Consider the following 72,089-nt stretch of genomic DNA (forward strand, 5'->3'; position numbering starts at 1 on the left):
CACAGTGAATTAAGTACTGGGTCTGCAGTTAGAAAGACATCTTCCTGAGTTCAAATCTGGTTTCAGATAGTTAAGATCTGTAGCACCCTAGGCAATTCACTTACCCCTGCTTGCTTCATTGTTTTCACCTATAAAATGAGCTGGTGAAGGAAATGGAAAATCACTCCAATATCTTTTTTTTACACTTTTTTATTATAGGTTTTTATATACTAAACATATGCATGGGTAATTTTTCAACACTGACCCTTGCAAAAACTTCTGTTTCAATTTTTCCCCTCCTTCCCTCCACCCCTTCCCCTAGATGACAGGTAGTCCCATATATGTTAAATATGTTAAATTATATATTAAATACAATATATGTATACATATTTATAGAGTTGTCTTGCTGCACAAGAAAAATCAGATGTAGAAAGATGGCAAAAATAACCTGGGGTGGGGGGGAAGCAAAAATGCAAGCAAACAATAACAAAAAGTCACTTCAATATCTTTACCAAGAACCCCCCAAATGGGGTCACAAGGAGTTGGACTTGACTGAAAAATGATTGAACTGATCTGATCTAGGGATAGAAACCATGATGCTAAATAACCTTAAACCCATGCCACATAAGAATAAGTTGATGGACTGACAATTTTTTAGCCTAGAGAAGAGATTTGATATGAGTGTCTGTTGAGGGTGAGGTGAATATATCATCTCTGTTTTCAATTATTTAAAGAACTTGGCAGTCCTTTGTGGAAGAGGAGACAATTCTCATTTTGTCCCTTAGGTTTGAGACCCAGGTTCCAGAATCAAATATAAATAACCAAGAGCAATGGGAGAAAATTACAAAGATGCAAATTCAGGCTTGAAGGTAAGGAAAACCTTCCTAATAAAGTCGCATAAAAATGAAAGGGCTAGCTTAAAAGGCAGGGGCTTCTTCTTTGCTGAAAAATTGAAAGCAGAGATTGGCCCATCTTGTTGGGAATGTCATAGTGAGAACTTCATCTAGATATGGGCTGGACTAAATGCCACTGCAGTGTCATCAAATTTCTGTGATTCTGAAATGTTTGAATGTCACAGAGTGTAACAGTATTATAATTTTTGGATATGACAATGTATTTTCAGTGAGTAGTGGAGAATGTATAAGTGTAGGGGGGGATGGGAGGGAGCAGTGTCAAGACACATTATGTAAGTGATTGCCTATTCTACATGCATATGAAGACACATTGGCTACCATATCTACATACCATCTTTCTTATAAGTTCAATTCATATATTGGTTCTAATTTATTTCACATTATAATGTAGAAGAAGGAGTGCCAGACTTAAAATCAAGAGCCATAGTCCTGCCTCTGACACTTACCAGTTATGTGATCTTGGGAAATCCCTTAATTCCTTAGCCTCAATTTCTTTTCATGCAAAATAGTGATAAAATACTTCTAGTTGTCACCTCACAGACTTGTTGTGAGGTTAAAGTGTGATAATTCATGGAAAACATTTCACAAATTTTACAATTGCTATATAAACGTCTAATATTTTTATTACTGAAATTGAAGCTGTGGGTAAATTGAGACTCTCTGGTAGCCATGGCTAGCCTCCCAATTCATGAACCACACTGATCCAGCAGCAGGAGCATGCAGTCATGTCACAACATTTTACTTTTGACAAGCAATGCTTTCCAGAGAGGTGCCTAATTCCAGCCAATCAGTGTGGTCTTGAACTATAGTGTCATTTCTGGCAAGAACCTTCAAGCCAGTTTAATGTTAATGTGCGTTTCCATAATATACTTTGACATTATTTGGGATTTCCCACAAGGTAATATGACCTCTCTTGAGCTAAAATTGAAAACACCAAAAAGGATCTAGTCCCCTGAAAGCTAAAATAAATTGCGGGGTGTCTTGATCCACACTTGGGTTCTATTTCCCCTGCCATATAGACTGGGGCAATCATTAATTTTGTGACTTCCCTTTTTGGTCTTGGGTGAAAATAATTCTTTTTCAATCTATTCTTTTTTTCAAATTCAAAGTTAATAATGCTGCCTATATAATCCCTGTTCTGACCTTCTTGTTGTTTAAAAGTTTCATCTCACCTATCCTTTTGCAATTAATTACTTTAAAGTTTGGGGGCAAGGTTTTTGTTTGCCCATGAAGAAATTATTCTGTTTCATAGCTAGTAAACCTAATAACTAGAAGGTAGACTTTCCTTAAACCTTCCTTCCTTAATTGATATATTTGCAGAAAACTCCAAATAATTGATTTAATTTAAAAATAGTCATTCAACTAAATGAACTCACAAATCCAGTTTTGTTTATATATATTTAAAGTCGATTTTGTAGTCCCTCTTTTCTTTACTTTTGGATTCCAGTAGCTAAAAGTAGGCTAGATGATCTTTTGTCCTATTTAGTTGAGGGGTGAGTCGGAATACAGGAAAAAGGAGAAACATAAAATCTTTTCCAGCCCTTTGAGTTCATAATTCTGGAATAAATTGAGCAATTCTTAGAATTACATTCAGGGTTGAAAGGAGACAAGATTGTGTTTCTATTGTTTTGGGAGGAGAGTTTTAATTTCAGTCCCTGCTTCTAAGTACATGACAGTTGCCCTTTGGAATCATAGTTTTGGAGGTTGATAGATCTTTAGAGATTATTCAGTCCAATCTCACCTTTTTATAGATGTGAACATTGAACCCCACAGAGTTTAACTGACTTTCTCAGCATTGAGGGAGTGGAAGGGGTTAATTTTGAATTTTGGATTTGAATCTGAGACTTCTGATTCTAAATCTAGCTTTCTTTATTCTGTACCACTGTTTCTTTTACTCTTCTCTATTAGAATCTTCTGTACTTCTCAGACATCCACACTTTTATTATGAAAACTCACACTCATATCCATTTCAGTGTCCCACCCACTCATTTAACTTTTGGAATGGTCAAAGTTGCTAACACATTAGTTTATAGACAGCAATCAGTGAGACAAAAAACAATCAATAAACACATTAAGTGTGCAGAAACAATGAGAAGCAAAAGCAAGTCCTTGGATTGACAAGAGCTCACATACATCTAAGAGGAGTTGATATGTAAACAAATATGTATACATAAGCTCTAAAGAGGATAAATTGGAAACTCAATAGAAGGAAGACACTAGAATGAAAGACTATCTGGAAAGTTTTCATGTAGAAAGTAAAGTTCTAGCTGATCCTTGAAGAAAGTCAGGGAAACCAGGGAAGCCAAGAGATGCTGAAGAAGAGGGTGAGCCTTCCAGGTATGGATTGTTATTTGTCCTTCCTTCTCAAATAAGACCATGATATCAGAGAGGTGATGCCATGACATATAAGTAAATTGGATTTTAGTGAGGTAAAGCTATGCAAAGTCACCAGACTCATTTTTTTTCCAGAGTTATCTGGGTTCAGTGACAAGATTCATATTTCATCGGGGTCACTACGCAGAAGAGACAGTCAGTGAAATGCAAAAAGTCAGGTGGAGTGTTTTGTGGGAAGAAGATCACTACATGTTGGGAAAGGATATAGAATACAAGAAGACTGGAAATATGGTGGTAGGTGCAGCAGAAATAGCAGAGGGCAGAGAAAAGGGTAATGAAAGAAAAGAGGTCCTTTTAAGGGTCTATTTATTTTCACCAATCTCAAGTCCTGATTTGACTTCTACTATATTGCTTTGATGGAGCATATGCAGCCATCTCTTGAGATGAGGGGTGGGGTGTTGGAGGAAGAGGAAGTACTGGTTTAAATTCACACCTGGCCTCAATTCTATGTACAAAATTAGATGTCATGCTTCCATCTGCAATCTTAGTTTATGTCCACCTGCTCACATTTTACTTGGTATACACAAATGTATTCCTTGTTCAATCACTGGGGAGGGGATAGGGTCAGCTAAAAAGAGCTTTGGATGATTTTTAAAAAAATCAAACAGATGGAACATTAAATGCCTTTAACAATATTCTAAAATGAAACAAGGAGATTCTCTGGAAAGAATGAAACATGCCTTGCAGCATGTAGACCTAATGATTTCCCAAAGCCCTGTGTTCTTCTTTCACTTATCATTATTAGTGAGAGTATTGCAGTAGTATTAATCTTTATTGATATAAGACTCTGAGGGTTACTGGGGATAGAAAAAAAAAAGATTTCGTTAAAGGCTGAATCTTTACAATCCATTATACTGGATGCCTAATCGCATAGGGGCTCTGAGCAGAAATATTTTCATTGTTGCATGTCTTTTCTGCTGTTTGTGTCGTCTTTTGTTAGGATGACACATATAATGCGGGTTATATGTTACAAAGTATTCCAGTCAGATGGTTTTCAGGGGACCAGATTCACATCCTGCCAGTTATTTTGAAAAATGAAACTAAATAAGTGAGAGAAAAAGAAAGGGAGAAGCAGAAAGCAAGATAACAATAGATGAAAAGGAATGAATCACAAGGAGAGGTGGAAAAAAGCTGATCCCGCTCCATAAATGACACACATGGGTAGGATCTAATTAAAGTGTACAGAATCATAAGTGTAGATAATGTAGGTTACTTTTTTAGCTCAGCTCATGCTGCACAAAGGACCTTTAATGAAATTTAAAGGAAAATAAATTCAGAGCAGACATAAGGAAGCATTTTTTTTTTTTTTTTACCTCTGCAAGTAATAAATGTTTGGAATGGCCTTCCGGGCAAGGTTTTTGAGGTGAAGGATACTGGGGTTATTCAACAAACAACTGAATGCCTTGCTGAAGTAAATTCTAATCTTCAGGATAATTTCTTCCCTCTACCCCAATATTCTACCCCCACTTCCACTCCTAACCTCATCTGGCCTTATTCTTAGATTCTTATGGGCATATAGTCAAACAGGCACTAATTAGAAACAAACCTACACAAACAATACTTTGATATTCCAACACAAAACATATATTCCAAACAAATATTCCAAATATTCCAAATATATTCCAAACAAATATTCCAACACATACTGGGCAGATGGCAAAAATAAAGGGACCTTTAAGTACATGCCTGAAGTCAAATTTATATTCTCCAAAACTTTTTTTTTTATTAGGAGGAAGGGATTTTAATCCATTAAATGTAGATCTCATTAGAGGAATTTTTAACATCACAAGACAGTTTTTTGGTGAGTTGTATTGGGTTTTCATCATTCAATGTTTAGCTTAATTACACTGTTATAGGGCTTGCTAATTACTGTAGCTTACATCTAAGTATACTTTTTCCACATTCAAGTTGCCTCTGAACCAATGGACATGATAAAGGAAAAGTCTGCATTTCAGTTCAGAGGTTTTCAAGTGTTTAATGAGGAGGGGAAAGGTGGAAGAGTCTCCAAGAGGTTTCCTTTGCTGCGTCCCTTCCTCCTGATAGTATGGTAAGCAAAACCTCCTTAAGTAGTTTAATACTTAAATTCAGTGTTTTGTTTCTAACTCCAACTCTAACATATGTTATCATTTTCTTACTGACTTTCTCTGCCAAATCTCACTATTAATTGATCGACATTTCCATTGTATCATATACTGAGTATACAAAGATCAAAATGAAATAATCTTTACCCTCAAAGTGTTACCATTTTATAAAGACAATATGTAAATGTGTATTATGTGTTTTACACACACACACACACACACACACACACACACACAGTCCCAGAAGTCTCAGTGCAGTTTTAAATTGTATTTTAATTTTTTTTAATATTCCACTGAGATTTTTGGGTCACCTATATTTGTATGTATGTGTTATATTTGTATGGGTATGTATAAATACACACATATGCATGTTTCTAAATCTGTATTTGTGTGTATATGTATGCATGCATACATATGTATATTTGAGTATTGTACATATAGATATACTTACACATGCATAAGAAATAAATAAATATAAATTTGGGGGAGGAGGAGAGCACTAACAGCTGGGGTGATGAGGAAAGATCTCATAAAAAGGTCCTTTTGTTTGTCTCAGTGTCTGGCACATAGTGGTATATAAGAGCTAATTCCCCTCCTTCCTGCACTTTACAAATAAACTACTCCCATTATTTAATTTTTTCCTCAATATAGTAAGATGCCCTAACTGCAATTCTCACTATTTAGAAGCTATACCTATAGATATTCATTACCCCATCAAATGCATCTGTTCACTTCTCATGTTTCTGGGGAAGGCACTATCCAATTGTGTGAAATTGGAGATAAAAACACTAGCTTCTACAAAGGTCTTTTGACCTCTGGCTGTAAGGTCCCTTAGTTTCCAAAACAGACATGGTCTAAGGGAGAGGAAACAACTCAGAAGGTGCTATCAGGGATATGGCTTCTACTGACCTCATGACACAGATCAACTATAACCCTGATTCCTTTTTGTTCTCCATTCCTGAATACATTGAACAATTCACCAACATGACTAGGCATGCGTGACTCCTCAGGATATTCCCACAGCTTAGCAGGAATCCACCAAACTAAGAGATAGACACCCAGGACACCCTTCTTCTCCAACACTGGGACACTTCCTTGAAATAATGTCCCACCTGACATCTTCCCTTTCCATCCATCCTTTATGTTCTAAGGCTATGGATACATAATGTAGTGCATTTGGGCTTCTAAATAGCAACAGTAAAACATATCTTGTGTCTAGTTCTATATGTTAATTGAAAGAGGACTAGTCACAGGAAAGACTTCAGTGCATTCCTTGAGCTCCTGGCCACAGCTGTTGATTCCATTTTAATCACTCAAAGCTGACAAGAAAGATTGACACTAGTTGCCAAGAAGGCCACCATTCCTGAGTCATTCTGCTGAGTCAAAGTCAAGAATGAATAAATCTGAGAAAGAGTAGACTGTTCTCTGAACACGAGGAATCTGTGTTCCCTAGTCTAATTGGGAAATTGCACAATTTATTAGTTATTGTTTCTATGGGATTCATGAAGTAAGGCTAACATTCTATTTTGAATTTAAATGTCTTTATATATATGTATATATATGTATATATATATATGTATATATATACATATATATATATACACATATATATAGCAGTAATTGTTGAATGGCATGTCCCTTCTGTATCTGTTAGGTGAAAAAAAAAAAGTCAATTATTTGCAAAGAACTACTAAAGCATTTGGTTTCCAGTGGCTTTTTTTTTAATAGAAAAGGAAAATAAACCCTCCTGGTGAATAGACTATTTTATTAATAAAATGCTATAAGCTATTATATTATATTTGACTGTCTTGAGTTTATGAAAGTAGTTATTTTGCCCAGCAGAGTCAACTTTCAGTGTAAAAGGAGAGAGTCTTTTCATGTAGGAAACTACACATGTTTAACAATCAAAAAGGAATAAAGACCAAGACATATTTCCTTTATTTCAATAAATGGATGATTTAGAGAAAAATATACCCACTTAAGAAAAAGTCAATTATAGGAAATGTCCCAGATACCCAAATAGTTAAGGAGAAGAATTCCTCAGAGAACACAGTCCTGGGCAAGAATTCTTCTCATGGTATGATGTTAAATTATGCTAAGCAATAATATCTCCCAGTAAGCTGAGAAAGCAACCAATCCCAGAATCAATGCCAGGATTTTAAGTGAAAAGAAACTTTGATGACCACATAAAAACTCATTCCAAAAAGAATCCCTTGTATTTAAAGATCTCTAGGGACCGCATTCTTTCTGAAGTAGCCCATTTTCACTTTGGGCTTTTCCATTTTCACTTTTCCATGCAACAGACCTTCAAGTACATGAGGGTGTCTAGGTTATGTCCTGAATCCTCTTTTTAAAACAACTTAATTGTTTCCATTTGATTCAAATCCCATTTGAATCAATGATATCATAAGATGCAGGCTTGAAGTGCTTTAATGCCTTGGTCACCCTCCTCTATACATTCCCTAGCTTATCAATCTTCAGGTGTGGAGAGGGTTCAGGGAGAACTAGCACCTCTGATAGAAAGGCTAGTGAATCTGTTCAGAGCTTTCATTCACTTTTGCATCTTATCTTCACCCAACTTTCATTTGGGACTCCAGGGAACTATATAGCATGCACAGTGGCCACAGTTGCACAAAACCAAATCAACATATAGGCCAGGTTAAAGGTAATCAACAAGCTTCAAAACCATTGGTAAGTAAGAGGAGTGTAAAACTCAATGATAAGACTACCCGTAGTGGAATGGGTAGATAAGAATAATTTGTTCCAATGATTATGAAGACAGCTCCAGCAGGTTCCATGGAGCATTATAGTTTGGTGAGACACTGAAGATTCCAAAGTCATCTATTCCCTCCAGGTCATTGCCAGTTGTCTTGATTTTTTCTTGCCACTGTACTTTGATGACTGGAAAAAAAGAGCAAAGCTGATGATGTTGTGCAGCTTTACCTCACTTAAATCCAATTCACAAAGAGCCAAAATATCACTCTGTGATGCTATTGGTCCTCTTTTAGACATAGGAAACAATAGCTTATTAATGCCCTTCTTAGAATATGAGACATAGGGAAAACAATAGCTTATGAATCTTCTTATAATACAAATAGATGTAGTCTGACCTTCACAGAATTTAGTGGTGCTGTTTGGGACACTGTAAATCTCTTTAAGTAACTTATATATGGTTATATTACTTTTTTGACTGTCACACAACATATTAATTTTTGGTTTATAATATACTAACCTCTAGATCATTTTAGACACACTTGTCTAGCTGTGTCTCCTCCTTCTTGAAATCTGGAAGTGAATTTTTTAAACACGAGTATAAGTCTTTGTATTTATCCCAATTAAAATCCATCCTGTTAGATTATATTCAATTATCTTGGTCTATCTGCATCTTTTGGATTCTAATTTTCACATTTAACAAGTTGACAACTCTTACCTAGTTTTATCATCTGCAAAATTAATATACATGCTATTGGTGCCTTTATCTAAGTCACTAAACAAAATGGTGAGCCACATATGACTAAGCACAGATGCTTGAACTATTTCCTTAAAGATATCTTTCACAGCTGACCATTAATATCTATCATTTAGGATGTAGTCTTTTAAGTAGTTTTAACCTCTCTAACTACTATTGTCTTTGTCTTCATCTTTTTACTTTATTCATGAAAATTGCATGATAAACTTGTCAGGTGACAATCTGAGAAATAGCATGAATAAGCCAAACTTTAAATGTATTAATTTAAAATATGATTTGTAGTTCAATATGACTTTCAAAGAGGTTGGATACCAGATAGACATTGTATCATATAGGAGTAAAGGAACAGTAGCACAAAACAACAAGGAGGGGCAGCTAGATGATCCACTGGATAGAATGCTGGCCCTGAAGTCAGGAGGACCCAAGATCCAATCCTGCCTCAGATATTTAATACTTCCTAGCTGTGTGACCCTGGGTAAGTCACATAACCCCAATTCCTTAGCAAACAAAACAAACAAAAAAAATCCAACAAGAACAGTAAAGGATAGGTCAAAAGGTGAAATAGAGTTTCTGAACTCAAAGACTCAAAATTCCTAGGAAAAAAGTGCTTGGAAATACAAAATTGTAGCAGAACAACTGAAGATTGGGGAAGGAAACTTGGTGTATTTTTTCCTTCTCTTTCTTATTTACTTTCATCAAAGAACTTTGAACAAAACCCTTTTTCTACATTCATGGCCAAGGAGTGGAGAATGCCTTAGACTAGCATAGTAGAAGAGCAAATGGAAAAGAAAGCATAAGTCCAAGAGATGTTTAGACAGGTGTGCAAGACTACTTGGAGCAATTTGTTTATATAGAAGATTAAAGAAAGAAAAGAGTGAAAGATGACTCCATTGAAAGATTTTGAGCAAGGGAAACTACATATTTGGTGGTGTTGCTGACAACAACAACAAAAAATAGGAGAGTTAATGTTAATCAACTAAGGGGCACAGTGGCCAAGAGTTCAGGACTTGGAATCAGGAAGACCTCAGATCAAATCCTATCTCAGACACTTACTAGAATTGGAGCTTTCAAACTATGAAAATAAGATACTAATTTTTCAGGGCTCCATCTCCAAAGTTCTCCAAATGGTTATTTTACTCTAGGGATTTGCTCTGGGACCTAAAATATGTTCAGTCTCAGAGTCCAATGTAACAATAGAGTACACCTAAGCTCATCATTCATTCTCTCTATTTCCCCAAATTCTCCAGTGTACTCACAAACCAGAAGAACTTCACATTTTCCAGAGATTCATACAAATTCTTTCCAGTGTTTCATGTTTTTACCTACCTTATTGACTTGTAGTGGAGTAGAGTAACATACAATTTGGATTTATGTGCTCTAAATTCAAATCCCAGCTTTGCCATCAACTAGCTAGGTGACTTTAGTAAAGCCATTTGACATCTCTGAATCTCAATATCTCCTCATGTAAAATAAAAAGGGAAAACCCAGTTTCAATCCTTTTTTTTTATTTAATAGCCTTTTATTTACAGGATATAAACATGGGTAACTTTACAGCATTAACAATTGCCAAACCTCTTGTTCCAATTTTTCACCTCTTACCCCCCCACCCCCTCCCCTAGATGGCAGGATGACCAGTAGATGTTAAATATATTAAAATATAAATTAGATACACAATAAGTATACATGCAAAACGTTATTTTGCTGTACAAAAAGAATCAGACTCTGAAATATTGTACAATTAGCTTGTGAAGGAAATCAAAAATGCAGGTGTGCATAAATATAGGGATTGGGAATTCAATGTAATGGTTTTTAGTCATCTCCCAGAGTTCTTTTTCTGGGCATAGCTAGTTCAGTTCATTACTGCTCCATTAGAAATGATTTGGTTGATCTCGTTGCTGAGGATGGCCTGATCCATCAGAACTGGTCATCATCTAGTATTGTTGTTGAAGTATATAATGATCTCCTGGTCCTGCTCATTTCACTCAGCATCAGTTCGTGTAAGTCTCTCCAGGCCTTTCTGAAATCATCCTGTTGGTCATTTCTTACAGAACAGTAATATTCCATAATTTTCATATACCACAATTTATTCAGCCATTCTCCAACTGATGGACATCCATTCAGTTTCCAGTTTCTAGCCACTACAAAAAGGGCTGCCACAAACATTCGTGCACATACAGGTCCCTTTCCCTTCTTTATAATCTCTTTGGGATATAATCCCAGTAGTAACACTGCTGGATCAAAGGGTATGCACAGTTTGATAACTTTTTGAGCATAGTTCCAAACTACTCTCCAAAATGGTTGGATTCGTTCACAACTCCACCAACAATGCATCAATGTCCCAGTTTTCCCGCATCCCCTCCAACAATCATCATTATTTTTTCCTGTCATCTTAGCCAATCTGACAGGTGTGTAGTGGTATCTTAGAGTTGTCTTAATTTGCATTTCTCTGATTAATAATGACTTGGAGCATCTTTTCATATGACTAGAAATAGTTTCAATTTCTTCATCTGAGAATTGTCTGTTCATATCCTTTGACCATTTTTCAATTGGAGAATGGCTTGATTTTTTATAAATTAGAGTTAATTCTCTATATATTTTGGAAATGAGGCCTTTATCAGAACCTTTGACTGTAAAAATATTTTCCCAGTTTATTGCTTCCCTTCTAATCTTGTCTGCATTAGTTTTGTTTGTACAAAAACTTTTCAGTTTGGTATAATCGAAATTTTCTATTTTGTGATCAGTAATGATCTCTAGTTCTGCTTTGGTCATAAAGACCTTCCCCTTCCACAGGTCTGAGAGGTAAACTATCCTATGTTCCTCTAATTTATTAATAATTTCATTCTTTATGCCTAGGTCATGAACCCATTTTGACCTTATCTTGGTGTACGGCGTTAAGTATGGATCAATGCCTAGTTTCTGCCATATTAGTTTCCAATTTTCCCAGCAATTTTTATCAAACAGTAAGTTCTTATCCCAAAAGCTGGGATCTTTGGGTTTGTCAAAGACTAGGTTGCTATATTTGTTGACTGTTTTATCCCTTGAACCTAATCTATTCCACTGATCAACTAATCTATTCCTTAGCCAATACCAAATAGTTTTGGTAACTGCTGCTCTATAATATAATTTTAGATCTGGTACAGCTAAGCCACCATCATTTGATTTTTTTTTCATTAATTCCCTTGAAATTCTTGACCTTTTGTTTTTCCATATGAACTTTGTTGTTATTTTTTCTAGGTCATTAAAATAGTTTTTTGGGAGTCTGATTGGTATAGCGCTAAATAAATAGATTAGTTTAGGTAATATTGTCATCTTTATTATATTTGCTCGCCCTATCCAAGAGCATTTAATATTTTTCCAATTGGTTAGATCAGACTTAATTTGTGTGAAAAGTGGTTTGTAATTTTGCTCATAAAGTTTCTGATTTTCCCTTGGCAGATAGATTCCTAAATATTTTATATTATCAGTAGTTACTTTAAATGGAATTTCTTTTTGTAACTCTGACTGTTGGATTTTGTTAGTGATATATAAGAATGCTGATGACTTATGTGGGTTTATTTTATAACCAGCAACTTTGCTAAAGTTGTGGATTATTTCTAATAACTTTTTAGCAGAATCTCTGGGGTTCTCTAAGTATACCATCATGTCATTGGCAAAGAGTGATAATTTGGTTTCCTCATTGCCTATTCTTATTCCTTTAATCTCTTTCTCAGCTCTTATTGCTATAGCTAGCATTTCTAATACAATATTAAATAGTAACGGTGATAGTGGGCAACCTTGTTTCACTCCAGATCTTATTGGAAATGGTTGCAGTTTGCCTCCATTACATATGATGCTTACTGATGGTTTCAATTCTGTTTCTAATGCACATTAGTTGTGTTGTGCTGGCAGGGTCCTCCTCTAAGACTTTAACTATAGAATAGATGCTGTCATACTTTGATAAAGGGGATTTCTTTACCAAAAATTCTATATTCAAATGAAAACACAAGTCCAATCCAAGAAAAAAATGAGATTTGGATTAAATAATAATAATTAGTAGCAATAAGAACATTTACATAGCACTTTAAGGTCTGCAAGGTGCTTTAAAAATAATATCTAATGTTATCCACACAACAACCTGGGAGGAAATATTATCCCTATTTTACAAATGAAAAAACAGATACAAGTGTGTCTGAGGTGAGACTGGACTGAATCCAGCACTCTATTTTTAAGGTCTTTTCAAGTTCAAAACCTATGGTATTATGCACTGACTTATAGCTTTGCTAGTCATATACATTTATAGTAAGTAACTAATCATATACAGTACCCTTTAGCACAAATATCTAATGTCCAGCTCACAATCCCTTCCTACTTTATGAATAGGAAGCTTGAACCTTCTTTACCTTGGAGCACCTTTGATTCCCTTTTAAGCCAAGCATTCCTAGTTACTATCAAACTTTGAACATAATGAATTTTCAATGATGGTGAAACATCAAAGTGGAAATATTCCATAAGCAATTGGAAATATTCTTCCAGCACAAGTAAGAGATCTCAACTGGAGGTAAAGGTACAACTTTCAACATGCAGTTGAAAGTGAATTTGCTAAGGAAGTAAATCTATATAGAGAAAAAAGCAGAGGATGGGAGAACACCCAGATTTAGTAGGCACAAGAAAGAGAAATAAAAAAGAACAGAATGATAAAAGAAAGCCAGGAAAGGTATGATGTCACCAAAATCAAAGTTTGTACAATTTTTAAAAATAGGGGATGGTCAAACAATGTGTCATGCTACAGAGAGCTCAAGAAAGATATTAAATCAGCATCATGATACAATGGAAAAAGTGCCAAGATTAGAATTAGGAAGACCCAAGTTAAAATTCTGTTTTAGTTCTAAGTCTAGGCAAATCACTTCACTTCTTATACCAACAGTTTCTTCATTTCTAAATTGCCTCTAAGATCACTTTTAGCTTGAAATTTACTATATCTTAGTTATGTTTGTTTCGTTTTTTGAGGCAATTGGAGTTAAGTGACTCACCCAGGATTATACAGCCAATGAGTGGATTTGAATTCAGATCCTCTTGACTCTGAAACTAGTGCTCTATCCACTGAGCCACCCAACTGACCTATGATAGACCTTATGAAAAGAATACCATATGAAAGTAGGAGATTGGTGATTTAGCCTATGTAGGAAAAGGTTTGATGCTTTTTCTGAAAATTTTTCAGAAAGTTTTTCTATATATGAAAGCACCCCTTACCCACCCACCATCATGGCCTAGATTATTTCAGACTACATGTAATATAAAATGTAAAATACTTTAAATAGTTTTTATATAAATTAAACCACTAATTCACTTATTTTGCATCTCTCCTCCATATCATTAATATATTTTTCTCTTGTCCAACTTTGAAGAACACAAAAGGAAAACACACAATACAGTTTAGAATATATTTACTGTGTCAAATAAAATAATAATAAAAATAAGGAACTCCTTAAAGACTGATTTCTTAGCATTTCTATTGTTTTAAATTCTTAATTAATTTTATAACTTTATTTTCATCAAGGAAACAAGTTTTTTCAGAAGCACTGGCAAAGCAGACCTTTTGTTCACCCTTCCCTCCCCCCATTTCACATTGATAGAATAGTAAAATATGTTGTCTCACTATGATGGTCAAAAATCAGGGTACTGTTTGCTGAAAGTTAGGATGGCTGTGAAAAAAATTTAATAAGACAATGACACACCAATTAACTTCTCCTTTTACTAGAACATTAAAAGGCCATTGTAGAGTTATTAATTGGTCTAATTTCAACATTGTTATGTCTCAGGGAATAGGAAGGTATAAGAAGAGGGAGAAAAATAACGCAACAGACAATTGGTAAAGCAATCAGAACACACACATTTATTGATTACATTTGTCATCTTATGTCAGCCTGATTCTTGGCAACTCCAAAACAATTATAATAGTAACATGAAAGATCACTGATCACAGATCCAAGAAATATAATAATGGAAAAACTTAAAATAGTGTATTACCGAAATATGACGCAGAGACACAATGTGAGCACCTGTTCTTGAAAAAATGTGCCAACAGACATGATCAATGCATGGTTGCCACAAATTTTCAATTTGTAAAAAAAAAAAAAAGAAATACATGTGAAGCACAATAAATGACTAGCAATAAAATGAGATATGCCTGTATATATCTGTTTTCTATGTATCTATATCTATATCCACATACTCTTCTCCATTAGAATGTATGTATGTTCTTCTAAGATAAGGAATTTTTCTCTTTTGTTTTTGTACTACCAGCACTTAAATCTATGAATCAAGTAATTCAATGGGTTTTTACAATGTCCAGAGTATATGGTCCTTACTCAATTCAAATAGACTTCCTAATCCACTTAAGGAGATGTTCTGGCCTTTGTTTACACCTAGTAAACAACTCCAGTGGATTCTCACTGAGATAGCTGTATCTGGGCTAATTGAAATGGGATGATTTCAACTCTCTCCTAACATTAAAAATTGAAAATTTAATCTCTTTTTTTTGCTAACATTCATGACAATTTTAGGGATAGATTCCTCAAAAAATGGAATTGTAGAAGTGCTAAGAAACTTGAATCTGAAGTCAGAGAATTTGGATTCAAATCTTGACTTTTTTTACCCCTTGTGTGACCTTGAAGAAACTGAATGGCAAAAGGGGAAAGAGGTAGGATGTAGAATAAAGAATATCTGAATTCAAAACCAGACTCAGACATTTACTAGCTATGTGACACTGAATAAAGAATTTAATCTCTGCTTCAGTTTCCTCAACTGTAAAATGGGGCTAATAAAATCACCCATCTCTCAATACCCTTGTGGAAACCAAATTAAATAATATTTGTAAAAAATTTTAGCATACTGCCTGGCCCATGGTAGGCCCTTAATAAGTTCTTGTTCTTTTTTTTTTTTTTTTTTAACTTTCCACAACCTTTTAACTTCTCTGAATCTCAGTTTCTTCACCTGTAATATAATGCAACATCCAAGGTCCTTTCTACTTCTAAATTCTATGTTATTTTATAATTTTATAATAAAATGGCATCAAAAACTCTTACATTTATTTGTAGAAAATATTTATTGACTTTTAGGCTCCCATATAATCTTTTGGAGTTGGGACAAATTTTATCAAATGAAAAATAAATTTTCAGAATTTTTATATATTCAAATAATTCTTTTATCATAAAAAATGAAAACGTATACAGCTGATAGTATGCTAAACTTAGAATTGAGAAGGGCTGTTTTCCTATCCTGTATGGGACATCAGCTTTGAAACTCTGGGCAATTTATTTGCTCTCTAAATGATTTAGGCAACTCCCAAGAATTTACTTTTTAAGTTAAAAACAGCTTGCATCAAAATTTGTGGAAGGAGTTTCAAAATGTACAAGTTCCCACTCTAGTTATAATGTGTAGAGAACTATCAATTAACCAGTATCAAAGATGTGGGATTTTTTTATACAAAATATTGTAACTAGGGTAGAATAATACGGATTTTGACCTAGGATAGTAAATTTAGAGGGTGTAGAAATAATTTTCAATCCTTTAACAATTTTAGAAGCTTAATTAACAAGAAAAATTAATTAAAATAGAAAACTACAAAAACATTGATTTCTCACTACCTCCTTTATTCCCCAAATAAGATTCTCCTTAGCCATTTTTTGCTTCTACCTTTTCTCCCCTAGCTAGGGACTCATTATATCCCCAGCCCAGGGATCTGAAATTGTAGTTTCTCATCACTTCTAAGACACAATGTTCCAACTATGTTTGGAACCAGAAATTATACCAGAACAATACATCTCCATTTCATTAAGAGTTTTATCAAGAGACTTGATAGAAACAAGTATCTCTGACTATACTTGGTATGCACCAGATCCATGAGATGTTAGTGCCTCTTCATGGCTCAAGACCAGTTGGTAACACTGCAAATCAGAGTTTAATTAGCTGTTTTGTGATTGTGTAGATTTAAGAAAGTGATGGAGAAAATGTTTAAGTAAACTTAGAACTTTGTTGTGCCTATTTTTTTTTCCAGAAAGGTTGTTGTTAAACATTTACCATCACACCCTTGAGTAGATCTCACCAGTTTGAAAGGCCAATAGAAAGTCTGCTTTCTATTGCTCAGGATATTGCTGTCAGCTAGTACCATTTTGCAGTAATTCATCTTTGCATTAATTGTCACTCTAAAAGAAGCAAAAAGAAACTCATTAAATTTAACTAATTGCTCAGTAAAGCCTATTAAGATAAACATTTTTAGGTGTTAATTGATCTCCAAAATTAATTCTATTTACAACATCTTTGAAGCTTGTTTTCGTTTTAAATTATGACCACCCATGAAACATGTATGCAAGCCACACTACTGCAATAAATGGGAACATCCAATACCCAAGTGAATATATATAAAAAGAGAAAAAAAGAAAAAAAAAAAAAAAAAAGCCAAGCCAGATATGTGTTGGAGGTAAAGGAGCATCAGAATTAAGTGGCTTTAATTACATGAGCAATTAAGTTTGCTGAATTGTAAAAAAGCAAAATCATTGGCAGAGAGATAAAGAAGGTTTGCATCAACTAAGTGTGCCTTTTACTTTAAATGTTGTCACATAGTACAATGAAAAGAGCCTTGAACTTGGTGTCCCAAGAATAGAGTTTGAGTGATTCTTCTGCAGCTTATCTATCTGTATGATGTTGGACAGATAAACCACTTAATCTCTCTGGGCCTCTATTCAGGTGAAAAATGAGAGCCTTGGATTAGATTACCATAAGGGTTCCTTTCAACTCTGGATTCTATGATTCTATGGGAATGTTGTTTTTCAGATTTTTTTTTTTTTTATCATGTCTGACTCCTTGTGATCCCATTTGAGGTTTCTTGGCAAAGATAAGAGAACCATTTTTGCATGGTGTATCACTGGATATCGAGTTTAATGTGTGATTTTTTTTCTATTAAAATAAAAGCTAGTTGTACATTTTGAACCACAGGGGAGTGAACTTAAATGTGATGATTCCATCCAAGAGCCCCCAGGATAGGTTATTCTCCCAATCTTCCTAGAAACACAATTATTTATTTGGCAAGCTCTGATAAAGACAATTTCATTTGTGTTACTTTCTTCCTCACTGCTACTAACTCACATGGGCACTGGTTACATCAACATACCCTCAGGCCTTTATAGTCTTCTGGAAAAAGCAAGCTCAGCAGACTCTCTCCTAATAGCAGGCTAAGGAATTGTTCTAAACTAGTGTTTTACTACTTTAAAGTCAATTTCTACCATTTAGGATTCACCAGTGTACGCCTAATAGAGCAGATTCTCACATTAAGGGGCAATATAAAACTACTGTGTCCTGTATTTCTTTGCCACCAGTACTCAAGAATCAAACCATCTGACCTAAGATGAGGAAAACATCTAGTTCTTTCATTAGGTCACACAATTCGTCCCTCCATGTCCACAGCTTTTCTTTGCCCTCCTCCCTACATTTCTCAAATGTTCTTCTCTGTAACAACTAATCGAAATGTTGACAAAGGTAAAGTCACACCAGAGTAAGTATCTGGGCATCTTGTAAGACTGAACTCTGGACTTTCACAGAGAGCATGTAGTATTCTGAGATAGAAGTAGAAACAGTTGTTCAGAAATTTTGTTGTCAAGGAAACTGCAGCTAAAACCAATAAGAAGCTCTAACGATCTTCGACTAGCATCCTAGTGTAGAAAGAAATGTTTTGGCATTTATTGTCCCTGTGAATCCTCTTTTTTAGTCTGAGTGGTTATATTAACTTCCTTACTAATGTTGAAAGAGAGAGAAAAGACAGACAGAGACAGAAACAAAGAAAGAGAGAAAGAGAGACAGACAGACAGACAGAGACAGAGACAGAGACAGAGAGACAGAAAGTTAGAGACAGAAACAAAGAGGGACAGAGAGACAGCAACAGGGATTGAGAGAAGCAGAGAAACACACACACACACACACACACACACACACACACACACAGAGAACGAATCAGAGATAAAGACAGAGAGAGATAGAGACAGACAAATAGAGAGATGCAAGCACAGAGAGACAGAGACTGACAAAGACAGAGATAGAAATAGAGACAGAGAGAAAGAAAGAGAGACAAAGACAAAGCTAGAGAGATAATGAGGCAGAGACAGATAGACACAAAGACAGAAAAAAGAGAGAGAAGCAGAGATTCATTAGCTTTCTCTCACTTAATCACAAATAAAAATTAAGTTGATAAATATTAGTACCTGTTTCTTCATGCTTTATTCTTATTTATTATTATTATAGAAAATCATTATTATCCCCTTATTAATAATAACAGTAAGCATTATTAAAGATAAGATTGTTGCTCACAATTGCCAGGCCATAACACTGATTAATAAACATCTTAAAATAAGTTTAATGATTCAAGCTATACTAAATCCTTATAATGTGCAAATGACATGAAATGGAAAGCTTTTAAAATATAGAGACCTTCGAAGAAGTAAAAATGATAGATAAAGAGGATGTGGTAAAAATCATCCCTATTATTCTGTGTGTTACTGAAGTCATCCTTTTCCCTTAACCTATAGAAGATGGGCTGACATTCCCAAGACCTTTATTTAGTTACTTAAAAAATGTTTTATCACCTGATGAGATACACTGAAGAATTTTAAATAAATAACAGAAGGATAGAACTAATAAAATCTTGAGTAGTGAACTCTCCAATAAGCTCCCCATGAAGGAAAGGAGACCATTATTGGACCCAACCACAGGACCTTTTGGTCAGTATATTTCTGGGCTGGGCTAAGAACATTGTTCCATAGATTTGTATCCTCCCCAGATATAGTCACTGGAATTCCAGTGGCTTTTCTGATTTTTTGAGATCTCACAAGACACCATATCCTCCCAAAAAGACATAAAAGGGGTAGCCTGATCTTATATACAAGCTTGCCAAAGAGGCTTCGCACTCATGGACCCTCCTGGTTGGAGAGAGCCACTCTAATGGTTTTCCAAAGTTCAGACTCATGATTGTCCCTATTGACCAGAAGCAAAGAAAACTAATTGACTTATTATTATCCCTAATTTGAACATTCATTCAGTTCTGCTTAGCAATGAATTTAAAAAAAAACTTTTATTCATAAATAGTCAGAAAATAATCAAACAGCTGCATGTGCTTTGATATAGAGAGCAAGACAGAGATAGAGAATAATAACCAACATAGAAAAATCATATGAGAATTTTTTGAATGTTGGAGAGATATGGGTATATTTTAGACATTAGAGAAGGAGCCAGAAGAAAGAAGGAATTGAAAATAAGAAATTAAAGCTGTTAGTAGGGGCATTTTGATTCAGAAATTGGAAGGGGATAGGATCAGGGGTAAATGTAGGGTGATTGGTCTTATTTATAAAAGGGTCACCTCTTCATAGGATTTCCTATGAAGGATGAGAGGAAAGATGCCTAAATGATATGAATCATAAAGAAGAAAGAGGAGTTCTAGCAAATATTTTTGGTTAGGGGAAGACCCTCAGCTGAGAAGCTGGGGGTGGGGTTTCCAGGGTAAAAACCTAGAAGAGGGATAAAAATCTTTGAAATAGTTGTGGAGAGAAGGCTAGCAAATCAACATAATGAGATCTGTGTTGAGATTAGATAACATAAATTTGTATTTATGGATCAGGTCAGAGCATTTTTTTTTTTTTTTTGGTGATTTCCTCCATGCTATTCAGCAATAGGTGAATGAAAGAGTAAGAGGCAGATGTGGGAGTAATTCAGAACTAAGTTTTGCCAAAACATGATTAGTGAAAGGACAAGAGTGGAAGAGATAGAGAATATTGTGGAGTTCTACTAATTTGATAAATTTAGGGAGGAAAAGGAAGAGTCTAATGGCCTGGGAAAGCACTGAAGGATGGAAGGAATAGAGAATTCAGTGAGTTTGAAAAACAAAAGTGGGAACTGTAAAGTACAGGGAAGTATAAGATAATTAAAGATTATGATCATGTAAAGAAATTTTAGAGAAGTCTATGTCTCACCATCCTTTTCAAAAAAAAAAAGTTTATATAAAATCCACAACAAAAGTAGAGTAACTAGAGAAATAGCAATTAGGGACATTTCCGCAGAAGTTTGTATATTAATCATTTTTTTCCTGATAACATTATGATACCCATGTAGAAGTAATAGTGCCTGTACACAACACACCAAAGACAACCCCTGTCCTTTAGGAACTTAATATCCAAGGAATGTCTGCCTGATTTTCGTGAAGTGTCATCTCAAGAAAGATTAGTCTCTTTGGAGGCAATATAGTTTATGAAGTTATTAATCTATCCTAATTTGTTATCTTGTTTAGAGAAGGAAACAATATTTCATCAAGATGGTGAACATATGAAATAATGTATTTGTGTGAATGTGTGTTTCTTTGAGTTATTGAACAAAATTATGTAGATGAGATCAAGTTCAGAAGTGTGTTTGTGTATGATTGTGGAATCAAAATTATTGTATGTGATGCTGGAATCAGAAGTGAATGTCTGTTTCAGTGAAAAAAAAGCTCATATTTGGAAGTGTTGTCAATCAAGATTGTTAGTGACATAGAGTCCAACCAAAATGTGTTTCTTTTTAATTATGCAAGATGTAAGAAAGATTAACAGGAAAATTTTCAATTTCTGATAAAAATTCATATTTTACTATATTCTGTTAAAATAATAACAGGCATTTGTTAAGCACCTGCTATGTATCAGGGACTATGCTAGATGTTGAAGACAAAAAGATAACACCAAGGCAGTATCCTAATACTCTCTATAGATCATATTTGAATTATACAATCCTTAAAATGAGCGGAAGGGAAAGAGAATGTAAAAAAAAATTCTGAAACGGTAGGCAACAGTTAGCAATGGCACTGGCAGAGTACTTTGGAAAGAGTAATTCATATTTTGCTAATCTATGAACCTGAAAATTTTCATTAGAAATGGCATTTCCTGAAGTGCCACTGGGATGCCTTCAATATAAAATACAGCACTTCAGGATTGTCAAGTGAAACCCAGGGAAACATGTTTATTATGCTGGTATGTTCCAAGCTTCTTTTCACAGTATGATAAAAATACATTTGCAGTGGCAGCCTTGATTTTTTTTCCCCTTACATTTGTTCACATAATCGCTAATCTGCCATGTCTGGTAATTTTCAGTGAGTCTTCTTGTAATTAAAAAAAAAAAACTTTAATCTAAAATCGGTTAAAGAAGGATTAATTGGTAATATATCTATAGTCTATGTAAAGGAACAGATAAATGTACAAACTGCAGAAAGGGCTTTATGATGTTTATATCACAGGTAAAATCATGAAGTTTTTGCCCACTGTGATTTGAGTTCATTTGAGATATTGAGATCTTTATTTTGAAGATCAGATCAACTGGGTAACTTTCAAAGAAATTCCAGTTTATACTTTTTGAGTAACACTCCTTTGGAAAATTCATAAAGGCCAGGATTGATGGTAGCAAATACTAATAAACACTGCTACTGGGGAAACTGAACCTGGTGCATCGCTTGAGCTCAAGAATTCTGAACTTCATTGGGGTAAAATTTGGGTATTCTCAATAAAACTAGCAGCGGTTTGGTTAGCTTCTGAGAAGGAAGTTGTCAGACTAACTACAAAAGGCCTGACTAGTTAAAATGGGAAATTCATTAGATTAAACCTCCTTTGTTAGTCAGTAATGGAATTGAACCCACATAAGTAGCCAGTACAGTTCTATCCTAGCCAAGATAGGGAAACCTAGTCTCAATAACAACAATAACAAAGTTCTTTAATAACAAAATAGACCCTTTCTTTCACCTTCACTCAAATAGAACTCTTTACCTTCACAATGTTGAAGCCATAGAATAATTAACCAACCATTCTCCAGAGATTGCAGAATTTGGTAGTTTGAGGCTTGGATTCATCAAAACATTTTAGATAATGTTTCAAACATTTTTTACCCAGCAAAAATGCCAAAATCTGTTGTTGGGTTTTTTTTTTTTTTTTTTTTCTGGTTGAGGACAATTTTTCTTAAACTTTTAATCCTGGGCGAATTTCAAAGGAAATGTATCCATATGGTTCTCATTCATTGACACTTAATTTATCAAGCTGGTGTTTTGTAAAAGCTATTTGACATCCAAGAAACCAAATGGATGGTGATTTTGTTTTTATGTGAACCAGGAAGTTGGATTTTGTTGGTACTGGAGAAGCAAAAATGGGGGGAGGGGTGCTTTTTTGAAACTACAGGCTCCTCTAAGATTTCTAAACTTGTCCCCCCTCCCCCATAACCATCCTCTTTGCCTTGTCATTAATTTGAGATCACCTTTCATGTCACTAATATAAAATCCTGTATGGCAAAGGTTTAGAGACAGGAAAAGAAAAAAAATCTTTTCACTAAGAGAAAAACATTTTTAAATGGATGTAAGAATAAGACGGTGGCCAGAAAATAGTATGTTTGAAGACTATTCTGCTTCTGTTGACTAAAATATTGGTTACAACTGAGTTGTAAATGGAAATGTGAGAATCTCATGTCCTTTTTAGAAGGTAAGGTTGTAATTATATGACCAAGTGTTTCTGTGTTTGGGATCACCCTGTATATTTGGTAGACATTACTATAAACTTCTTTTTATTTCTCCCAAATAGCAATCGCATGGATTCTAGAAGCCCTTCTTGTCTCAGGATAAGATCCCATCTCACAAGGTACACAGTGAGCTGTATTAATGACTAAATATAGATGGATTTTAAAAATAGAAGGAAAATCAATTTAGGTTTCTGAAAAATATTGGGTGTATTTTAATGTAACCAATGCTGCAATACTGGTGAAATCTTAATAAAAACCCACAAATATGTATATGTTGTATATATGTGTATGTATATGCATATATTTATATATAAATGAAATTAAAGAATATACTTTTTCAGATATGGATATGAATTTTTAAAAATCACTTTTATTAAACTATACACAGCTATTTTATAAAGCAAAATTATGTTGGTCTTTCTTTAGTAGAGATTATGATATCCAGCACATAAAATTCTGTACTATGACTAGATAGGATTTGTTAACAACACGATAGGTCATAATAATAGTGAAAACAACAAAATTTATATGGTTGTATCAATAAATATAACAAAAAAAAAGCTTTAACCAAAATATGGCATCAATCCTATCCAAAACAACAAACAAATAACCCAAACCACCAAAAAAAAAAAAAAAGAAATAAATGGCTCTTGCAGTGGTATTTATCTATAATCAAGAACCAACATTATGTAAAATAAGGATAAATTAGAGGTCTTTTCATTAAGATCTCATATAAGTAAAGAATGTCTATTACTATCCCTGTTTTACATAGTACTAACAGTTCTATCTATAATGATGAATAAGGGAGTACTGATCAAGTGCCTTCTATGTTCCTAGCAACATGCTGAGCACTTAAAAATATTAATTCTTTTGAATCTAACAACAATTTTGGGAGATAGCTATTATTATTATCTCTGTTTTATAGTTGATTGCAGAGGGTTTAGAAATACATTAGTGCAGGGGAAGTAGTAATACTTACTGAAGGCACTTCTTAAAAAATGTATAAACATATTTATACAATTCTCTTGCTGCACAGAAAAAATCAGATCAAAAAAAAAAAAGTAAGAAAATGAGTAAGAAAACAAAATGCAAGTGAACAACAACAAAAGAGTGAGAATGTTATGTTGTGATCCATATCCAGTTCCCACAGTGCTCTCTCTGGGTGTAAATGGCTCTCTTCATCACAAGATAATTGGAACTGACATCTCTCATCTCATTGTTAGAAAGAGTTACATTCATCAGAATTTATCATCTTATAATATTGATGTTGTCATGTACAATGATCTCTGGATTCTGCTCATTTAATTTAGCATCAGTTCGTGTAACTCTCTCCAGGCCTCTCTAAAATCATCCTCCTGATCATTTCTTATAAAACAATAATATTCCATAGTATTCATGTACTATAATTTCATCCACTCAGTTTCCAGTTTCTTGCCACTACCAAAAGGGCTGCCACAAACATTTTTGCACATGTGCATCCCTTTCTTTCCTATATTATCTCTTTGGGATATAAGCCCAATAGAAACACTGCTGAATCAAAGGGTATGCACAGTTTGATAACTTTTTGAATATAGTTCCAAATTGCTCTACAGAATGGTTGGATCTGTTCACTACTCCACCAACAATGTAATAGTGTCTCTTCCACATTCTTTCTTGTCTTTTCCTGTCATCTTAGCCAATCTGAGAGTGTGTAGTACTATCTCAGAGTTGTCTTAATTTGCATTTCTCAGATTAATAGTGATTTAGAGCATGTTCTCATATGATTAGAAATAGTTTCAATTTCTTCATCTGAAAATTGTCTGTTCATATCCTTTGACTAGTTAGCAATTGGAGAATGGCTGGAATTCTTATAAATTTCATTCAATTCTCTATATATTTTAGAAATGAGACATTTGTCAGAACCCTTAATTGTAAAAATGATTTGCCATTTCATGGCTTCCCTTCTGATGGTGTCTGCATTCATTTTGTTTGTTCAAAACCTTTTTAACTTAATAGCATCAAAATTATCTATCTGGTGTTCAATTATGAGTTCCAATTCTTCTTTGGACACAAATACCTTTTTTCTCCACAGATCTGAGAGGTATGAACTTCTAATTTGCTTATGATATCACTCTTTATGTTTAAGTCATGAACCCATTTAGATCTTATCTTAGTATGTGGTGTTAGACATGGGTTAAGCCCTAATTTCTTCCATACTAGTTTCCAATTTTCCCAGCAGTTTGTGTCAAATACTGAGTTCTTATCCCAAAAGCTGGGGTCTTTGGGTTTGTCAAACACTAAATTGTGAAGATACTTTTAAAAGATGATTAGCCAAGAAATGGAAACAAAATACAGGATAATCAGTGGTGGATATGGTGGGATTCAGTAAGGATGTTTTAAGAATAGAGGAAATTTGTATATAGTAAGAAAAGATGCAATATATAAAGAAAAATTAAAGATTAATCAATTAAAAATAAAAAATAAAAAACTTGTTGTGTTCTGGGAACATAATAATTGCTTAGAGTGTGAGGATAAAAATGCTGGCAATTTCCTAGAAAAGATATGAGGAGATAAGTTCAAAGGTACATACAGAGAGTTAGCCTTGATGAGATAAAGGCCCATCTTTTCATTAGAAACTGGAGTGAAGGAAGAAATATTGAGATCTGATGTCAGAGCTATGTGAGATAAGAAAGAAGAATTTCTTTGTCAATGACCTAATTTTTTTTTCAGTGAAATATTTGGCAAGGTCAAAGCATATAAAAGAGCAAAACAACATGAACACAGAAGGAAGTGAAGGAGCAGTGGAGGCGGCTTAAAGAGAGAAGAAAAGATTTAGAATAGTTTCTACAATGAGTGGAATAGAATATTAGAGAAGAGTAAGATCAACCTACCATAATGAAATTTTATGTAAAGCAAGAATCAAAACTTATCTGTTGAAAATTAGTAACTTCATTGTGATGTTATATTAGGGCTTAATTAAAACTTGTTAATTAAACATGATTTTAAGGAAAAAAAGTATTCCTATCTCTCTTCTTTGCAGTGGTACTTAATTGTGCTAATGTAATATTGCACAAACTCTCAAGTAAACAAGTCAACAAACATTTACTAAGAGCTTACTCTGGGTTGGACACTGTGCTACGGATTCATATAAACCAAAAGAAAGACAATCCCTTCTTTCAAATAGCTTACATTCTAATAGAAGAGGAGGAATTTTATAGTTGAGTGGGGGGATGGTAATGAATCACAGAGCCAGAAGCAGAATGAAGGATGACTTGTCTGGACTATTTCTCAAAATTGAAGTTCAGTAAAGAATTCACTCACCAAAGGGAAAAGGAATTAGATAAATCTTCCAGAATAAGAAGGCCACAGGAAATGAAGGAGCTTTTCAAGTAAGATGGCAACTGAGACATGATAAAAAAAAAAGTTCTTAAGAAATAACGGTGGGAGAATAATTTACTATCATAACTGGTTAATGTACTAATTGATTTGATTGAATACATTGAGTGTTTACTGTTAAAAACAAGTGACCTGGAAAAGATATTGTAAAGGAAGAATTTAGATTAATGAAAACAGGACCAAAGCGGGAAAAAAAAAAAAAAAAAACCTGGATTCTGTATTTATTAAACTACTTAAGATTCTTAAAGTACTTAAGTCCAGAAAACTGCCCCAAACTATTAAAACAACATGGCAAGGTGAATATTGGAAGGATCCATGAATTATCACTTAAATGAAACCCAAGTATAATGTGCCCAAAACAGTATCCACTTGACATATACTCTAATTCTTAGCTTCTGAATCAAAGAAAGATACTACAAGCAGTCCAGAAGAGAATGCTCAAATATCAAAAAACCACAGACAGGGTTAGACAAGATTATAAACCAATTATTGTAAAAAAGAAAAATAGAAATCTTGGAGCACGTTGTACCAGAAGTCAAAAAGATTTACAGCAAAGAATAATTATTCTATAAAACTTGGGGGGGGGGGGAAGTATGTCTTACCAAAACAGATGACTTTAAAGGTTTTGATAAGAAAAAGAAAGGTGGGCACAATTGAAGCACAAATATTTGAGAAAAGAAAAACCTAGAAAGATGAGTGCATATAAGCTATTTGAAGAGGCTAAATCATCATTCCTCACATCCTAATTTGGGGAAACAATTGTTTCTTTGGAACCATGTTACCTTCAAGAGTCAGAAAAGGAAAAAAAACAAAAACAAAAAAGAAAGGCAAATTGCTCAAACCCTGTGATTTGAGTCTAGGTAAAGAGAAGGATTGAAAACAAGTGTCAAATATGCACAACTAGTGTTTATTTTGTTTCTTTTTTCCTTCATTTTCCTTCGTCTTATTTTTCTTTGAAAAGTAGGAAATGAAGTACTAAGAGTAGAAATAACATAATAGTATACAATGGAGGATGAAACACACATAATACTTATAACTATGAATGTGAATGGAATAAGCTTCCTAGTAAAAACAGAGAAGGGTAGCAGAATATACTGAAAAAGCAAAATCAATATGTTGTCATATTATATACTTGCAACATAATCAAATAGAGTGCAAATGAAGAGCTATGGTGGAATCAGTTAGGCATCAGATGAATCCAGAAAAGCAGATATGGCAATTGTAAACTGAGACAAGAAAAAAGTAAAAGTAGTTCTAATTAAATGTGACAGGTAGATAATACTATATTTGTGTGTAAAGTCATCATTGATAATAAACATTATTAATGCTAAAAAATAGGATACCAAAAGACACAAAATCTTAGAACTTCAAGGAAAATAGATTTTAGATATATTAGATATTATCATATGCTACACTATTATATATTATACATATTATTATATAATGTTACATATGACATATACTCTTTCGCATCTGCATATGTGTGTGTGTGTGTGTGTGCATGTGTGTGTGTACAATTTCCCCAACTTTGCATGGCATCTTTACAAACTTGAAAAAATGTTTGGGAATAAAAATAAAATAATTAATCATCTCAGAAAAACATCCTTCCTGGACCTGGTTTTTTTATTATTATTATTTTTAAAATAATAAATAATAATAAATAAATAAATAAAATAATAAAAGTTTGACCCTAACTAAACCTCCCAAGTTCCCTCCAGCTGGAAGAAAAAGGGAGAAGTGATTAATATTCTAACCTAAGTAACAGTTCACAAAGATATTTGCATTTCATATTATTAGGTTAATGGATAGCACTTAGACAGTCAAAGAAAAAAAATCATTAAATCTGGATGGATAAATCCGTAGTCATTTAGATAGTTATACATGGCAACAGGAGCCAAGAGATTGGCACTTAGGCCTTCCTACTTCACTGTTAGTCTTATGTTTCACCTTCACTCTATTCACAATAATAATCATGTATTTAAAGTAAAAAAAAAACAAAAACAAAAACAAAAACAAAACAAAAAAAAAAAACAGTTTCACACCCCACCAAAGCATTTCTTTTTGTGCCTCACTTTGTTTATATGTAAAATGAGGCAATAAATGATTTTTAACAATCTCTTTTCATTCTATCACCCAGGCAGAATTCAAGTTCTCAGAATCCAAAGAATTCTAGTAGAACTTTTTGTATAAATGAAAGTTTAGTTCAATTCATTTATTTTAAAATGCCATTATGGGATTGGTTTTCTTTTACCAGAGGCTGATTCTGATAGAAATCACTGTTCTTAAGAGTAGAAATATTAAAGAATTTGATTGATCATTACTTGAGAAGTATATTTTTGTATTTAGTACACACTGAGTGCTTCCTATGCTGATGAAATCCCAAATCTGTCTTCAGTTCCTTGCAAATCACATGAATCTGGATAAGACACTCAGTCTTCTCATTTGTAAAACGAGCTGGAAAAGCTAAGGGCAAATCACTGCAGTAGGTTTTCCAAGAAAATTCCAATTGGGGTCACAAAGAGTTGGATATTACTGAAATGACTGAACAATAACAAATTTTGGCTAAGTTTCCTAACATAAATTCTGTATTTTTTCCCTAAAATTTTAATTAATTTATTTTATTTCTACCATATAAGATCAAATTAAACAAGTCCAATTCTACTTTTACCTCTAAAATGCTCAAAAGAATTTATCTGTTCCCCACCATATTTTCTCTTTTTAAGGATAAAGATATTTCTTTCCTTCAATTAAATAATAGCATGGCCTAACTTTAAGGTCTTTAATGATCTTAGTAGACATCTTGTGGAAATTCTATTTTTACTAATGTTTCTAAGCAGTGGAGAACCCAAATGAACATGATTACTTAAAAATATACTCTACAATCATTTGTTCCACAAACTCTCATTGCTAATACGCCCTCAGCTGAAGATTTAATGAGCATTATTGGCTGCCATATCATACTGTTAACTCACCTTGAACTTGTAGCCAAGTGGCAGAATTTACATATAAGGTGAGACTTGGAATATGGAAGACCAGAGTTCAAATTCTGCCTTGGATATTTACTATGTGACTCTGGATAAAATAATTAAAACTTTTTTTTTATTCCAAGTTTCCTCATATATTAAAAAATGTATATTAGGTGCAACTAAGTATTTCAGTGGATATATCACTGTCCCTGGAGTCAGGAGGATGTGAATTCAAATCTAGCCTCATCTCTCACATTACTGACCTTGAACAGTCACTACTCCACTTGCTTCAAAAAAATGAACAAAAAAGAATATAAAAACAACACCTCTCCTAGGGTTGTTGGAGTCAATTCAGATTATATATGAAAAATGCTTTGCAAACATTAAAGTACTTGCTCTAGAAATGATAACTATTCTTTGTACTGCATTCCACTAAATTCCCCACTTCTCCAGATTTTTCAGACAACCTGATAAGTGACTATACATGAATCTTCATTTTGTACTTTTGAAATTGACTTTTCTGGGCCCAGATGTAACAGTTTATATTTATCCCAATTAAATTCCATCTGATTAGATTTGGCTCAATATTCTAGTCTGTCAAGATTTTTTTAAAAATTCTACTTGTGTTCTCCAGCTATTCTTCTCAGTTTTTCATCTATAACTTTGATAAATATGTTTGCTATCTATGTTTTTTCTCCAAATAATTAAAAAAAATTTAAATTGCACAGGTTCAATCATGGTTCCCCAGGGAGCTCCACTGAGGCTTTCCTTCCAATTTGACATCAAGCTATTAATACCTATTATTTGGATCCATTCTTTCAATTTCTGAATCCCTCTAACTATAGTAATATTTAACCCACATCTCTTCCTTTCAAAAAAGGATAGCCTACATTTTGGGGGAGGTGTAATTGGAGTCAAGTGACTTGCTTAGAGTCACATAGGTAATAAGTCTCTGAGGACTCAGGTCTTCCTGAGTCAAGAGCCAATACTCTACTAGCTGCCCCAAGAAAAGTCTGAAAAAGTTTTTCAAATATTTTGTTATAATCTAGATAAAGTATACCTTCAACAATCCCCTCTTCTCCAGTTTTAGAAACCCTATCAAAAAGGAAATAAATTGTGATGAAGCACCCTCTGTGTGTGTGATCACTGCTTCCTTTATTAGTTCTTTACTAAATTTTTAATAACCTTTCCTACAGTTCTACCAGAAATCAACATCAAACTCACTGACCTATAATTTGTGGATTTCAACCTCTCCCTTTTTTATGAAAATTGGGTCCTCAGTCCTGCAGCATTTCTCATTCCCAAAGATTTCTTCAAAAGCCCTGATGGTAGCTCAGCAATCACATTTGTTAGTGCATTCAGTGCCCATGAAAGTAGCTCATTAGGGCTTAATATTTCTCCTAATCTTAGGCATACTTCATGATTCATTTTTTACTTTATCTTTCTGGTCCAAAGATGAATCTTCTTGGCCAAGAATACAGAAGCAAAATAGATTCTGAACGATTCTGGCTTCTTATTCACTGTGGTGCTTCATTCATACCAAACAGCCTTATAATCCTTTCTATTGTTTCTTATATTCTACCTAATATCTTATAATTCCTTAAAATGTATTTTTAAAATTTTATAACGTCTACTTGTTGTTTTATGAAATACATTCTGGGGTAAACTAAGTCATTTTTTCTTGCTTTTGTTTTAAATTACAAGTTCTATATCCTAGGCAAGGAATAAATGTTTCTGTTTACTAAAGGAAATATTTTTTGCAGATTGACAGAACACACGAAACCCAGATAAGGAATTAAAACAAGTTAAGTTGGGGATAATCTATTAAAATCAGACCACATTATGTTGCCTGATATGTGACTAGGGTAGGAGTGGGTAGGTAATAATTTTTTCAGGGAAAAAAACTTCTGGCTTGGAAAAAGTAACTGAATTCTTTCTATCTTTAAAAATATATGTAATGAGTAAGTTGTTTTTCTTCTGTATGAAAATAAATGTAGGAATAGCTCTTAATGAGGCTTCCTATAGAAAAGCCAACTCATTTGGACCACTAAAGTAGCATGTTTTATCTCTGTCTCAAATCTCTTTCTATTCTAATCCATTTTCCATTCAGTGGACAAAGTGATATTCTTAAAGCGTCAGTGTCTCTGGGCCACAGACCAGCTCCACAAACTCCAGTGGCATTCTGGTATCATTAGAATTAAATAGAAACCTCTCTATTCAGCATTTGAAGCTCTTTACCACTTTGCGCATCTCCCCTTTCCAGGCTTCTCACATATTGCTACCTTCTAAACACATGCTACTGTCTTTTCAATCACAGGAGAAGACACAACTCCTGCCTCTGTCCTGGCTGCCCTCCATATCAACAATATCCTTCCTCCTCATCTCAACTCTCAGAATGGTTGGTATCCTTCAAGATTCAATTTAAGCACTTCTTCTGCATAAGGATTTCCTGATTCCCCCAGCACACAATAACCATTACCTTCAAAGTTATTTTTAATGTGTGCTTTTTGTGTGTATGTATAATGTATGTAAACACATATTTCATAAAAATACATATAACCAAAAATTTAATTGTATATACACATACAGTATATATATATATATATATATATATATATATATACATACAGTATTTATAGATAAAATTACATATAGTTTATGTTTACAATTATATCGTGACATATACATAGAAGATGCATATATTGTGTGTGTATGTGTGTGTTTAATCATACACACATAAATATGGGACAGTTAGATAATATCGTGGATATAGTCCCAGGCCTGGAGTCAGAAATGCGATCAAAACTCTTCCTGAATTCAAACTTTTGACACTGACTAGTGTGAGACTCTGGGGGGAAAAATTACTGTTTGTCTCAGTTTCCTCATCTGTAAAATGAGCTGAAGAAGAAAATGGCAAAAACCCACTCCAGTATCTTTGCCAAGAAAATCCAGAAAGGGTCATGAAGAGTCAGACCTGACTAAAAAATATCTAGGCTATGACAACTAAATATATATATGTAGATAGATATGTGTATATATAACATGTGTGTATATATAGCTATATAGTATACATATTATATTTATTTATGCATATATGGTTTGTATAATATATTTATGCATATATAATACATGCATATAGCATGTGTATATTTATGTATATATAGCATTTGCATTCATAGTATATATATGTTGCATACATATATTTATATATGCATAGTATATTCATATTTACATCATGTTATATTTTTATATTTACATTTTATATTTATATATTTATTTATAACATATTCTTATTTATATATTTATTATATTTATATTTACATATTTATAATCTATTTATATATTTATTTTTAATTATATATTATATATTTATTTATATTACATAGTTTTATTTATTATATTATTTTATTATATTTATATTTATTATATTATTATTTTTTATTTCTTATATTTTTATTATATATTATATTATATATTTATAATCTATTATATTTTTATTTTGTTATATTTTATATTTATATTTATTTTATTTTATTATTATATTTATATAATATTATATATTTATAATTTTATTATATATTTATATTTATCATATTATATTTATTATATTATATATTTATTATTATATTTATATTTATTACATTTTATTATTTATTATATTTTATATTCATGATTTTTATTATTTATTTATATTTATAGTATTTATAATTTTATTATTATATTTTATTTATATTATTTATTATTTGTATATTATATATTTATAATTATATTTTATATTAGTTATTTATTTATTATATATTTATAATCTATAATCTATAATTCATATTATATATGGTATAATTTATATAACATATAATTTATATTAAACATATATTTATTATATAATATCATATATTATATCATATTTATTTAACATATATTTAGACATGATATATAAACATAAAAACATAGAGATATCTTTATACTCATCTTTTATGTATTTGTTTTCTTTCTATTAGAATGTCGACTTCTTGAGGGCAGGGAACAATTTTGCTTTTTTCTTTGTATCCCCTTTATCTAGTTCAATCCTGGCACATGCCAGATGCTTAATAAATGTTTGTTTTTTTCTTTCTTTTTCTCTCCCCTATCCACCCTGGTCTCCCACAGTGACTGGGCTCAGTGACAAAAGAAAATTTATAGATGGTCAGAGCTGCAACAATGAAAGATCTTACATGGGTACTTAATTCCAAGGGAAACTGCAGAGCTGAAATCGGAGCTATAAATAAACCTGGGTGTTATAACAATATTAAGTAGGTAAGGAAAATGAGCTAAAAGGTTTTCTCTTTGAAATTCTAATAGGAACAGAGTAGAAATCATAATAATTAAGGATTAATGTAAAGTAATCCAATTTAATATATATGTATAATCTTTTGAAATGTTTTTAATGTTATGCTCTTTTCATAAAGATCTCCTCCTATAAAAATGCTAACGATGGTAATGATGATGATGATAATGATAGTGATAATGGTAACAATAATAATAATAATAATCCCCAAAGATAAATCTTTAATCTCCAACTTCATAAGATTTTATTTTTAGAGTTGCTTAGACGTCATTATATAGGTAAGAGAATGTAAAGAAGTGAAATGATTTATGATACATACAGTGGCAAAGTAGACAAATACCATTCAGAGTGATGTACCAGTGAGAGCTCTGAAATCACTGACTATAGTAAGTGTGGCAGCTAGGCAGGAATCTGAAATTTTGATCAGTTCCATCTTGGTTATCTCATTAATTGGATTAGCCCTCTAGCCAATGCAATACCACTATATCTATGAATCTCAGAAGTTTATGGGCAGTGTAAGGTTATACACTGGCTCCTTTTGAAATTATTAGTTTTTCCATTTAAAATGGAAGGGGAAGGTATTCCTTCATACCATAGGATGGAAGACACATGAGAATAAATCAGAAATATCAATATCATTCTCACAGATGGCACTAACTATAAGCAAATCACAAATGTAAATGAATGGGCTGAAGATATAAATGCATGTAAGGGATTTTGATGTATTAAAATAAAGAAAAATTTTAATAATTATAGGAAAGAGCTTCATATATCTTTTTGTCAAGCAGAAGTGATAATGAAATGGAGGAAAAATAATTATATATTTTCCATGATATTGGAAGGGAGATGGGCATACTTAGAAAATAATTTTTATCACTTCTTTTTAAATGTGATAGCATAAATATGTACCTATGACTAAAGACAACAAGGTTTTAAAAGTTGATACCTATTATAATCATACTTAGTGGATGTATTTTCTCACTATATTTGAAGAATATGTTGAATGTTAATGGAAGTGTTGAATGATGGTAGAAGATTACATCTATATCTATCTGATTCATGCAGTTTAAAAAAAAACACCTAAATATATTGCTTAATAAAAGCAACAAAAAATTAAAAGAAAATGAAATGGAATTTGGACAACAAAAGTATATTTGAAATTCTTGGTAAACAAAAGTCAAATTATTAATATAATGAAAGAAATCAAAGAAAACAACAAATGGAATGAAATAGATAATTGAAAATCATTCCAAAATTATAATTAAAAGAAGCTTGGAGGAACAAAGAAATTAGAGGCCAGAGAGAACCACCAAAAGAACAATATAGGAAATTTTTTATTATCTATGTATTTCAAAGATGTTCAATATAACAAAAATACTAGTGAAATCAAAATAACTTGCATACTGTTAAAAAAAATGAAAGATAGAATGATTACATCAAGGGAGGTGATTGAAACTCCAGCTTCTCTGTAAAACAGAAAAGCAGCAGGTCAGTGTAAGAGCCATAATTATTGGCTCAAATGCTTCACAGTGCCACAAAAATCACTAATAAAGTACTTTACCAGATTTTTCGCTGAAGAAAGACTGATACCATCTTTCTTAACAGAAGGCATCACAGATTTATTACCAAGAGATGGGAAAACCAGCAACCCTTCCAAATATAGACCAATTACATGTTTATGTACTTTATGCAAAGTATTAACAGCTTGTGTCACTAAAAAAAAATCTATAAACACAAGAAAACAATGTACTGGCTTTGAAATAAAAAGATATGCCAAATATATAATAATAGCAATAATATTCTAAGAAGAAAAGGGAGAAGAGGAGGAAGAACAAAGAGGGGAAGGAGAAGACAGCATTTATATATCACTTTAAAGTTTGCAAAACACTTTACAATTATCTCATTTTATCCTTACAACAACTTTGAAAGATGGTGTTATTATTATTCCCATTTTAAATGTGATAGAATTAAAGCAGATACCAAGTTGTCTTGTCTAGGATCACTAGCTATTTCAGAGGGATATAGCATGTAACATGTATACCAATTGATGAATTAGCATAGTTTTTGACCAAATTCTATACCAATGGCCCAGTCATATATTGTTATTCAGTTGTATTCAACTCTTCATGACCCCATGGACCATAGCACACTAGGCTTTTCTACCTTCCACTGTCTCTCAAAGTCTATTCAAATTCATTTTTATTTTTTTTCCATGACATTATTAACCCAGCTCATCCTCTTCCATCCCCTTTTCTTTACCTCTCAAAATCAAGCCTTTTGCCACCGAGTCCAATCTTCTTAGAATGTGGCCAAATTATGTAAGCTTCAGCTTCAATATTTGACTTTACAGTGAATTTCCAGTAAAATTTCTCTAAGTTTTGACTAGTTGACTTCCAAACTGTCCAAGGGACTTTCAAAAGTCTCCTCCAGAACTACAATTTAAATGTATCAATTCTACAATACTCAGCTTTCTTTATACTCCAGTTCTCACAGCCATACATTGCTACAGAGGAAAACTGTAGCTTTGACTATACAGACTTTTGTTGCCAAGGTGATGTCTGCTTTTTTGTGTAAAAATATAAAATAGACTTGAGCATAGTAAGAATGTTAATTTAATTTATGTTATGAAATTAACATATTCACTCACGTTATGGAAAATTCCTCTCTATTTAAAACATTCAACCCACAGAATAATGTCAAGAATGATTCATATAAAACATGGCACCTCTTAAGGAAGAAAAGCTGCTATGTATCAGCCTAGATAGAGTTTCCAAGTCAACAAGGAAATTTTATCAAATTAATCAATCAAAAATATATATTGAATACCTACTGGCTCTAGAGATACAAAGAAAAAAAATAGAATGACCTTTGCTCTCAAAAGACGTATATTCAATCAGGGGGAAAACAAATCCATTAAATAATGATTTTTTCCCTAAATATAACTCTCACCATAACATTCTCGTGTTTTACGAATTGTAATGTCTTCCTATTGCATTTTGTTTAGTTATTTTTCAATTGTGTATGACTCTTTACAAACCTAATTGAGGCTTTCTTGACTGAGATACTAAAATGGTTTGCTATTTTCTTCTCCAAATTATTTTACAGATGAAGAAATTAAAGCAAACAGGAGTAAATGACCCGCTCAGGGTCACAAAGCTAGTAAATGTCTGAAGCCAGATTTGAACTTATCGTCCTCACTCCAAGCGTGCTAAGGCACTATTGCCTTTAGAATAAAATACGAACTCTTCTGTTTGACTTTAAAAGTCATTTTCTGATTGGGCCCAATCTACATTTTTAGATTTATTGGAAACTAGCATCTCTGTTCCATACTGAGTCAAACAGTTCGTCTCTCTGTCCCTCACCTACTACATCCTATCTTCTTTCAAAAGTAATAATCTCTACCTGAAAACTTTTCTGATTCCCCCTAACTTCTAGTATCCTCACTTCCAAACTACTTTGTATTTAACTGTTTTGAATTTCTTTTTATTTTTCCCTGTATTTGTTCAGCACATAACCATTTATTTATTCCTTGTCTCCCTTGTTAAAATGTAGGATTTTTGACTATAGGAAATGAGTAGTACTTAACAAAAAATGTTTGTTGAATGATTGACATACAAAACATACACAAGCTAAATATTGGGTAAGAGGGGGGATCAGTAGCTTGTATGTTACAGAATGACTTTATGTATACAGGTGTCACATGAGTAACTTTTGAGATAAGGAAGGAGCTCTAAGAATCCAAGGAAAAAAAGAAATATGGCTCAGGTATAGTGAATAGTCACTATAAAAGTGAAGAGATGTGAGATAGAAGACTTGTATGAGGAACAAAATAAAAGCCAGTTTGTATGAACTGTAGCATGGAGGGAAAAAACCAATGATTTAGGAAGACTTTTATGAACTGATGCAAAGTTAAGTGTACAGAACCAAGGGAACATTGTACACAGTTACAGCAATGTTATAATGATTATTAACTTATCAACTGTGAAAGACTTATTCTGATCAATACAATGATCCAAGATAATTCCAAAGGACTCCTGATGAAAAATGCTTTCAGAGAGAAAACTGATAAATTCTGACTGCACATTGAAGTATATTTCCCTCCTTATTTTATTGCAATATGGATAATATAAAATATTTTTGCATAGTATCACATGTATCATGAGTATCATATTACTTATGTTCTCAAAAGATGGGGGAGAGCCTAGAGTGAGGAAGTGAATTTGGAACACAAATTTAAAAAAAATTGAATGTTAAAAAGAAAAAAGAGAAATGAATAAAAAATTTCAAAGTGCTAGCAAAGCTCAATAGAGGATATATATGTTTATGTATATATAGAAATATATACATACATGCATATACACACATATATACACATACACACACACATACACATAGATATGATTCTAGAGTCATTAAGGAGCTTTTGAAGTCGGTTGGATTTGCATTTTAGGAAAATCACCTTGGTAGATATGTGGAAGTTTTGTTAGAGACCGAAGAAACTTGAATAGGTTTTAAAGTAATCCACAAAGTACCTTCTGAGAGGCAGAACTTGGATAGTGGCTGTGTGAGTAGAGAAAAGTGAAGAGGAACAAGATATTTTGATGTTGTAGAAGGTAAGATTTGGTAACTGACTGGATCTATATAGTGCTAAGTGAGGATTCTGGAATAATGTCAAGATTGAGACTTGGGTGACTAGTAATTATAGTGATTAAAAGAATGATGATGTTCTTGATATAAATAAGAAAAATCAGAAGAGAGGTGAGTTTAAGAGGAACAAAAGATAATGAAATGAGTTTTGTCCCTGTCACTCAACAAATATTTATTAAGGGCTCACTGTGCCAAATATGCTAGATAGTGAAAGACCAAAGACGGCTAAATTTTTGATCAATTTAACTGGATCATAGATTTCATGGAGGGGAATGTAAAGGTAGGAATGGGTCAGGATATAAATGTTTAAATGCCATAAAAAGAAATTTACATTTTATCCAATAAATAATAGGAAACTCAATGATTTGGGGCTGACAGTCATACTTCCACTTCAGAAGATCATCTTGGAAGATAAATGAAGAGTGGATTGAAATAAGGAAAAAAAAAAAACTTAAGGCAAGTTCTAGGTAAGAGATGATGACAGGGTTGTGGAAATGATAAGATTTTGCAATGGATTGAATATGTCATTGAGTGACTATAAAGAAACAAGAATGACACTGAGGTTGAGAACCAGAATGATGGGAGGACGGTAGTGTCCTTGACAATGATGGAAAATTGTAGAATAAGGGATGATCAAGAGGGAAATATAACAAATTCTATTTCAAACATGTTGAGTTTGAGATACCTAAAGGACAACATGTTCAAGGTGTCCAACAGACAGTTGAGGATGCATGACCATAAATCAGAAAAGAGAACATTGTCAGATATAAGTATCTTGAAATCATCTACATAGAAATGATCATTGAACCCCTGGGAGCTAATGAGACATCTAAGTAAGAGCTTATAGAGCAAAAAGAGAGGGAGTCATATGGCTACTAAGATGGAGGAATAGACCCTTTCTCTAATCCTTATTTCTTTTCAAAATAAGAATTGTGTGCAAGAAATAAAACAATTTCAGCTTTTTTGAGTCAGAAATCAAGCAACCTAATAAACAAAATGAGAAGAGGACAAAACCTAAGCAATATCCCTCTCTTCTTTATTTCCATCCTCTTTTTGACTACATGGGAGGAAACAGAAATGCAAAAGTTTGTTTTGCCTAGGAATGCCACATGGAGGATATTATTTTACAATATTACTCAGCCAAAGAATTTAGAAAGGAGGGAAAAGGGAGAACCAGCACTTATATAACAGACTTATTAAGTGCTAGATACTGTGTTAAATGCTATATATATATATATATATTTTCACAACAGTTCTATAGGAGGGTTGCTTGCTACTATTATTCCCATTTTACAATTGAGGACACTGAAAATTAAATGACTTGCAGAGGATCACAAAGTATAGGAATGACTAAAGTTCTATTTGAACATATATTGTTCTTACTACCAGACCCAAGGCTCTATTGCATCATCAGCTGCCCCAGAGGGACCTGGAGAAGAATACTAACACATGTGGTGATCTACTGAGGTTCAGAGGAAGAGGACTGATATCCAACTGGGACATGTTTCCTCACACACATCCCAGAGGTCATTTGGGCAGAGGCTGAGGCTAAGGAAACATAAATTCTCCTTCATGGGAGAGGTCTGAAATAGCTTTGAAGTTCAACATTTAGGGTAATCTCCAACAAAGAGGGAAAGGGACAGAAATTCAGAAATAGGGAAATATATGAGAGAAAGATTGCAATTACCAAAGGACTTAAAAGGAATAAAACTTAAAGACCTTAAGTATATGCAGACAAACCAAAGGGGAAGATATTAGACAAGACTAGCTAAATAAGTCCATATAGCTAGATATAACTATTACAAGACAAAGGAAAATGAATCAAAACCTAATGAGGCAGAGTTATTTATAGATGAAGATTCTGAATGATTAAAAAAGAGAGATTTGAATTTTGAAATTGAAAGAATTTTGAATTTTGAAATTGAAAGGACTTTGAAATCAAAATCTATAACCCAACAAGCAGAAATAATTGGTAGAGTATCCCAACCATACCCAAGAAATAGAAGCAATAACAACTAATTGGAAATGCAAAATACACAAAAGTGAAGGACAATATGAAAGAAGAAAAACATAAACAATAATCTTAAAAGAAAAAAAAAGATTTATATGCATGCAAAATATTGATCTTAAAAATAATATTGTAGATGACAAGATCATGCATTTCTCAGAATAAGGTGACAAATGAAAAAACCTAAATACCACAATACAAGAAGTGATATGATAAACTAAATAGAACTTTTGCACACTAAAAGCAAAGTATTAATAGAAAGATTCCACAAATCACTCCCAGAAAACAAAAATTCTATGCTGCATTCTCCAAGACATATGGTAATTAGATTTAACAATTCCAAGGACCAACACAAATTCTGTAATTGACCAGGGAAAAGATTTTCAAATATAAAAGAAAGTAACTTTAAAAAACACAACTATTATAAGAAACCAAAGTGGGAAATGGATTAATGTGTTCCAAAGAGCATAGGCATTCAAAATACAACTCAAGGTGACATACCATGAAAATCTGAGCCTAACCCACTAATGAAAAATGATAGGTATTCAATACCAAAGAGGCATTCAAAGCATTTCTAGAAATAAAACCAGACATAAACAAATTGTATGCTTTGCCAACATCACAGATGACATATGATGAAATAAATTATCCCAGAAAAAAAGGAAAGAACTAAAAAACCAACTATGAGGTTAATGGCAATGGCAACAACAACAGAAAATTATAATGGATAGACTATTTATTAAAATATTTCTTTCTAAGGTATTCAACAAGATGAGGGTAAACATCAAGGTCAAATAAAAGAAATATTACTGTAAAAATAGGTTTGAAACATCAAGAACTAAACTTCATAGGATCCTGCCTACAAGTGAATGAATGTGTTTTATGGAACTAAATTACAGAATGGGAAGACACATAAAAGGGGAAAGGAGAGACTGAAGATAGAGACAATATTTGATTTACCCTAAGTAAGTCAAAGGTTAACAATAAATTGAAATAACACCTGCCATTGCTCAGGAAAAAAGACATACAGGAGAATGAATTGGGGAGGCAAAGGAAGGGACAGAAGCAGGATAGAAAAGGAGGTCAATCTTGTTCATTTGTAAGAGAAATTGTAGGAAATTTTTCCCATGGAGGAAGACAGTTATTCTATAAAAAGGAAATCAATCTTGTTTCATTTGTAGGAGAATTTGTAGTAAAATTTTCCCTTGGAGGAAGACAGTGATTTTATAAATGGAGATAAGAACCCTATAATGGATAAAAATTTCTAGAAATTGCTTAGAGAAATCCCTGATCTAGCTTCAAGCCAAGATGAATATTATAAAAATCTAACTCAAAATCTAACTTTAAATGTGAATGGATTATAAAATCCAGTAATACAAACAGCACAAACAAAATAATTTTGGATAAGAATAAAAAAACCCCATAATCTGTTGCTTGTAAGCAACCTACCTAAAATGATAGAATAAAAATTAGGGATTGAAACAAAACTTCATCAGATGAATTTTAAAAAGCAGAAATTATAAGCATATGATCAAACAAAACAAAAATAAGCACAACATAAAATGAGATGAATAAAAATTTCATTATGCTAAAAGAATCTTAGACAACACACTAATATCAACATTGAAATGCCTCTGTATCTAAATTTATAAAAGGAAAACCTAACTGAAATACAAGAAGACAGGCAACAACAGGGAAATTTTAATATTCTCTTTATTTGGACAAATCTTGCAGAAATATAAATACAGAGAATTATATAGTATTGAAAAATCACTAGAAGGACTATAATTAAGATTATGACATTTTCTGAATGGGATTGTTAAAGAATATATGTATTTCTTGATGTTACATTGAGGAGTCACAAAAATTGAGCATGTATTAGGCCACAGAGATATTGCAAACAAATGTGAAAAGGCAGAAATAATAAATACAATAAAGGAAAATATTTGCATAAATGTTTCCGGATAAATGTTTCCAGATATATAATTAGCATACATGCATATTATGCATATATGTATCATATATAATATATTATATACATGTGTGTATTTTTGTATTATATATGTGTGTGTGTGTATAGTGATAAATGAAAAAATCTGAAATCCACAATACAAGAAGTCTACACACACACACACATATATATATATATATATATATATATATATATACATGTGTGTGTGTGTGTGTGTGTGTGTGTACTATATGCAAGGGGACCTAGATGGTGAGATGACTAAAGTGTCAAGTCAGGAAAACTCATCTTCCTCAGTACAGATCTGGCCTCAGACACTAGCTATGTGACCTGAGCAAGTCATTTAACTCTGTTTGCCTCAGTTTCCTCATTTGCAAAGTGAACTGAAGAAGGAAATGGCAAATCATTACAGTATTTTTGCAAAAAAAAAAAAAAGCCTAAATGGCATCATAAAGCCTGTCAATGACTAAACAATAACAATATTATATTATATGCCTATAGTATTCATGTATATATTTATAAAGCTATGTGTACATTTTATAAATATATGTATATGTCAAAATTTATACCCCAATAAATATATAGCCAAAGAATATGAATAACAGTTCTCAAAAGCAGAATTACAAAGAAAGAATGTGAAATAATTCTCCATATTGCTAATAATGAAATACCAATCAAAATAATCTCGATTCTTTACCTCATACAATAAAAACTTGGCAAAGATGACAAAAAATAGAAATAGGCAGTGTCAGAAGATTTGTGGGAAGATAAGCAACTAGTGTATTACTGAGGGAAAGTTGAATCAGTATAACTATCCTGGAAAGTATTAATAATTTTGCATATTCAGTGACTGAATTATCCATATTCATTGACCCAGAGATTTCATTAATATGCTAATACCTCAGAGGTCATTGATAAAAAATTACCATATACATCAAAACATTTATAATAGCACTTTTTTGTAGTCCCAAAGAACTGGAAACAAGTTAGATTCCATAGTTTATTGAGTTGGGGAGTAATATAAGCTACTTTGACTCCCAATTCAGACCTTTTCCCACCACATTAAAATGTTTTTCTAAACCAGTAACAATGTTTCCATATGTAAAGAATAGTTTTTGAAGCACAAGAAATATTTTAAATATAAGTGATTACACTTTTTGAGGGGAATATTTGTTTTGAGGGTTTTTTTTTTTTTTTGCCCAATGGGGTATAAAATGGAAAGGAGAGAAAATAGATGCTTCTTAATTGAAACAATAAACATAGAAGTTTAAAAAACTAATGCACTTTTGAACAAATATCAATCTAAATTCAATCTTTGTACCACATGATCTCTTTGAAATAATTCTCATAATAAGAAGGGAGCAATATATGGGACAATAAGGCTAAATATTGAAAGGAATTTTAAGAGAAGATTATTTGTTTTCCCTTAACTCATTCAGTTTTGGCTCCTGGGAAGGGACAGATAGCATGAAAAAAGTGGGGAAGGATTTGGCCACATCCTAATCTTTGTATTATAAAACTTGTTGACAGCTTATTGAGAATAAAACAGCAATTTTCTCCCAGAAGATATCTCCTTTTCCTTTTGACTTCACACTTGCTTTGCAAGTCACTAGGTTTCTGGAATTTTATTAATTTCATATACTTTAGCAATAATTCTCAAATACTACAACCTCTACAAAAAAAATCCTATCTTCTTTATTTATTTAAATGGTTTAACTTCCTAATCAACACTTTTTCTTAGTATTCTACATGTTGAGCCAAATTCTCATAAATATGGAATCAATTCCGTGGAATAGATTGGAAGTGACAATTTATATTTTTACTTAGAGAAGTTGGAATGAATGAGTTAGGGCTGTAACAGAAACCTGATGATTTTTCCCCTCTACCAAAGTCACCTATATACAAAACCTAAAATTTGAAAGTAAAGTTCGATTTAAATACAATTATTAATTTTAATGTGTAAATTATCTCCCTATTCCTTTATTTCAGTTTTTAAAGCTATTTTTTCCATCTAAGGCTCAAGAATTCAGAAAATTTGTAACATCTAAATTCTAACTTTGATGCAAATTCTCATAAGCAATGAAGCAGTATTCTTTAGCAAATAGGATGGATAATTCAAATATAAATCAAGTATAAGTCCTCTTTCAGAAGTAGAAATTAAAAATCGAAGGACCGTTTTCCAGGTAAAAAACCTTTTTTTTATTATTTTTTTTAATTTACAATATGCATGGATAATTTTACAGCATTGACAACTGACAAACCTTTTGTTCCTATTTTTCCCTTTCTTCCCCCCACCCCCTCCCCCAGATGGCAGGTTGACTAATACACGTTAAATACGTTAAAGTATAAATTAAATACAATATAACTATACATGTCTAAACAGTTATTTTGCTGTACAAAAAGAATCAGACTTTGAAATAGTGTACTATTAGACTGTGAAGGAAATAAAAAATGCTGTTGGACAAAAATAAAGGGATTGGGAGTTCTATGTAATGGTTCATAGTCATCTCCCAGAATTCTTTTGCTGGGTGTAGCTCGTTCAATTCATTACTGCTCCATTGGAACTGATTTGGCTTATCTCATTGTTGAAGAGGGTCCCATCCATCAGAATTAATCATCATATAGTATTGTTGTTGAAGTATATAATGATCTCCTGGTCCTGATCATTTTACTCAGCATCAGTTCATGTAAGTCTCTCCAGGCCTTTCTGAAATCATCCAATGCCCTTTTTTTGACAAGTTTTGACAAACTTTCAAAAAGGAATATGAAAGAAAAAAGAAACCACTATAAATATGTAGTATTGGCCCCCAAGAAAATTGGCAAGCCAGCCATATGAACAATGAAGGAACAGAAAAGTATTTTCACTAAACAGACAAGAGGTGCTAATCACCCTGAGTGAAAACATGAAGATTAGGAATTAGTCAAAAACTTTGTATAACTAAAGGGTTCCACAACAAGCCTACTCCAGATTATGACTTAAATCAGAGGCTTTGTCTATAGACACTGCCATATATTTTCTAATGATGATCTGTTTCTCTTATATGATCATTCTCCTAGGTTGGAGGGATAAGGGAGAAGAAAGTTTCAGATTGCTGTATCTTCAAAGATATTTTATAGATGCAGCTTGAAATTGATTTTGGGGTCCATTTTAAATACTAATTTTCCTTAAAATAGCAAATGAATCATAATTATTTGCTATACCTTGTGTCCAGTATATGAATATAAGTGGACTAAAAATGAACGTGTGGGGGAGAGAGAGTTAAATAATATATCCTAAAAACAATAGAAATGTATAATGATGTTTGATGGAGTTGTCTATTCTCTATTACAGAACAAGGTTAGCTATTCTCTTTCATTTAGGTTTACTGAATGATCATGAAAATATTTTTAACTGGCTGTTGAGTTAAAATTGAGAATGCATAAAAAGTCACAAACAGATGGCATCTCCCTCGCTCTGTCTAATCTCTCTCTCTCTCTCTCTCTCTCTCTCTCTCTCTCTCTCTCTCTCTCTCTCTCTCTTTTTCTCTCTCTCTCTGTGTATGTGTGTTTGTGTATGTGTGTGTGTGTGTGTATGGGTGTGTGTGTATCTATCTGTGTCTGTCTGTCTTTCTTATTTGGTGGCAATTGAAATGCAAAATACCATAAGTAACCAATATGAGAGAAAGGTAGTAATTGAGCTGCCTTCATTTGTCTTATCTCCCCACATGGACCTCCAGCCTATTTCATGGCTGCCTTAGTTTCTTCTGTTCTCATTGTGTCTATTATTTCCTGATCTTAGGTGAATTAATATCCAAGAGGCAGCAGAAAAGTAACCAGGGATCTATAACAGAGTCCACTGGTAGCTGCAATGAATCAGCCCAGCACCTAAGATTTTTCAACGTCTTCCAAGCAAAGAAGTGATTCATCACTATTTGTAGTCATGCCCCAACCAGAAGTAAACTTGGTAACAACTTCTTTCAGTTTGATCCTACTCCTCCAGGGATAAGTAGTTGTATGAAGAGAATATACTTTGGTCTAGGGATATGATTTTTGTTTTTTTGAGTCTTGCTCTATTTCCTCAATAAATATCACTTGGTAAAAGAAAAATTAACTCTATATTAAGTTATTTATGGATTATAATTAACTCTATATTATATCAACTTTATCATTTATGCAAATGATGCTGAGAAAATATTAATTGATGATGATGCTGGGAAAATGCATCAGGTGGGGGATTTTAAATGATAACAGAATATTGGAACAAGACACCCCATATGCCTCAGGCTTCTCCCCAGAACAATGAGGGAAACAACAGTTCTGTGCTATTCTGCTAATAAAAGTATGAGAAAGAAGGAATTGGAAACATTATCTTTCAGACTATATATGAATTCCATTCCTATCCATACTCTGGTATTTTAAACTTAATAAATTATGGTTATTGTCACCTTTGATGGAAACAAAAGTCCCTGATACATACATCCCCAGGATTAGTTTTTCCCATTGGACAATTTACATCCCCTAGAAATTATCACAGAAATTTTCCAAGTATATAAGAACTATTTTCTAATACTTATTATCAATACTTATTAGTTATGGTTATAACTAATAATTATCTAATAGTTATTAGAAATCTTACTGTTGGAATCCTTACAAAGTGTTAACTCATTAGAGTTGATAGAGACAATAATTATCTAATTTAGCATGGTCCAGTATGATTGATCTGATCTGACAAGGAGATGTTATGGGCCAGAACTTGAAACAAGGTACTAAGTAGAACTGATAGAAACAATGTGTTCACATCTTTAGAGAGCTCATATAATCAAGAAGCTCTTAGGACTAGAAAGCACTCTGGGACAGGCACAGAGTATTCTGGGAGAGCCAGAAGCCCTCTCTCAGAGGCAAGACAGATTCATTCCAACTTTCACCTTGGTGCTGGCTGGAGACATTCGGAGATGAGCTAGAGGAGTTAGATCCATTCCATTTTCCACCTTTGTGCTGGCTGAAGGCTGAAGAAAGCAGAGGCAGAAGCAAGGAATAAGCTGCAAGAGCTCTTAGAACCAAGGAGAGAGAGAGAGGCCTTGAAGAAAACTAACCGGGCTATATTGAAGGACACAATAAAAGATCTGAACTTTTAACACCTGGCTGCATTTGGAGTGATTATTACTTTTAACTGAAACTAAGGCTGCTTCCAGAAAACCTCCCTGAGAAACCTGCTCCCAGAGAACCTTTATATTTTAGAGAAGAAAACACCACATCTCACTATGAGAAAATTCCTTCTTCTCTGCAAATCTTAATTTACTTATCTATTAAATGGATACAATAATGCTCATACTATCCATTTCACAGGTTTATTGTGTCAAAAATGCTTTTCAAAGTATAATTATTAAGAGGAATTTACACAAAACTGCATGATTTTGCATCTTGCCATCCTCAATCTTATTGTGCAATTTCAAAAGATTAAGGGGCAGGCAAAGGAAACATTGGGGAAGTTTGAAAAACTAAAATAAAAAGGAGTGAAACAGGGGAAAATTAAAGTATACAAGAACAAAAGGTAGCAATAGAAGTCAATTTTTGAAATTAAATAAAATAATTAAATAGTTAACTAAATTAAAAATGTCTTCTCTTAATTTTTTTTTTTAGAAGTCACCTACTAGAAATAAGCTTCCTGGAAAGTGGACCTTGAACAAAAGAACAAATGAATTAGAACTTCTAGGATTTTTTTCTCTATATTAAGAAGAGAAATTTGGTGTGGAGGTAAAGGTAACTGAAGAAAAAATAAGCCTATTCTTCCCTTCCTTTGGGCCCTCAGTCTCTCTCCCAGGCCTTTGTAGGAGCGGGACACAGAGTCTCCAGTAAATGAACCAACACCTTTGCAGAGGGACAAACTCATGGACAGATTTCATGCCTCAAAAATATTTGTATCTGAAAGATCATCAGCCATTGAAGAAGATTTTCTAAAATACATTTTATAGAAGGCTATGGGACTTCACAGGATGAAGATGTTTTTTGGATCTTGCTCTAGTTGAATAGAAGCATTTCTATTCGGGGAAGTTCAAAAAAGGTTGCCAGGATCTCATGTTAGTGAGAAGATACAGGTATATATAGATTAATTTAGGAGGAAAAAAACCATGAGAGATGAGATAAAACAGCAGACACATAAGCTATATTAAGGGAAATTATAGGCTTTGGTAACCAAGCAGAAATGGTGGGAATGCAAACACGTCGTAGAAATAGATAATGTCCCACCTGGCCCAGACATGCTGACGTTTAAGGGGCTCAATACTTGCTCACCAGTATTACAAGACTTAAAAGGAATTTACTAAGTAGAACCTATTATAGGCATTAATCTCCAACACCCTGCCATAAGTGATCTGTGTTCATCTCCTGCTGTGTTGGAGAGACAGAGGGATTAATTGGGGACCTGATTGCATTTCATGCTATTTACCTTGCATACTGTTTTAATTAAATGTCTTTTGCTTTAAGTTAATGAATCATCCAGCTTGGTCTGACACTCATTGGTCAGTGTTTGGAGCTATGGATTTGAATAGCTACCAACCACAAAAAAATAGAATGAACCTGAGAGATAATGAGGAGATACAGAGTCATGAGGACTTGAAAGACCAGTATTTCATATAGCTCCTATATATAAATTCCCATCTTTTAAAATGGTAAGCAAGTTAATCAACAAGCATTTATTGAGCACTTGTTTTCTGCCAAGATCATGTTAGCAACAGCTACACTCTTCTTATGATATATAAGACATTTTTTTCTAGAAGCATATCTCTCATTTGTATGATTTGAGAGGGCAGCTCATCACCATGGTATTCTTAAAATAAGTAAATGTTAACTTCCAATATCATAATCAGTATTCCTAGACAAGTTCATGCTCTCCACTAAGGTAAACAATTTATTTCAGAAATAACTTACTTGTTCTGCTATATCATAGCACCAGACAGACATTAATATATGTTCTTTAAGTCCTATTTTATATAGTTACTTCAAACTTATTTTCTTTTTAAATCAATCTTTAAAAGAATGGATAAGAAGATAACTAACATCAGAATCCTACTCTCTTACAGATTTAATGTTATGTTAATAAATCTGCTCTAGTTGTAAATTTTAGTAAATCAGCACTTGGCAACCCAACTCAGAAAGCATCAGCCCTCAACTCAACCTTTCCTTGAACTGAATTGAAGTTTTTGGGGTACATATGGATTCAGCTCACCTCTTCTTTGAACCTTTAAAGGTTTTCTGTTTCTAATTATAATGAGTGTGAGATATTTACTGTCAGAAATAGCTCACTGCCTTTAATTAATCAGATATGTATAAGAAATACATTTAAACTGAATCAAGAGGTGCATAAGCTATCAGAGAATATCTTTATAGAGCAGGCTATTGAATAATTTGACATTATAATGCTCTTTTGTTGGTGATCTATCCAAAGAAAGTGCTGTCTATTCTCACTGACAGGATATCTATCTACCTGCTGGTATTAGGAGGTCTAGGTAATACAGTGGATAGAATGTTACACTTTGAACAAAGAGGTCTCATCTTTCTGAGTTTAAATCTGGGCTCAGATACTTAGTAGCTGTGAAATCTAGGCAAGCCTCTTAACTTTGTTTGCCTCTATTTTCTCATCTGCAATATGAACTGAAGAAGGAAACTGCAGACCACTCCAATATCTTCACCAACAAAATACTAAAGGCAGTCAAAAAGAATCTTTTTTCAGACAAAATTGAAAAACAATGTCCCCAGAAATTCCATGTCCACTTGGATACCACAGTGTCTAAAATCATATCATAAAAGCGTTCTTTACATACGTTTCTTCCAATCTGGTCATAGAATTATATATAATAACTTCTCCAGGGCTATACCTTACCACCTCAGGAACCACAGATTTGAAAGTTTGCCCCTAATCTCAGGAAAGCAATTACAACTCCAGAAGCAAGGTTCTTTATGGGTCCACGCTCCTAGACTATACCTCATAAATATCCACCAGCATGTTTTTCTTTAATAGTCGAGTAGACATAGATCAAAGTTTTTTAAAAAAAAAAAGTAAAAGTAAAGTTGAGTAGATCAAAGAAAAAACTAAGGTGATAGAACAGAAGCAACACACTTTTCCCTTAGGACAAGAAATAATTAGAGGTTTCTAGAATTTCACCCTCCCACAAATACATATAAGCTCAGTAGGAAGAGAGGAGACATCAGGACCTAGAGGATGCTGATAGTGGAGTATAGATTCAGAGAACCCAAGTAGCCAATACAATTTCTATTTTGAATACTACAGGTACAAAATTTCAAGGGGCAAGCTAGGTGGCTTAGTGGATAGAGTAAAGTTCTAGAGTCAGGAAGATTTGAGTTCAAATCCAGCTTCATACTTATTTACTGTGAGACCTTAGACAATTAAATTAGTTTACCTTAGTTTCTTCAACTATAAAATGGCATGATAGTGTTACCTTCTTTCTAGGATTATAAATATTATAATATTTATCTTAGCATAGTATCTAATACATAGGAGGCCACTATATAAATGCTATATGTTATCATTACTACTACTACTACTACTGCTGCTGCTGCTGCTGCTGTTATCTGTTCTTGTGATGTCTTCCTAATGTTTCCATAAGTCACAGCTTTCCTATTAAGTAGGTTGATTAGTTGAGCTCTCCTCTTTGGAGTTTGAATCTGGATTGCCAGGGCTTGTTCTCTCCTAAACCCATCCTTTCATACTACTAAATGTCATGTTCCTTGAATCTATTTCTTGACCCAGCCTCTGTGGTTTTTTCTGAGCTTTGTTAGATGCATTGTTTCTTATTAAGTAGCCCTTCTGTAAGAGAAAATCATGAAGGTGGAGGAAAGGAATGGGAAGAGAGAGAAATCCCTTCTTCTCCTGCTGTTCTCCCTTAGGTGTCCAGGGATCACTCTAAAAATTCTTTCCCTTCATCACTCTTTGCCTGGACATCTAGACCTGACAGCTTTATATTTTGTGCCATCAGCTGCCCTTCAAATTCTATTAGATAAATCTATTTACACTTCACACTTCACAAAATGGAGATAACCCTAGAGAGGTTACTATGATCCTATAAGTGGAGATGGTGTAACCTTCAGAAAGGACTCTCTAATCATGTGGTTTAGACACTGTGGTAACCAGGTAAACATGAAATTTCTGGGCAGAAGCTGCCTCCAATAGAAAGTTTCTGCTTTCTCTGGGTACATTTTCTACAGAGATATTGTGATGACTAATTATTTAATAATGTATCATTATTATTTATTTCTCTTTATAACTTATAATGGTAATTTAATAATAATAACAATATAAAGTCCAGCTTCTTAAACTTTGGTTTGAGACCTCATGTGGGGTCTTGTAATTGAATGTGGAAATCATGAAATTATGATTTCTTATCAGTAAATGTTTGTTTTGTAGACCTATTGTATACTGCAGGTCATGTAAAAAGTTCTCAGACAAAAAGGGTCATGAGTGGGAAAAGACACCCAGTATAAAGACATTCTCTTAATTAACCTGGACCTCTTCCCATGCATTTCACACTTCACATTCTCTTTGTTTGAACACATCAAAGCCTAGTATTTAAGTTGCCTGCTTGCCCCTTTTGTGATTTACTCAGTTTGGGGTAAGAGAGAAAGGAATTGATTAGGGAACAAGTCCCTCCTTGAATCCTTATGGGATCATAGGATTTAAGGACACTCAGTAGGCATCTACTACAGTCTCTCCTTTTGCAGCTAAGGAAACAGAGCCCCAAAGAAATGAACTATGCCTGGGGGGGGGTGTCAGAGGTGAGATTTGAATCTCCAGGTTCTATTATGCTAGAACCAATACTCTTTCTACTGTACCAACAAATAATCTTAGAAAGGGGGGGCATTAAATGGTCAGAGCCTATCAGTTTGTTTTCGACTTTACAAGGGAGCTGGAGAAAGAAGTGATTCTAGAGAGACCTAGACACCTTAGGGAAAGGGAGAATTGTTCAAAAATACTTTACAATTTGAACTAGAACCAGTCACATAACACAGTTTGGGATATAGTCAAGTGGGCCAATAGAGAACTGGAATAGTTCTTATCACCTGTTGTTATTTCCCATAAACTCCCCATAACTTCCCATAACTTTCCCATAAACTTCCCATAAACTGGTGGAAACAGTAAGGGTACTAGTTAGTTTGAATTGCCAGTCTCCTCTCTTTATTTTTCAGTTTAATTCCATTCAACACACTTGTGGAACATCTACTAAATGACAGATATTATAGCAGAAATGGTAATACAAACAGAAATATCAAAAGGTAAAAGCCCCTGCCCTCAAGGACCTTATTTCTATGTCTTCATATCTTATTTCTAGAAAGCAGAAAAAAGGAGAACAGTTGAGGTAAATGGCTTCTGAATGACCATGGCTGTCATTAGATGATATCCACATTATTCTCACTTCCTCTTTTTTCCTTCAACTTTGCCACCCCCACCCTCAAAAATCTACACTTTCAACTCTCTTCTATGCTGTTGCAATAGATTTCCTGGTAGTCTCCCTGCCTCAAGTCTTTCCCCACTTCATTTCTTCTTCCATTCAGTTATTAAAGTCCTCTTCCCCAAACACAGCTAGCTATATTCAACTCCAATGCCCTCTATCACCTCCAAGATCAAACCTCTGTCTGATATTTCAAAACTTTGTTTCTCTCTACCTTAGCAGTTTATTTTCACTTTATTATCCCTTTCTATATATTCTCTGACTCAGTGACACTTACTGCCTTGTTATTCCTTGCACAAGGCAATTTATGCTCCAAGTCCAGGTACTTTCACTACCCACCCCACAAATCTGGAATTCTTTCTCTCTCTTCTCTACTTTTTGACTTCTCTGGATTCCTTCAAGTCTCACCAAAAATCCTACTTTCTGCACGCTTTTCTCTTTCCATTGTAATGACAGCTTCTTCCTTATGATAATATCTACTTTATTTTCTATATGTCTTGTTTGTACATAGTTGTTTGCAAGTGGTCTCCCCCATTACATTGTGAGCTCCTTGAGGGAAGGGACTGCTTTTGCTTTTCCTTGAAAGCACTTGGAACAAATCTCAGCTTTAGTAAGTACTTAATAAATGCTTTCCATTTATTCACTTACCCTCCCACCTCTTGTGATGGTAAGTTGTACCAGAAATGATTGAAAGTTAAAAAAAAATTCTCACCTGGCATCAGACATTTTATTTATATTTGACTTTGCTCCCCATTTCCATTATATGGGTCAGAGTTGAGGGAGTTTAAAATTTTCCTTTAAATTTTGACCACAAGCCTAGACTAGGTGACCTTTCAAGGATCCTTTCAACTCTGCTTCTCCAAAGATTTCTCCAAGGATTCCTTTCCTGTTTTAAATTGCACTGACCCCTCTGAAAGACAAAATGAGTATAAATGACTATAATGAATGTAACAAAACAATGTCTCATGGCAAAATGTACTTTGATTACATATATGGTCTGTGTGTTCTCTGAATATTTGTTCGGAGAGAAAGTGCGGCCAAATATTTTTATGTGTTAAATATAGAAAACAATCCAAAACTCAAAATATGCAAATAATTAAGAGATAGACAAAGAGACAGTCAACAGAGAGGGAAAAGGGGAGGAGAGGGGATGGAAGGAAAGGAAGGGGGAGGAAAAGGGAGGAGAGGAGGAGGGAGCAAAAGGGAGGGAGGAGAGAAAGGGGATAGCGAAAGGAGATCCCTTGCAAATAAATATATTCAGACTCATTCAAGTCAACTCCATGTGTTGAATGGCATGTTTTAAGTGATTCAAAGTTGTAGTTTGGCAGCAGTGCTGTACTGATGAGGCATGCCTCTTTGCTCAGGGCGAGTTCCTAGGTTGAACTGAAAAGACTATTTTTCTTCTTCTAAGTCGTACCAGGCAATGGATTAAATAGCAAAGGGGGAAATTAGGTGGGGCAGGGGAAGGGTGGAGGTGGCTGGGAAGCCAGTACAGCTGTGGATCATTAGCAGTAATCAAGGACCAGCCAGCATAAAAGGAAGCAGGGACTACATATATACCCCCTTTGCCTTCCCTCCCCCCCTTCCCCTTCTCTTTAAGAAGCCATCTGGACATAGGCAATTTGGAATAAACTCAAATGAGTTCTGTTTGAACTTTATTTAAAGCCCTAGTGTATTCTCATACTTCACTTTGACTTTGAAACTTGGGATTGCAGATTCTCAAAATAAAAGTCTACCTCTCCTTTTGCTGCTCCACAGAGTTGTCCTACTGTAAAAGTTCAAGGAAGAACAAGGGACTTATTTTTCCTGTTGAATGTGGGGGAGAGCTGAGTTTAACTAGGGCCCTACCGTCTACAGCTACAGGGAGCACCACTAAGACCTCTGCTTAAGGTTGGCTTGTGTGGTCTTATCTTTGCTCTAATACTAATATAGCTCTAATATTCATTTAGGAAATCGTGTGCCAAGAAATGTTTCTAGAAAAAATATTTTTAAATTATTTTAGTTTCTAAGTCCTTCCCCCTCCCCCTGCCCTTTCAAATAAAGGCAGAGTCCTTATTCTATTACTCCAGTTCATACTAGAAACTTGAAATGGAAGAACTGGTAAATTTTAGGAACTACTCATTCATTAGTTAACATCTTTAAAGTGAGGGATTTGACTAGATGATCTTTAAAACTTCTGGGACATTTCTTTTTCATCCTATTCAGATAGGAACACTATCTCTGATTTCAATGGTATAAAGAAGAGATGTCAAATATGTGGCCTTCTCACCTACTGAATACTGCTCAAAACAGATTACAAATTAATGGGGAAATGGTTAACAAGATAAATAAAAATCCAATACAACATAGATAATTTTGTGTGGGAGGGTTAAGTCCTAAAGTAATCCTAAAGTAATCCTTAAATATGGTTTATTAGCCTTACTTTCTATATGAATTTTATACCACTAATAAATAGAACTCCAAGGAGAAGAAATCCCTAATGCAATCTAGGATAAATCACTTACTTACCCAGGGTCACACAGCTAGTCTGTATCAAAGGCAGGATTTGAATCCAGATGTTTCTACATCCAAAGTCAACTCTGTATCTATTATGCCAAACTTTCTCATGTTATTTTTCACTTAATAAGTATGTATTAATCTGTGAACCTATAACACGGAGTACATATTATTATAAATGTTTGGTTTGTGATTTTTAATGTATATTTTCAGTTATTTGCATATGTAAATATACATGTTGGGGTTACTATACAAGCATCTTTTCAGTTTTATATATATATATATATATATATATATATATATATATATATATGTTAGACATATTGTATATGTGTCTGAGTTCACATATACATAAAATATGGCATAGTGAATGTCATTTGGAGTTCAAAAGACAGTTTTAAATCCAGTTTCTCATATTTAATAGCTGTATAATTCTGGGAAAGTCACTTGACTTCTAAATCAAGCTCTCTTAGCATTTCTGTATTATGGAACCTCTTTGGTAGTCTGGTGACCTTGTCATAATAATATTCTAGTTTTTTTTAATAATTAAGAGAAATGATAAATCTCAGAGGTTAGTGAAAATATATAACTTTTTAATTCCAAACTGATATATCCCTTGAATTCCTTTATTAAAACCCCTTCTTTAAGTGTACTTCCAGTGCTTTCCTTGCACTTATCTATTAGGTCATAGTTATTTTGTGATCTGCTTTGGTAAAGAGAGTTCTCTACCAGGCTGAGATCATAAATATGCCAAAGTAGGGGGAAAATTTTTGATTTTTTTTTCTCTTAAGGAGTCAGGAGTTAAAATCTAATGTTTGGTGTCTAACTAAATCTTGGTTCTTAATTATGTAGTAGTTGTTTTTATTGGAGTTATTATATAATCATTTTGTTGCCTATTTGCAGATAGTGTGATGACAACCAGACCTTTTCCTGTCGTCTAGAGAAAAATAATGTAACTGCAACAACAACTGTCCAATTTCCTTGGAAGAACCACCAAAATATATCTTCGGTAAAGTTCAGATTTATAATTTAGATGAACCATGGGATGGAGATAAGATATTCACATGATCATATTTTATAATAAAGTAGTATTATTGTGGTATGTATAAAGTCTATTTAGCTATTACAGGAACTATAGTTCTCATAGCTTGTTCGAAGAGTGTTGGACAGAGGGATGGTTGGCAAGGAATGGCCATCTTGAGATATAGTCTCCTAGCTATAAATACAACTGCTTGTAGATTTTACATTGGCTCATAGTTGTTGGTCTAGTTGCAGAAATTCACTCTTCAGTCAATGAGTGATCAAGAATGGGATCTGTAGGAGGCCTCTAAGAATGCCCCCAAATAGGCAGGCTCTGTTGGGGAGGAATGAAGAACAGTAAGTCAAATATGGGAAACCCAGCTGGCAATTTATAGCTGAACTAAGCCAAGAATATAGAAGGCTTCACCCAAAAGGAACAATTTTATTTCAAAGGAACTCCATCTGTCTTCCTGTTATGCATATATGAGTAGGATTAAAGACAGTAATTTTGGAAGGGAGTGGTTATTACATTCTGAGAGAGGTACTACTATTTCTGCTTGTGGCATATTACATATTTTTTGCCCAGGAAATATTCTCCTTATAAACCCTTATGTTCCTGTTATTTTTAAAGGGTATTTCATTTCTTTAACATTTTTGAAGGAAAGAGTATGAATTGGGATGGAAAATAACAACAAATGTGACTACAAACAGGAAGTAGTTTATAACGTTGTTGAAAGGTGAAGCTTAGAAATTTTATTGTCAAAGCTATGAAAGACCCATGTGAATCTCTTCCCTCCACCAAGTTACCTGGCATATTTATAGAGCCACTTACCCCTGTTCAAATCGATCAGTCAGTATACACCACAAGAAAGCTACTAATGCTGTCCTGATGCATAAAACCTTTCTGTGTAGCATTTAATTCACAGTAATATGCCAGTTAGATTTTTTTCCTCATGATCTCACCGCATCTTGGTTTATGAAGTTGGAAAATGAAGCCAACCAAAATAGGTCGACAGCACTCTAGCTGTCCTCATTTATCCTGATGTCCTCTTTTTGCACTTTTCTCTCCTTTTGACAAAGTTTACTTTTTAGTTTCTTAACTGGCGTATTGGACGGTGTGTTTACACTTTGAATACCTAACTATGTTGAAAGCTTTTATTCCCTGTTGAAATGGTTTTGTACCTTGTTTCTTTGTCAGTGCTCCAAATAGAATGATATATATTCACAAACAGTGAGAGGTCATGTCTCAACTCAACTCACCTTTTCCATCTCAAAATAGGAAGAAATGTTTCAAATATAGTAAAAGAACAATAATAAATTACAAAGAGAACATTAGATAGAGATCATCATGAAAAAAATCTCACAGAAAAACCAATAATCACTTTAAAAATAGCAAGCAAATAACTAAATTAAAGCACCAGAACAATGAATATTTTCTAGGGAGTTAAAAGAAAAATACAAGTTTTCAGAAGAGAAAAAAATATATACTGCAGCAACTATGAGAACTATAGTGCAGAACCAATGATGGAAGAACTTCAAGATTCTCTAGAATGAGCCAGAAGAACAACTTAAAAATGAAAAAGTGAAAAAGAGAAAAGAATTAGGATAGACATTAGAGTTCTCAAAGAAAAACTCAAAAGGACAAATGAGAAAAGGGATTACATAGGAAAAAGTGACAGAGATACACTCCAAAACATCACTTCTAAAAAAAAAAGTCAGTACATTTGCAACTTTAAAATGTAATTATGGAAAGAAAATTGACAGAACAAAATTTAAGGAGGATGGCTAGAAGAATTACTGAGACCTCCCTAGCAACTGACCTTGAAGTTAAATTGCATAGAAACCATATGCGGAGTATGAATGTCACAACAAAACTTGATTATATAATTAATTAAATTTAAATAAAGAACCTGAATGACAGGCTATGGGAAATCATAACATAAAAATGCTTATAAGTATTGGGAAAACAGGAAGGTAAAGATTCCAAATATGATTAGGGAGAAACAAATTTAACTCATTCAGTAGTAACAGTAATACTGTTTAATACTAAACTGAAAATCTCATAACCAAAAAGAAGTTTATTAAATACGAAAGAAAAACCATCCAAGTTGAATATTAGTTCTCTTTGATGAAAAATTAAAAAAAATGAAAGAAAAAACTGAACTATGGTGTTGTGAAAAGAAAACAAATTGATTTTCTCCCCTAGCATTGAATATCATATCCTACAAAGTCAAGCTTAACCATGAATGAAAAAATAAGGAATTTTAGTCAAAGGAAACATTTTGAGTTGTTCCTTCTCATGAAGCCAGAAGTGAAAACTATATGTGGCATGTAAATTTAGGAAACTAAAGAAATAAGAAACATCATCAATTTGGTATGTAGAGAAAAATGAAATAGTTAATTTTTTATTTATCTTTAAATCCAGACTGAATTATATAGGTTCATCGAAAATTATATAGAGATTACTTTTAGAGAAAAAAAGAGTATATAACAAGTGGAACTAGTGAAAGAGGAAAGGGGAATGAGTTATGATAAATGAATATCTCCTTAGGAGTCTCACATTGTATAAGGGTCAGCATTGCGGTCTACTATACTTTTTCAATTTGCAATTGTGAAGTTGGTGGGTTTTGCATCCTAGAATAAGACAGTACATCAAATCATCAACAAATATTCATTGAATGTGACCATCCAACCTCTTTGGAATCCATGTAATTAAATTATCATCTAATCCTTATCTCTTCATCATCTTGATATAATTAACATGAGAAACTTCATCAAAATCTTTGCTAAGATCCTGATAAACTCTATCTGGAGCATTCTCCTCAACAAAAAATGCAAATAAAGAAATCCTGGCATAACCTGTACTTGAAGAAGCCATGGGATTTTATTTTAATGACTGCCATTCTTCCAAGGGGAGGATTTTGTCAACTCTCTTTAATAATCCATTCTAGCATTTCTCAGTCTTAGATGGCATAGTAATCAGTAAATTGCTACAACTCTCACATAATCACTTCCAAATAACCATAAAAAATAGCATCTCAAAACAAATTTTGGAATAGCAAAACCAGCAAAAAGATAGGAAGAAAAAAATCTTTTAGCCCAAGAAATCTGGAAGATAAGCAAGAAAGGTATGTTTCACTTGAGTAAAAAGGTATCATAGTTCAGCATAGGAAGTGTCCCAGTAAACCAGAACACCAATAGCAAGACCCCTTCCTTCCTCCTCCTCCCCTTCCCCAATGCTTAAACAAAGCCTGGGAACAGGCAGACTCCAACTCTGAGAAGCACCATCTGTTTCAATATAGCCCTGGGCAAATAGGTAGACACCAATGCTAATAGAATATGCAAACAGGCAGCCCCAGGGCTATGCCCAGCATGCTTATCCTAGCATTATCCCAGACAAAAGAGCCTGCAGAGACCAGACCACCATGTGCTTCAATGTAGACTCAGGTACATACAGAAACACCCCATCTCAGCATCAGGTAAGCTGATAGACTCTTCATTCTCTAACAGTATCAACCAACCTCTGTCTCACCCCCTAGTACAAGATTAGAAATAAGATCCCCCAGGGAATTGAGGGTAACATCAGAAGAGCACTAGGCATAAACTCAGAGTCTGCAGTCTTGGGTATAAAAAGCCTGAAACAGTGCCTTTTCTATCCTGGAAGCAGAGCTCAAATTTAAAAGAAAGGAAAAAGACCCAAAAAATGAGGAAAAAACAACACAAAAGAGTCTGACCATAGAAAAGTGTTATGGTAATAGGAAAAATCAAGATACATACTCATAAGAGGACAACAATGTCCAAACACCTATGGGCAAAACAATCCCAAAGAAAAATTGGAATCTAAAAATGACATGAGAGGTAGAAAAGGGGATGGAGCCAAGATGGTGAAGAGTAGACAGGTCTCTGTCTGAACCCTTCCTACCTCCCTCAGATCAATACCAGATCAAATCTCTTAACAGGTTTTGGAGCAAAAAAAATCAACAAATGTGTGAAGTGCTACAAAGTACAACAAATGTGTGGAAGATAGTTTGTAATAACTTTAGAAAAAAATCTATTTTAATCAGGTGAGGTATGGGAGAAGGGAGGGAGGCAGCTGAGTGCAGAAGCAGTGCAGGAACCCAAGGAGGAATGGCTTCCTCTAGACTGGGGAATTTATCGGGAAGCTTTTAGCCAAAATATAGGAGTGTTGGCTATTCTGTACTGATTCAAAAATCAGTGGATCAGCAGACTAGCTGTGAGACTTCCAATGCAACTACAGAAGGCAAATAGTGAGCCCCTGGATTCTAGCATAACAAGTGGGATTTGACCATGCAACATAACTCAGGAAGAAAATCAACATCATTGACCCCAGGGAAGCCTGAAGCCTCTGTTACCTATAAAGGAAGCTTGGGACAATCTCCCTTTTGTCCTAAGAGTAGACCTGAACTTTTAAAAATAAAAAATAAAAAGCAAGCACAGCTCTGACTGTTAGGGAGACAGGGAAAAACAGATCTCAAACTCTGAGGAATTAAAGACAAAACTTGTAAAAGTTTTAAACTTGTAAAAAGGTATGATAGACGTTTGGAAAAAAAATTGAACAAGGACAGAAAGAAATATACTTTTTTCTCACTGGTATATAAAACCAACACAAAAATTGATCATGTATTAGGGCATAAAAATTCAAAATCAAATGCAGAAATGCAGCAGATGTAGAAGGCCACAGATAGGGGGAGAACTCTGGGTGAAGTATAAGACCTTTCAGCCCAGAGGGAACCTGTTAACAATGTCTGGTTCGGCTCCCCATCTCCCCTAAGGGCTCTCTGCCTTCCTGAAAAGTCAGGGGGCAGTGACAACCTGTGCTGTGATTAAAACAGAGCAATACTAAGTGGCAAAAAGTCTCCATACAGTAGCAAGTCATTTATGTGATCCCACATGTGCATTATATAGTTAGCATGTGCGCAGTGTTGCTTTGGTTATATAAGAATATTAGAGTATATAAGGGTGAACGAATTTGGAATAAATGAACCCCATTTTTGACCATCCATGTGAGTCTTGCCTCATCACTCCTCCACTAAGACCAAGGACTTGGAATGGTCCTGAGATCTTCCAGAGAGTTAGTCCAAAAGTATCTTGGCACCTCTGCTTGGGGGCTCTAGAAAGCACAGTTGGCACTCCAACTTGAGGGCTCTAAAAGCACACAACAGCAATAGTAAGTGCATATTGGTGGAATAAAAATTACATGTAATAAAGGCAGAGACAAATAGGTCAAGAATTAATTGGAAACTAAAAAAACCTAATGCTAAAGAATGGATAGGTGAACATATCATAGACAAAATCCATAATTTCATCCAAGAGAATGACAACAATGAGACCACATACCAACACTTATGCGATGCAGCCAAAGCAGTTCTTGGGAGAAATTTTATATCTCTGGATACTTACTTGAATAAAGTAGAGGAAGAGAAGGTCAATGAATTGAGCATGCAACTAATAAAGCTAGAAAAGGAACAAATTACAAGCCCTCAATTAAATATCAAATCAGAAATTCTGATAATAAAAGGGGAGATTATTAAAATTGCAGTAAAATATATTTAACTAATAAAGTTAAGTGTTGGTTTATGAAAAAACAGCAAAATAGATAAAGCTTTAGTTAATTTGATTAGAAAAAGCAAAGAAGAAAATCGTTTTGTTAGTATTAAAAATGAAAAGGGTGAACTTTTCACCAATGAAGAGGAAATTAAAACAATAATTGGGAGCTATTTTGTCCACCTATATACCAATAAATCTTATTGAATAAAATGGATAAAAAAATGCTTACAAAATATAGATTGTCCAGATTAATAGAATAGGAAATAAATAGGAAATTAAATAATCCCATTTTAGAAAAGAAATTGAATAAGGTAAGAAAAACATTTCAGGACCAGATGAATTTATATATGAATTCTACCATCATTTAAAGAACAATTAATGCCAGTACTATGCAAACTATTGAAAAAATAGAGAAAGAAGGAGTCCTACTAAATTCCTTTTATGACAAAAACATGTGGAGCTGATACCTAAGCTAGATAGGATCAAAACAAAGAAAGAAAATTATAGACCATTTTCCCTAATGAATATTGATGCAAAAATCTTAAATAAAATATTAGCAAAAATATCACAGCAATTTATCACCAAGATAATACACCATGACTAAGTAGAATTTATAACAAGAATGTACAGCTGATTTAATGTTAGGAAAACAATTAGAGTAATTGACTATATCAATAACCAAACTAACAGAAATCATATGATTACCTCAATAGATGCATTTGACAAAATCCAATACCCATTCCAATTTTTAAAAAAAGTAGAGAGTATAGGAATTAATGGAGTTTTCCTTTAAATTATCAGTAGTATCTATTTAAAACCATTAGCAAGCCTGCAATGGGGATAAATTAGAACCATTCCCAATAAAATCAGTGGTGAAACCAGGTTGCTCCCTATCACTATTACTCGTCAATATTGTATTAGAAATGTTAGCTTTAGAATAAAAGAAGAAAAAGAAATGAAAGGAATTAGAGTAGGTAATGAGGAAATCAAATTATCACTTTGCAGATGATAATTTTAGAGAATCCTAGAGAATCACCAAAAAACTACCAGAAGCAATTCACAACTTTAGTGAAGTTGCAGGATACAAAATATATCTACATAAATCATCAATATTTCTATATGTTACCTACAAAGTCCAGCAGCAAGAGATAAAAAAAGAAATTCCATTTCAAAATAAATATAAGTTATATAAAATATTTGGAAGTCTACCTACCAAACAAAGTTAGGAACTATATGAACAAAATTACGGAACATTTTCCACACAAATACAGTTCATACATTTGGAAGAATATCAAATTTTCATGGGTAGCTAATATAATAAAAATGACAATTCTACCTAAATTAATCTGTTTATTTTGTGCAATACCAATCACACTCCAAAAGAATTATTTTACAGAGCTATGAAAAACAATAACAAAGTTCATCTGAAAGAAAAAAAGGTTACAATCATCAAATGAATTAATGAAAAATGCAAATGAAAGTGGCCTAGGTGTACTATTTGACAAAAATTACTGGGAAGATCGAAAATTAGTATTGCAGAAACTAGGCATTGACCCACCCCTAACACCTTATATCAAGGCAACATCAAAATGGGTTCATGATTTAGATACAGTGATCCTATAAGCAAATTAAAAGGATAAAGGTTAGCCTACTTCTCAGATCTGTGGAGAAGGAAGGAATTTGTGACTAAAGAAGATCTAGAGTACATTATGCAATGCAAAATTCATAATTTGGGTTATATTAGGTTAATCACTTTTGTACAACCAAAATGAACATAGACAAGATTAGAAGGGAAGCAATAAACTGGGAAACAATTTTACATCCGAGAATTCTGATGCAGACTCCATTTCCAAAATACATAAAGAATTGACTCAAATTTATAAGAATCCTTGCTATTTGATTGTCCATTTGATAAATAGTCAAATGATATCAACAGACAATTTTCAGATGAAAAAATTAAACATTTACCAATCATATGAAAAAATGTTTTGAATCATTGTTGATCAGAGAAATGCAAATTAAGACAACTCTTGGATACTATTACAACACCTCTCAGATTGTCTAAGATGACAAAAAAAGATAATGATGAATGTTGGAGAGGATATAGGGAAATTGGGACACTAATACATTGTTGGAGTTGCAAATTGATCCAACCATTCTAGAGAGCAATATGGAACTATGCTCAAAGGGTTATCTAACTGTACATACCCTTTGCTCCAGCAGTATCTCTACTGGGCCTGTATCTCAAAGAGATTATAGAAAAGGGAAAAGGATGGACATGTGTAAAATGTTTGTAGTGGCAAGGAACTGGAAACTAAGTGGATACCCATCAATCAGATACTGGCTGAAAAAGTTATGGTATATGAATGTTATGAAATATTATTATCGTATAAGAGTTGATTCAGAGGATGATTTTAGAGAGGCCTGAAGAAACTTACATGAACCAATCCTAAGTAAAGCGAGTAGAACCAAGAGATCATTGTACACAGCAACAGCAAGATTATACAATGATCAATTCTAACGGATGTGGCTCTTTTCTCTTTTTTTTTTTTCATAATTATAACTTTTTATTGACAGAACCCATTCATGGGTAATTTTTACAACATTATCCCTTGCACTCACTTCTGTTATGACTTTTCCCCTCCCTCCCTCCACCCCCTTCCCTACATGGCAAGCAGTTCTATACATGTTAAATGTGTCCCAGTATATCCTAGATACAATATATGTGTGCAGGACCGAACAGTTCTCTTGTTGCACAGGAGTGATTGGATTCAGAAGGTAAAAATAACCCAGGAAGAAAAACAAAAATGAAAACAGTTTACATTCACTTCCCAGTGTTCTTTCTTTGGGTGTAGCTGCTTCTGTCCATCATTGATCAATTGAAACTGAGTTAGATCTCTTTGTCGAAGAAATCCAATTCCATCAGAATACATCCTCATACAGTATCATTGTTGAAGTATATAATGATCTCCTGGTTCTGCTCATTTCACTCAGCATCATTTCATGTAAGTCTCTCCAATCCTCTCTGTATTCATCCTTCTGGTCATTTCTTACAGAACAATAATCTTCCATAACATTCATATACCACAGTTTACGCAACCATTGCCCAATTGATGGCCATCCACTCAGTTTCCAGCTTCTAGCCACTACAAACAGGGCTGCCACAAACATTATGGCACATACAGGTCCCTTTCCCTTCTTTAGTATCTCTTTGGGGTGTAAGCCCAGTAGTAGCACTGCTGGATCAGAGGGTATGCACAGTTTGATAACTTTTTGAGCATAGTTCGAAATTGCTCTCCAGAATGGCTGGATGTATTTCTTTATCTGAGAATTGTCTGTTCATATACTTTGACCATTTATCAATTGGAGAATGGCTTGATTTCTTCTAAATAGAGTCAATTATTTATTTTGGAAATGAGGTTATCAGAACAATTGAGTGTAAAAATGTTTTCCCAGTTTTTTGCTTCCCTTCTAATCTTGTCTGCATTAGTTTTGTTTGTACAAAAATTTTTCAATTTGATATAATCAAAATTCTCTATTTTGTAATCAATAATGATTTCTAGTTCTCCTTTAGTCATAAATTCCTTCCTCTTCCACAGATCTGAGAGGTAAACCATCCTATGCTCTTCCAATTTATTTATAATCTCATTCTTTATGCCTATGTCATGAACCCATTTTGACCTTATCTTGGTATATGGTGTTAAGTGTGGGTCAGTGCCTAGTTTCTGCCATACTAATTTCCAATTTTCCCAGCAATTTTTGTCAAATATTGATTTCTTATCCCAAAAACTTTATCATCCAAAAAGTCTTTGGGATTGTCAAACACTAGATTATTAATGTTATTGACTGTTTTGTCCTTTGAGCCTAACCTATTCCATTGATCAACCAGTCTATTTCTTAGCCAATACCAAATAGTTTTGGTAACCACTGCTTTATAATATAATTTTAGATCTGCTACAGCTAGGCCACCTTCACTTGATTTTTTTTTCATTAATTCTCTTGAAATTCTTGACCTTTGTTTTTCCATATGAACTTGTTGTTATTTTTTCTAAGTCATTAAAATAGTTTTTTGGGAGTCTGATTGCTATAGCACTAAATAGATTAGTTTAGGTAGTATTGTCATCTTTATTATATTTGCTCTCCCAATCCAAGAGCATTTAATATTTTTCCAGTTGGTTAGATCAGACTTAATTTGTGTGGAAAATGTTTTGTAGTTTTGCTCATAAAGTTTTTGATTTTCCCTTGGCAGATAGATTCCTAAATATTTTATACTATCAGTAGTTACTTTAAATGAAATTTTTCTTTGTAACTCTGTTGGATTTTTTAGTGATATATAAGAATGCTGATGACTTATGTGGTTTTATTTTGTATCCTGCAACTTTGCTAAAGGTGTGAATTATTACTAATAACTTTTTAGTAGAATCTCTGGGGTTCTCTAAGTATACCATCATATTTATACCATCATATCATCAGCAAAGAGTGATAATTTGGTTTCCTCATTGCCTACTGTAATTCCTTTAATCTCGTTATCAACTCTTATTGCCAAAGCCAGCATTTCTAATACAATATTGAATAGTAATGGTGATAGCGGGCAACCTTGTTTCCTTCCTGATCTTATTGGGAATGGCTCCAGTTTGTCCCCATTACATATGATGCTTATTGATGGTTTTAAATAGATGCTACTGATTATTTTAAGGAAATATTTATATATGTGTATATATATATATATATATATATTCCTATACTCTCAAGTGTTTTTAAAAGGAATGGATTTTGGATTTTATCAAATGCTTTTTCTGCAACTATTGAGATGATCATATGGTTTTTGTTAATTTGGTTGTTAATATGACCAATTATACTGATAGTTTTTTCCTAATGTTGAACCAGCCCTTCATTTCTAGCATAAATTCTACCTGATCATAGTGTATTATCCTGGGGATGATTTACTATAGTCTTTTTGCTAATATCTTATTTGAGATTTTAGCATCAATATTCATTAGGGGGATTGGTCAATAATTTTCTTTCTCTGTTTTCAACCTACTTGGTTTAGGTATCAGTACCACCTCTATGTCATAAAAGGAATTTGGTAGGTCTCCTTAATTCCCTATTTTTTCAAATAGTTTATATAGCATTGGAGTTAATTGTTCTTTAAATGTTTGGTTGAATTCACATGTAAATCCATCTGGTCCTGTGGATTTTTTTTAGGGAGTTGATTAATAGCTTGTTCTATTTCTTTTTCTGAAATGGGACTATTTAAGCAATTTACTTCCTCCTCTGTTAATCTGGGAAGCCTATATTTTTAGAGGTAGTCATCCATTTCACTAGGTTATCAAATGTATTGGCATAAAGTTGGGCAAAGTAACCCTTTATTATTTCTTTAATTTCTTCTTCATTGGTGGAAAGTTCTCCCTTTTCATTTTTAAGACTACTAATTTGATTTTCCTCTTTCCTTTTTCTAATCAGATTTACCAAAGGTTTATCAATTTTATTTTTTTAATAAAACCAACTCTTAGTTTTACTTATTAGTTCAATAGTTTTTTTTTTATTTTCAATATTATTAATTTCTCCTTTTAATTTTAGAATTTCAAGTTTGTAATTGATTGGGGGGGTTTTAATTTGGTCTTTTTCTAGCTTTTTAAGTTGGAAGCCCAATTCATTGATCTTCTCTTTCTCTATTTTATTCAAGTAAGCTTCTAAGGATGTTAAATTTCTCCTTATTACTGCTTTGGCTGCATCCCACAAATTTTGGTATGATGTCTCATCGTTGTCATTATCTTGAGTGAAATTATTAATTGTGTCTATAATTTGCTGTTTTACCAAATCATTCTTTAAGATGAGATTATTTAGTTTCCAATTACTTTTTGGTCTATTTACCCCTAACTTTTTGTTGAATGTAGTTTTTATCGCATTGTGATCTGAAAAGAAAGCATATACTATTTCTGCCTTCCTGCATTTAATTTTGAGGCCTTTATGTCCTTATATGTGGTCAATTTTTGTGTAGGTTCCGTGAACTGCTGAGAAAAAAGTATACTCCTTTCTGTCACCATTCAGTTTTCTCCAAAGATCTATCATACTTAATTTTTCTAATATTCTATTTACCTCTTTAATTTCTTTTTTATTTGTTTTGTAGTTTGATTTATCTAATTCTGAAAATATAATATTGAGATCTCCCACTATTATTATTTTGCTGTCTATTTCTTCTTGCAGCTCTCTTAATTTCTCCTTTAGGAAGTTAGATGCTATACCACTTGGTGCAAAGATGTTTAATATTGATATTGTTTCATTGTCTATAATACCCTTTAGCAAGATATAGTTTCCTTCCTTATCTCTTTTAATTAGATCATTTTTTGCTTTGGCTTGATCTGAGATAAGGATGGCTGTCCTTGCTTTTTTGACTTCCCCTGAAGCATAATAGAATCTGCTCCAGCCTTTTACCTTTACTCTGTATGTATCTTCCTGTTTTAAATGTGTTTCCTGTAAACAATATATTGTAGGGTTCTGACTTTTGATCCAGTCTGCTATCTGCCTCCACTTTATGGGAGGGTTCATCCCATTCACATTTATGGTTAAAATTACTAATTCTATATTCCCTGCCATCCTAATATCTGCAGATTATGCTTTTCTTTGTCTTGTCCCCATTACCCCCTTCCCTAGTATTAAATTTATGGGTCCCACTTGCATCACGCAGCTCTCCCTTTTTAGGAAACCTCCCTCCTCCCTTTGAATCCTTTCCCCTTTCTTGTACCCTTCCTTTATTACTCTTTTTCCTTTTCCCTTTTCCTCTCCCACTTTTTAATGAGGCTCTTTTCAACAGTGAGTTGATTCAGACCAATTCTAATGGTCTTGTGATGAGGAGAGCCATCTGCACCCAGAGAAAGGATTGTGAAGACTGAGTATGGATCACAGCATAGTATTTTTAATTTTTTTGTTGTTTTTTGCATATATTTGGGTTTTTTTAAAATTTTTTTCCTTTTTGATCTGATTTTTTTGTGCAGCATGATAAATATGGAAATATGTATTGAAGAATAGCATGTGTTTAACATTGCTGGATCACTTGCTGTCTAAGGCAGGGTGTGGGGGGAAGGGAGGGAGAAAAAATTTGGAAAACAAGATTTTGGAAGGGTAAATGTTGAAAACTGTGCTTTTGAGGCTAGACAAGGTGAAAGGAGTCAAAGAATAGAATAAATGGGAGAAAATAATTAATAATAGCGATTGTAAAAAAAGAATTTTGAAGCAAGTTTCTTTTGTAAGACCTTTTTATCAAACATAAAGGGAACTGAATCAACTCATAAACAATAAGATCCATGTCCCAAATGATAAATGATCAAAAGATATGATCTAAGCCTAAAGGGCTATAAATTCATACATATCCTTTGGCCTAACAATATCCCTACTAGACATGAATCCCAAAAGATATTTTTTAAAGGACCTATATGTACAAAAATATAGCAGCTCTCTTCTCGGGGGAAAAATGAGAAATTGAGGAGATGTCTATCAATTGAAGAATGGCTGAATAAGTTGCAGTATGGAATTATGGTGGAATATTATTGTTCTCTGGGAAATAATGAGCAGGATACTCTCAGAAAAAATCTGGAACATTCTCCATGAATTCAGTAAAGTAAAATGTAATGGCAGTGTTCTTGAACAATCAACTGTAAATGATTTTGCCAACCATAGTAATGATCCACAACCACTCTTAAGGATTTATGATGAAAAATCCTATCCATACCTAGAGAAAGGATTGATTGTGTTATTGTATGTGAATACAGACTCTGAAATTCTCTCTCTCTCTCTCTCTCTCTCTCTCTCTCTCTCTCTCTTTCTCTCTCTCTCTCTCACACACACACACACACACACACACTTTTCTTGAGTTTGTTGTTGTTTAGAGTGGGAGATCTATGTTTTCTGCCACAGCATTACTTTCATGGATATGTTTTTCATAACTTTCCATGTGATTTCTTAATGGGGTTTGGGTGAAGATAACGGAGAAAATTTTAAAAGCTTAAAAGCTTTAAAAAACAAATGTAAAAATTATTTTTAATGTAACTGGGGCAAAATATTAAGTAATACTTTTTTTTTAATTAAAGCTTTTGATTTACCAAACATATGCATGGGTAATTTTTCAACGCTGACCCTTGAAAAGCCTTTTGTTCCAAATTTTCCCCTCTTTCCCTCACCCTTTCCCCTAAGTGGCAGGTAGTCTGATACATATTAAATATGTTAAAATGAATGTTAAATCCAATATAGGTATACATATTTATACAATTATCTTGCTGCACAAGAAAAATTGGATCTAGAAGGAAGAAAAAAATGTGAAAGAAAACAAAATGCAAACAAATAACTACAGAGAGAGTGAGAATGCTATTTTGTAGTCCATACTCAGTTGCCACCATTCTCTCTCTAGGTGTAAATGGCTCTCTTCATCACTGAACAAGTGGAATTGGTTTGAATCATCTTATCATTAAGGAGAGCCACATCCATCAGAATTGATCATTATATAGTCTTGATGCTGTGTATAATGATCTCCTCGTTCTGCTCATTTCATTTAGCATCAGTTCATGTTATTCTCTCCAAACCTCTCTGAAAGCATGCTGCTGGCCATTTCTTACAGAACAATAATGTTCCATAACATTCATATGCCATAATTTATTCAGCCATTCTCTAATTGATGGGCATCCACTCAGTTTCCAGTTCCTTGTCACTACAAAGAGGGCTGCCACAAATATTTTTGCATATGTAGGTCCCTTTCCTGTCTTTAAAATCTCTTTGGGATATAATCCCAATAGAAACACCTCTGGATCAAAGGGGATGCAGTTTGATAACTTTTGAGCATAAATTCCAAATTATTCTCCAGAATGGTTGGATCCATTCACAGTTCAACCAACAATGCATCAGCGTCCCAGTTTTCTCACATCCCCTCCAATATTGGTCATTATCATTTCCTGTAATCTTAGCCAATTTGACAGATGTGTAGTGGTATCTCAGAGTTGTCTTAATTTGCATTTCTCTGATCAGTTGCGATTTGGAGTACATTTTCATATGACTACAAATAATTTCAATTCCTTATCTGAAAATCATCTGTTCATATCCTTTGACCATGTATCAATTGAAGAATGACTTGAATTTTTATAAATTTAAGTCAATTCTCTACATATTTTAGAAATGAGGCCATTATCAGAACCTTTGAATGTAAAAATGTTTTTCCAGTTTATTGCTTCCCTTCTAATCTTGTCTGCATTAATTTTGTTTCTACAAAAACTTTTGAACTTAATATAATCAAAGTTATCTATTTTGTGATCCTTAATGATGTTTAGTTCTTCTTTGGTCACAAATTCCTTCCTCCTCCACAAATCTGAGAGGTAAACTATCCTGTGTTCTAATTTGTTTATAGTATCATTCTTTATGTCTAGATCATGAACCCATTTCAATCTTATTTTAGTATATAGTGTTAGGTGAAGGTCAGTGTTTAGTTTCTGCTATACTAGTTTCTAATTTTCCCAGCAGTTTTCGTCAAATAGTGAATTCTTATCCCAAAATCTGGGATCTTTAGGTTTGTCAAATATTATATTGCTATAGTCATTGACTATTTTGTTCTGTGACCCTAACCTGTTCCACTGATCAACTGCTCTATTTCTTAGCCAGTACCAAATGATTTTGATGACCTCTGCTTTACGATATAGTTTTAGATCTGGTATAGCTAGGCCATTGCTTTTCTTTTCATTTCCCTTGAAATTCTTAACATTTTATTCTTCCAGATGAATTTTGTTGTTATTTTTTCTAGGTCAGTAAAATAGTTCCTTGGGAGTCTGGTGCGTATAACACTAAATAAATAGATTAGTTTAGGTAGTATTTCATCTTTATTATATTCGCTCAACCTATGCCAGAACACTTCA

This window comes from Sarcophilus harrisii, chromosome 4 (genome assembly GCF_902635505.1).
Source record: "Sarcophilus harrisii chromosome 4, mSarHar1.11, whole genome shotgun sequence".
NCBI lineage: Eukaryota > Metazoa > Chordata > Mammalia > Dasyuromorphia > Dasyuridae > Sarcophilus > Sarcophilus harrisii.